Source organism: Suncus etruscus, chromosome 2 (assembly GCF_024139225.1).
Source record: "Suncus etruscus isolate mSunEtr1 chromosome 2, mSunEtr1.pri.cur, whole genome shotgun sequence".
Taxonomy (NCBI): domain Eukaryota; kingdom Metazoa; phylum Chordata; class Mammalia; order Eulipotyphla; family Soricidae; genus Suncus; species Suncus etruscus.
This window is the reverse complement of record NC_064849.1, coordinates 7,527,648-7,595,443: the sequence shown is the minus strand read 5'-3', so window position 1 is coordinate 7,595,443 and position 67,796 is coordinate 7,527,648. Positions and strand designations below refer to the sequence as shown.

At 52.7% G+C, this 67,796-nt stretch overlaps 6 protein-coding genes across 8 annotated transcripts in view; 3 read left to right on the top strand and 3 right to left on the bottom strand.

The window, feature by feature from the left end:
- The window catches only part of GLYR1 (glyoxylate reductase 1 homolog), a 26,621-nt gene extending 14,436 nt beyond the window's left edge, over positions 1-12,185 (top strand). Inside the window, exons 7-16 of one of the 2 annotated variants that reach the window (XM_049768464.1) lie at positions 636-692; positions 2,257-2,307; positions 2,394-2,467; positions 4,742-4,841; positions 6,008-6,100; positions 7,993-8,094; positions 8,540-8,702; positions 8,808-8,987; positions 9,236-9,360; positions 11,508-12,185. In XM_049768464.1, the coding sequence (XP_049624421.1) occupies positions 636-692; positions 2,257-2,307; positions 2,394-2,467; positions 4,742-4,841; positions 6,008-6,100; positions 7,993-8,094; positions 8,540-8,702; positions 8,808-8,987; positions 9,236-9,360; positions 11,508-11,582 (1,020 nt within the window). In that variant the 3' untranslated portion in view covers positions 11,583-12,185. Of the gene's footprint in view, positions 1-635; positions 693-2,256; positions 2,308-2,393; positions 2,468-4,741; positions 4,842-5,989; positions 6,101-7,992; positions 8,095-8,539; positions 8,703-8,807; positions 8,988-9,235; positions 9,361-11,507 lie in introns of both variants that reach the window. The other variant, XM_049768463.1, reaches the window with a different exon arrangement.
- Positions 12,186-13,639: 1,454 nt separating this feature from the next.
- ROGDI (rogdi atypical leucine zipper) lies at positions 13,640-18,744 on the top strand. Its single transcript, XM_049768510.1, is given in 12 exon segments — positions 13,640-13,730; positions 13,825-13,896; positions 14,356-14,438; positions 14,603-14,657; positions 15,864-15,944; positions 16,376-16,471; positions 17,483-17,581; positions 17,846-17,959; positions 18,139-18,153; positions 18,155-18,189; positions 18,276-18,402; positions 18,586-18,744. Coding segments are annotated over 12 exon segments (864 nt in total). The 5' UTR covers positions 13,640-13,685; the 3' UTR covers positions 18,628-18,744.
- Positions 18,745-19,611: 867 nt separating this feature from the next.
- Positions 19,612-20,063, bottom strand: SMIM22 (small integral membrane protein 22). The gene is made up of 3 exons (XM_049768877.1): positions 19,931-20,063; positions 19,748-19,836; positions 19,612-19,653 (listed from the first exon to the last, which is right to left on the bottom strand). The coding sequence occupies exons 1-3, from the start codon at positions 20,040-20,042 to the stop codon at positions 19,612-19,614; spliced, it is 243 nt and encodes an 80-aa protein (XP_049624834.1). The 5' UTR covers positions 20,043-20,063.
- A 17,201-nt stretch (positions 20,064-37,264) lies between these two features.
- Positions 37,265-45,453, bottom strand: DNAAF8 (dynein axonemal assembly factor 8; the record flags this gene model as incomplete). The annotated part of the gene is made up of 4 exons (XM_049768876.1): positions 45,233-45,453; positions 44,861-45,009; positions 44,059-44,190; positions 37,265-37,300 (listed from the first exon to the last, which is right to left on the bottom strand). Coding segments are annotated over exons 2-4 (276 nt in total), but the record flags the coding sequence as incomplete, so codon positions are not given.
- Positions 45,454-49,715: 4,262 nt separating this feature from the next.
- ANKS3 (ankyrin repeat and sterile alpha motif domain containing 3) lies at positions 49,716-64,736 on the top strand. The gene is made up of 16 exons (XM_049768454.1): positions 49,716-49,887; positions 51,728-51,926; positions 52,094-52,215; positions 56,161-56,242; positions 58,659-58,794; positions 59,791-59,949; positions 60,378-60,521; positions 60,828-60,931; positions 61,075-61,233; positions 62,908-63,032; positions 63,325-63,466; positions 63,567-63,739; positions 63,894-63,970; positions 64,120-64,194; positions 64,306-64,385; positions 64,461-64,736. The coding sequence occupies exons 1-15, from the start codon at positions 49,718-49,720 to the stop codon at positions 64,374-64,376; spliced, it is 1,938 nt and encodes a 645-aa protein (XP_049624411.1). The 5' UTR covers positions 49,716-49,717; the 3' UTR covers positions 64,377-64,385; positions 64,461-64,736.
- A 657-nt stretch (positions 64,737-65,393) lies between these two features.
- NUDT16L1 (nudix hydrolase 16 like 1) lies at positions 65,394-67,138 on the bottom strand. 2 transcript variants are annotated; one of them, XM_049768523.1, is made up of 3 exons: positions 66,947-67,138; positions 66,519-66,849; positions 65,394-66,053 (listed from the first exon to the last, which is right to left on the bottom strand). In XM_049768523.1, exons 1-3 carry the CDS (start codon positions 67,100-67,102, stop codon positions 65,899-65,901), a joined length of 642 nt encoding a protein of 213 aa, XP_049624480.1. In that variant the 5' UTR covers positions 67,103-67,138; the 3' UTR covers positions 65,394-65,898. The 2 variants fall into 2 exon arrangements, with proteins under 2 accessions (XP_049624480.1, XP_049624479.1); XM_049768522.1 differs by having other exon boundaries at positions 66,589-66,849.
- Positions 67,139-67,796: the final 658 nt, after the last annotated feature.

Genomic DNA, 67,796 nt, shown 5'->3' with positions numbered 1-67,796 from the left:
GGCCCGGAAAGATAGCACAGCGGTGTTTGCCTTGCAAGCAGCCGATTCAGGACCAAAGGTGGTTGGTTCAAATCCCGGTGTCCCATATGGTTCCCCCGTGCCTGCCAGGAGCTATTTCTGAGCAGACAGCCAGGAGTAACCCCTGAGCATCGCCGGGTGTGGCCCAAAAACCAAAAAAAAAAAAAAAAAAGAGATCTACGAGTTGCTCTTGTGGGAGCTGTGGGCAGGGCGAGGTTGGGAAAGCATGAGTGTCCAAAGACTGACTCAATGTGTTCTATATGCAGGGGTCCCAAGGTTCACCTCCAGACACTGCTGGCCCCTTGAACACGGCCAGGTGTGGCCCAAAAAAAAAAAAAAAAACAGGAAAAAAGGGATAAAAACACAAGTCCGTTTCTTCAGCATTTCCCCCACAGTGTTGATGGATAATTGGTATAATATCTATTTTTTTCTCTTAAAGCCACTTGTCCTTTGGTTGGGACAGGGGTCTTGCCCAACTGACTTAGCCCGAGGTGGGACAGTGTCCAGTCAGTGATGAGCGTGAGAGGCTCTCAGAGGGTTTGCAGGCAGACACACCCCCTAGAGGCACGTCTGCCGCGAGGAAGGTAACTGGTCTCTACCATGGCTTCTACTTTCAGCCTGTCAAGGATGCCGACCCTCATTTCCACCACTTCCTCCTCAGCCAAACAGAGAAGGTGAGTCATATTTGGAGACCCTCAGTCAGGGGCTAGCTGGAGGGGAGAAAGCCGCTCACTTAGGCTCTCCTATACCGGTGCTCCCTTACCATGGCCCAGGCCACCTGGACCAGATCAGGTGCCTCGGTGGCTGGAGACTGCCCTGCCCAGCACACTAGTTCTGATGCCACCCGAAGACCAACTCATGAGTCTTAACATTTTCAACTTTAAACTCATCCATTTGGTGCCGGAGAATAACACAGTGGGGAGGGTATTTGCCTTGTTTGTGGCTGGCCTGGATGTGATCCCTGGCATCCCATATGGTCTCCCCAGCACTGCCAAAAATGGTTTCTGAGCGCAGAGCCAGGAGTGACTCCTGAGTGCTGCCAGGTGTGGCCTAAAAATAAAGAAAAAAAATAAAATAGGGCCCGGAGAGATAGCACAGCGGTGTTTGCCTTGCAAGCAGCCGATCCAGGACCTAAGGTGGTTGGTTCAAATCCCGGTATCCCGTATGGTCCCCCGTGCCTGCCAGGAGCTATTTCTGAGCAGACAGTCAGGAGTAACCCCTAAGCACCCCAGGTGTGGCCCAAAAACCAAAAAGAAAAAAAGAAAATAAACTCAGCCATTTGGAGTTGAACTTTTGGAGCTGCCTTCAGTATCTAGCACAAAAACCAGTCTCTGTGATCCCCACCATCCAGGGGCAGCTCTGCTGTGCTACTCGGGGTGCCTTCTTGTTGGGGTCAACACTTCTCATGAGTCTGCGGGGTTCCTAGTGTGACAGGCTGAGTTGGGCGAAGCCTTTGGAATGTCAGGTTCTGAGACCCTCAGGCTCATGGGAGAACTTTTGCCACTTACTCTCTGCAGCCTCTTTAGCTAGCAGAAGTGCATGAGGATTAAAGGAGGTGGTATTAGTTCCCTGGTGGAACAATCAGGCTCCCCTAAAACAGGATCCCGGGCTGGAGCAGTGGCATAATGGTAAGGCATTTGCACACAGCTGATCCAGGATGGACCACGCAGTTTGATCCCCCGGCATCTCTTATGGTCCCCCAAGCCAGGAGCGATTTCTGAGCGCATAACCAGGAGTAAACCCTGAGCATCAAACGGGTGTGGCCCAAAAACAAAAATAATACAGGATGCCAGAGAAGTTTTCAGTGCTGATTCCGCTTTAGGCCAAATCTTCTTCTTTTTTTTTTTTTTTTTTTTTTTTTTTGGTTTTTGGGCCACACCCTGTGACGCTCAGGGGTTACTCCTGGCTTCTTGGGGGACCATATGGGACGCCGGGGGATTGAACCGCGGTCTGTCCTAGGCTAGCGCAGGCAAGGCAGGCACCTTACCTACAGCGCCACCGCCCGGCCCCTAGGCCAAATCTTAAATCTTCTAAGGGAATATATCACAGAGTGAGGGTATGCCGCCGCCGCGCCGCCGCCCCCCCCCCCCCCCCCCCCCCCCCCCCCCCCCCGTGCCTTGCCAGGGAGAATCTGGAGAGGTATGGGTTCAGAGCAGGTAGAAGCCTTAGTTAAGTGTCTGGTCACTTGCAGAAGGCCCTCTCCAGTCCCAGTAAATTCTGTCTTTTTCTCTCTCTTAGCCGGCTGTCTGTTACCAAGCAATCACAAAGAAACTTAAGATCTGTGAAGAGGTACGTAGCTGTACGCTCCTGTCTGGGTCTATTTCGAAGGCCTGGCCGCGAGCACACTGCTGATATTCTCTTCCTCCTTCCCCTAGGAGACAGGGTCCACCTCCATCCAGGCAGCTGACAGCACCGCAGTGAACGGAAGCATCACACCAACCGACAAAAAGTAGGTCCTTTTAGTAACGCTTCCTGTGGGAAACCCCAGAGGGCCTAGAGCACTTAACTGGCCTTTTCCCAGAGTACAGTCTCAGTAGGTGTGAGAAAGACCTCAAGATCTTGTGACAGACATGTGACCCTCTGACAATGAATGGCTTAAATAAACATGGACATCAGACATGGAATCAGGGGGTTGGGGACTTGGTGGGATCAGGCAAATGTTGGAACAGAGCGGCTTCTCCTATTCCCTCCATACTTCAGGGGAATCTTGTTGTACCCAAAAGTGATGACAACAAGACTTACAGGAGGGCATTGATGAAGGGGCTCATTCTCCTAATTAGGAATGCCAAGTTTAGGTTTCCATAGTCATCTTTAACTAAAAGCAGTTCTGCTGCTGCTGCTGCTTTTTTATTTTTTATTTTTTGGAGTATTGTTAAAACTAATTCAGACCAGATAGATGGTACAAGAGGGGGGTAAAACTCTTGCCTTGCACACAGTGCACCCAAACACTATCTCTGGCACCACATATGGTCCCTTTAGCCTGTCTGGGGAGATTCCTGAGCACAACTAAAAAGAAATTGCTATTTTTACCAGTCATTTTCTGTGAGTTCTCCTTGTAGAGTGGAGGAGATAAAAGGGTGTTATGTCCTAATAAAAGGAAGATGAATGCCTACCATTGAGTTAATAGGCTTTCTGTTGGGGTTTGGGGATTTGGTTTAGTTTTTGAACCACGCCCAGCAATGCTCAGGGCTTACTCCTGTCTTTGCACTTAGGTATTTACTCCTGATGGGCTCAGAGAACCCTGGGGTGCTGAGGACCAGGCCCTGGTTGGCCACATACAAGGCCAATGCCCTACCCACTGTCCTATTGCTCTGGCTGCAAGACTGGACTGTCTTGGTTTTCAAATGAAAGGGACTTGGCTAGCAGCTGGACTGGGTTTCAGTAATCTCACCTGAGACCCCTGTTGCCTTGTTGCTCAGACCCACCCGTGTTTGAAGCCAGGCACAAAGAGAATCAGCTCACGTAGTCCTCCTGCCCGGATGGACTATCTGTTGTCATGTTTCAGATCCTGAAGCTTCATCTCCAGTTTGCTGGGTGTCCTAGAACACCACAGAAAAGGAAAAGGATCCCCATCCTGACGCACAAACTTAGGCCAACTTAACATTGACAAAGGAAGAACTTTCTTGTTATGCATCTTTCTGCCTTTGCCCATGGGCATATCACCTGAGGGAGGTGCTGGCTTCCATTTCCAGCAACTTTGTGCAGGTAGACAGAGAACAAGCCAGAGAGAGGGGTATCTGCTAGAATGTGGGAAGCTTGGAGAAGGGACAGTTTGCAGAGGTGGCTGCAGTTATCACACTGGGACATCTAATGGTGGTGGATACAGCTAAGAGAAAACTGAGCTGAAAAACAAGAGGACCTAGTCAAAACTGAACCTGTGCCTTAGACTGGCTCCACTCTCGAGTGCCACCCCATCAGGCAGGTTCACGGGTGCCTTTAGAAAGTGCCCTAACCAGGTGGTCAGAGCCAGTTGGCCCATTCGTCCTGTCTGTCCCCATCAGACTGCAGAATGGGTGTGACTGATACTGGCTGCCGGCAGAGCCTCATCTCTAGGTGCATTTTAAGACATCAGGGCAGAAAAGAGCTCATGTGCCCATGACTACATTGTGGAAAGCCCCAAGTTGCCTCCACCCTCGGTCTGTCCCCACTAACTACACCACTCCACCACAAATCCTGCTTCTAACAACAAAGAATTGAAGAAACATGCTCTTTAACCATGTTTGGAGCCTCAGAAAAGACACCAAGATCAGGTCATCTGAAGCTTCCAGGAAATGTATTGATGAATAATAGGCTGTGAGTTGTGGATACCACAGGAAGGGGTAGAATCTGGGAGTGAAAGTGAGCAGAGCATCGAGGACCAAAGGCAGCAGAGGCTGGAGGGAGACAGGAGTGCGCAGAGGATGCAGGTCTCTTGGATTTGCTCCAAAACTCAGCAGGAGTTTTGGAGACAAGGATCAGGCCCACGCTGCTCAGGACTGGCAAGTGACAGGGCTGAAGATGGCGCCTGCTTTCCAGTCCCTGTCACCCAGGCTACAAGGAAGAGAAATTGGGAAGACTAAATTCTATGGCAGGCGTGGTTTAGAACTCCTGGTTTGGTTCAGCGACGCTTGTATAATCAGTGGCATAGTGAGGAAGTCATGCCTGCCTTGTGCCCACCACAGTGCTTCTGCTGGTTTGAGCACCTCAGCCTGCTGCCCACAGCTGACCAGACCCTCTCTTTCAGGATCGGGTTTCTGGGCCTTGGCCTCATGGGAAGTGGTATCGTCTCCAACTTGCTAAAAATGGGTCATACAGTCACTGTCTGGAACCGGACTGCAGAAAAAGTAAGTTTTTCACTGCTACTGTGAATGTGCAGGGTCGGGGGTGAGCCCTGGCAGGGATGGTGGGAGAATAAGGGGTGCCCTCCCCTGTCTGCACCAGCCCTGGCACACAGAAACTGTGCCCTTAGCTCAGGCAGGTAGAGATGAAGTATGCCAGGTGATACAACAAAAAGGGAAGATTTTAAAATACTGGACATGGATCAAGGATAAGGCCCTGAGATAGGACAAATGCCCTGGCACCATGAAGCACCTGTTTCAGTCCTTGGCACTGCAGAAAAAAAGAAAAATACCAAGGATATAAAATGAAGTGACCCAAAAAACCAAAAAATAAAGAAAAAAAAAAAAAGCCCTTTAGGGGAGATATAAATTAAAAGAGAATGCATCTTGTGTGCAAAGCCCTGGGTTTGATCCCTGGTACTACACAGTATTCCCCCAGTAGCACCAGGAATGATCACAAAGCCAGAAGTAAACCCTAAACAAGCACTGACTTTGACCTGAGAACAAGAACACAAAGGAAATATTAGTGAAAAACTAAAAGAATGTGCATTAAAACTTTTATGCAGGGGCCGGAGAGATAGCATGGAGGTAGGGTGTTTGCCTTGCATGCAGAAGGACGGTGTTTCAAATCCCATATGGTCCCCCGAGCCTGCCAGGAGCGATTTCTGAGCGTAGAGCCAGGAGTAACCCCTGAGCACTGCCAGGTGTGACCAAAAAAAAAACTTTTATGTAAAAGTTGATAAAAATAAGTTCAAACTAGTCTAATTACTGATGTGTTTTGTTATGAGCTGTCCTGAGTGACTGTGACTATAAGCTCACGAAAGGCTAGTGCTGGGGCACCCCAGAGGCAACCAGGTGAGAAGCAGCTGCCACCTCAACACAAGGGCTGCAGACAGGCGCTTCCCCCAACAGAAAGCTGCAGTCCTTGTGTGGCTGAGCAAGGGCACCTCTAGGTATGGGGACGTGAGAACACGATGGTCCTTACGGAGCCTCGTCTGCTTTCCCAGGTGCCACCACCCTCTGGAGTCCCTGGCCCCTGCCCTTGCAGACAGGCCAGGAGGACTGGGCGCTGAGTCTCCGGCCTGCCCGGCCTGCCTGCCTGCCTGCCTCAGTGTACTGCGTGCAGCTCACGTTAGGATCTGTGACTTTTGCAGTGTGATTTGTTCATCCAGGAGGGGGCCCGCCTAGGAAGAACCCCCGCTGAAGTCGTTTCCACTTGTGACATCACCTTTGCCTGCGTGTCGGATCCCAAGGCAGCCAAGGATGTAAGGATCCCCTCCCTCTCTCCCCTCAGCGTCCCACCTTGTAGCCAGGAAGGCTGACTGGCCTCCTCCCCTCCTCCCCTGCATACAGAGTGAGTGTCTGCATGGGGGTACATTTCCCTTCCTGGGCCATCTCCCATCTTGCAGGGTCTTGTGTAAGCTGAAACAGACTGCCTTGCATGGAGAGCAAAGAGCAAGAGCTGCCATGGGCCTGAGCCCCCTGAGATGAACCACACAGGCTTGTGTGCTGGGCTGACAACTTCCAGCCTCAGTGTACCTTTGACCCATGTGCCTGTTTCCTGCTTAGCTGTCCCTTTATTTGTACATTTGGATTTTTTTTTGTTTGTTTTTGTTTTTCGGGCCACACCCGTTTGATGCTCAGGGGTTACTCCTGGCTAAGCGCTCAGAAATTGCCCCTGGCTTGGGGGGACCATATGGGATGCCGGGGGATAGAACCGTGGTCCTTCCTTGGCTAGGTAAGGCAGACACCTTACCTCTAGCGCCACCTCGCTGGCCCCAGGAAATGTATTTTTTATGCTAAGATTCTGTAGCTTGATTCAGGGAAATCCTAAGATGTCCTTAAGGAAACACTGATGTTTCATCTTTTATTTATTCAGTTTTGGGACCATACCTAACTGCTGGGGATCACTCCCAGAGGTCCTCGGGGGACCATGTGGTACCAGGGATCAATGTGGGACTTCTGCTTGCAAAGCCTATTCTCCAGCTCTCTAAGTACCTCCCATGTCCCTGAAGTTTTATCTTTGGGGGGATAGCATGAGGCACTTGTGCTCCTAACTCTGTGCACGAGGTTGCTCCACCATGCTCAGGTGACCCTGTAGTGCTAAAGTTTAACTCAAGTCTACTGCATGCAAAGCCTGTGCTCTCCCTGGCTCCAGAGCCCATCTTTCAGTGGGTTTTTTTTTTTTTTATTTTTGGGCCACACCCGGTGGTGCTCAAGGGTTACTCCTGGCTGTCTGCTCAGAAATAGCTCCTGGCAGGCACGGGGGACCATATGGGACACCAGGATTTGAACCAACCACCTTTGGTCCTGGATCGGCTGCTTGCAAAGCAAACGCCGCTGTGCTATCTCTCCGGGCCCAGAGGAGGTTTTCTATAAGAATTAAATACTTGGGCCGGGAAGGTGGCGCTGGAGATAAGGTGTCTGCCTTGTAAGCGCTACCAAGGAACGGACCTCGATCCCCCGGCGTCCCATATGGTCCCCCCAAGCCAGGGGCGATTTCTGAGCACATAGCCAGGAGTAACCCCTGAGCGTCAAACGGGTGTGGCCCAAAAACCAAAAAAAAAAAAAAAAAAAAAAAAAAGAATTAAATACTTGGGCCAGAGTGATAGTACAGCAGGGAGGACTCTTGCCTTTCATGTGGCCGACCCAGGTTCAATCCCCAGCACCCCTGATGGTCCTGGAGCCTACCAGAAGTAAACCCTGAACACAACCAGGTGTGGCACTGAAAGTACATTCTTTCTTTTTTTTTTTTTTTTTGTGTGTGTGTGTGTGTGTGTGTGTGTGTGGTTTTTGGGTCACACCCGGCAGTGCTCAGGAGTTATTCCTGGCTTCACGCTCAGAAATTGCTCCTGGCAGGCACGGGGGACCATATGGGACGCCGGGATTCGAACTGATGACCTCCTGCATGAAAGGCAAACACCTTACCTCCATGCTATCTCTCCGGCCCCCAAAGTACATTCTTTCTAAAGGGGTGGGGAATGGGTGCACAGTAAATGGAAGCCGGAGCCCCTTTTTATTTACTTGCTCTTTTCTTTCCTACCTATTTCTTCCTGATTCAGAAAAGAGATTAAGCAGCAGGATCCTGGCCTCAGGCGATGGGCTTTGGGCGTGAGGCTGGGAGCCTGGGCTATTGCTTCTCCCTGTGTCTCCACAGCTGGTGCTGGGCCCCAGTGGTGTGCTGCAGGGGATTCGCCCTGGGAAGTGCTACGTGGACATGTCGACAGTGGACGCAGACACAGTCACTGAGCTGGCCCAGGTAGTGGCCTCCTTGGGCTGGCCCCCAGCACCATACAGTTGACACTCCATGGTAGTGCCCAGAGATGGAAGTGGCCTGTCCTCTCCTCTCCTCCTTCAGAGCCGCCGCAAGTCGGGCTCTCAGGGTGGACTCGCTCACTAGTGCCGGGCTGCCAGCTCTGCAGTAAGGACCAGCAGGGTCTTCCTCCTCTTGAGGAGACAGCAGCCTCCTGTGTAAACAGTTGGTGACTGCAGGGAAGGACATTGTTTGTAGGGACCTGCCATTGGCTTTGGTCTTTGTGAGCATTTCAGGTTTCCAAAGAGCCTGTGAGGGACCCCAGCTTCTCCATTTGCTACATGTGATGTGGACTTGTGCTGGGGACAGTGTGTGAGCCCTCGTTAGCCCAGCTCCTGTGTGACCTGGACTGCAGAGGCTGGGCCTCCAGAAGCTGTGGCTTCTCTTCCAGGTGATTGTATCAAGGGGGGGCCGCTTCCTCGAGGCCCCAGTCTCAGGGAACCAGCAACTGTCCAACGACGGGATGTTGGTGATCTTAGCAGCCGGGGACAGGGGCTTGTACGAGGACTGCAGCAGCTGCTTCCAGGCCATGGGGAAGACTTCCTTCTTTCTGGGTAACCTAACTCTGCTCAGGCCTGGGGAGGGAACAGAATGCTCTGGGCAGAGAACCCCAGCCTGGTGGATCACCTAGAAAGTGACCCGGACTCTTTGCCTGGCAGGTGAGGTTGGCAATGCAGCCAAGATGATGCTGATCGTCAACATGGTCCAAGGGAGCTTTATGGCCACCATAGCTGAGGGGCTCACGCTGGCCCAGGTGACAGGCCAGTCTCAGCAAACACTCCTGGACATCCTCAACCAGGGACAGCTGGCTAGCATCTTCCTGGATCAGAAGTGCCAAAGTAGGTTTGCCCTCTCACGTCTCTCATTTAGTTGATTTCCCGTAAGAGCTGGGGATGGGTCTGGCAGTACCACAGAAAAGCAGAACAACCTCTTCACGGGTGGCTCCCCCCCAGTCAGAAGGGTTCAGAGACATAGGGGGTTCGGGGTCCAGAGAACGAGCCTGGATGCCTGAGGGGAGGGACCACCAGGTACTGGATCCTGCCAGTTTGGCAGGTGGTGTCTCTTCTAATACTGGCTCCCTCTACAGACATTCTCCAAGGGAATTTCAAGCCTGATTTCTACCTGAAATACATCCAGAAGGATCTGCGCCTGGCCATTGCACTGGGTGATGCTGTTAACCACCCCACACCCATGGCAGCTGCCGCCAACGAGGTGACTGTGTGCACTGCCCCCCCTTTCTCCCCTGTCCCCTCCTTTCCCTGGCCTCCCAGCTTCTCCCCACCCTCCCCTCTGTCCTGTGCCCACTCCTCCCTCTCCTTTCCCACCTTCCTGCCTTTGCCTGGCACTGCTGTGAGACCTATAGTTCCTGTTTGTCTTCAGTCTCTTATTCCCTGTGCTTTCATCTTGGTTTTTTGTTTGTTCGTTCGTTTGTTTGTTTTGGAGCCACGCCCGGCCGTGCTCAGGGTTTACTCCTGGCTCTGCACTCAGAAAATCGCTCCTGACAGGCTCTGGGGATCATATGGGATGCTGGAAATCAAATCCAGGTCTGCCCTGGGTCGGGCACATGCCACGGAAACACCCTGCTGCTGTGCTATCAGCCCCTGTGCTTTCATCTTGGCCGGTGCATTATTTCTATTTGTCCAGTGTCTGGACATAGGCAACTGGTGTTACAACTGGGCGACATTATCCCTTTATTTCAGAATCGCACAAGGCCTGCATCCTTGCCTTCCCGCCTACTCGGTTTGCTTTTTACCTCTCTCCACTAACACATGACCCATTTACATTCCCTGCTTTGTCCTTTGGGCAGGATCTCAGCCTGGGCCCTTCCAACATTCCATGGAGGCCTTCCTGTGCCTTGCAGGATATTTAGTGGTTTCCTGCCCATAGCCCACAAGATACCCACCGCACCCCCTCAGTTGGTAGGAAATGTCTATGGACATTTTCCAATCTCCTTGAGTAGGGGGATTAGGCAGGGAATGCCTTGAGCCAAAGCCCACAGGTGACGTGGATCCTAAGGACAGTTGGGGTGGTCCTCGCTGCTCAGTCAGTGTGCTGACATCTAAGCCCTTGAGGCCCTCACACCAGTCAGTCACACCGTAACCTCCCCCAATGCCAGGAAGCAGTTGCCCCATGCTCTGAGATGTTAAGAAAGGGTGGTGTGGGGGAGAACGCAATAGATAGGGAGCTTGCCTTGTACATAGCCAACTCGGACTCAATTCCCAGAACCCAATATATCTCCCTAAACCCTGACAGGAATATCACTGAACATGCTGGCTATCGCCCAAAGACAGAAATAAAAGGAACTAAGATGCTTTTCAGTGCATTTAGGCCAACAGCCTAAACCAGGGGTCTGCAACCTTTAAAAGAGCCACTTGGGGGGAGGGGACGAGCCACTTAGACTTGTTTTTCCAAAGGAAAAAAAAAAAACCCTGGGAGTCGCAAAAGCATTGCGACACAGCATACATTGCATCTTATCTTAATGCTATATACAGGATCGTGCAGTTAGCTTCGATCTGAAGAAAAAAAAAAGAATTTCACTTAAAAATGTAAAATATAGGGCCCGGAGAGATAGCACAACGGTGTTTGCCTTGCAAGTAGCCGATCCAGGACCAAAGGTGGTTGGTTCGAATCCCGGTGTCCCATATGGTCCCCTGTGCCTACCAGGAGCTATTTCTGAGCAGACAGCCAGGAGGAACCCCTGAGCACAGCCGGGTGTGGCCCAAAAACCACAAAATAAAAAAATGTAAAATATATTTGTGCAGGGGCCAGAGCTGCATCTGCCTTGCTCTCACTAGCCTAGGACAGACCACTATTCGATCCCTCTCTGCCCTATATGGTGTCTCCCAAGCCAGGAGCAATTTCTGAGCACATAGCCAGGAGTAACCCCTGAGCTTCACCAGGTGTGGCTGAAAAAAAAAGGGTTTTTTTTGCAAATTAATAGCCAATTAAAATATTTAATTTAGGGGCTCGAGAGATAGCATGGAGGTAAGATGTTTGCCTCACATGCAGAAGGACAGTGGTTCGAATCCCAGCATCCCATATAGTCCCCCAAGCCTGCCAGGAGCGATTTCTGAGCGAGAGCCAAAAGTAACCCCTGAACGTTGCCAGGTGTGACCCAAAAACAAAAAAAATTTTTTTAATTTCCCTGTTTAATGAGATTTTTGCCTCACAGCTCGGGAGGCAGTGTAAGTGATACCACTCCCCGCCTCCCTTCTATGGGCCCTGCTGTTGGAGCCTTGGCAGAGCTTCAAAAGAGCCGCATGTGGCTCTGGGGCTGCAGGTTGTGGACCCCCCCCCCCCCTTCTCCTCACCTCCAGGAAGCAGGCCATGGCCTCCAAGCCTGTCCCCTCTCATTCCAGGTATACAAAAGAGCCAAGGCACTGGACCAGTCCGACAACGACATGTCTGCAGTGTACCGAGCCTACATACACTAAGCCTTGGACGCTCCCCTCTTCCTCCCTCTGACCCTCTTCTTCACACGGGGTTGAGGTCCTGGGACTTAACTCTGGACCAGACCACCTCTCTCCATCTCTTTTTATACAGACTCTGAGACTTGCCATCAGCACAGCTCACAGCATCATTCCTCCCCTGGAGGGCCTGGGGGCAGGGAGAAAGGGGTACCAGCAGGATTGGCCCATGGGGCAGCTCTCAAGTGCAAACAGCCCTGGACTAGGTGGCTGTGTTTTCCCTCTCACAAACACACATGTCCCCCTCACACACTGGCTCTCAGTGCGGAGAGGGGCTCTCCCGAAACTGCTGCCTGCCTTGTGGTTGGTTTTCCTACAAGTTTGTCTTCTCTGACCCTTCCACCTGAGGGGATGGAATCAGTGGTGACCCCTGGCAGCCTCGCCGATGTCCTCAGTGAAGAGGCTTTGGTCGCCTCCGTGTTCTCCATTGGATCCCCAGGGAGAGAGGCTCTGGGCCAAGCAGAGCCAGCAAGGACGAAATGGAGGGCCCTGCCTGTGGCCCTCCAACCTCAGGTGACCAGCTGATGAATGAGCTTGACAGGAAAAGCTCTTGATGTGCAAGCAAGTCCCAGAACTGAGAAGAGCCGGGCAGACTCAGGTGCAGACAGGCCCAGTTTGTGGGGAGAGACCCAGGCTGCTCTCTGCCCCTTGGCCCTTGCCCCAGAGTCGCCGCCACTGTGGGAACTCACCACCTCATCCAGCTAGTGAGCATTTAGATTTGCATTCCAGCCACCAGGAAGGGGTCGTGAGGGCCAGCTGTGAGGAAGAGGGGGCTCCTTCCTATGGTCACGTCACTGCAGCAGCCCCACACCAGTCCTGCATGCCCACTTCTCACCCCCTCCCCCTTCTTCCCCTAGAGACAGTATTTCTGTGGGGCTGGCCTGTTGCCAAGACCTACCTGAGCCGACCCAACGTAGGCTTGTCTGAAAAAGGAAACATTCATCTTGGCTTTGGTGGGAAGGCTGTGAGAACTGTCTGACCTGAGCATTCCTTCAGAGGATGTGAGCGTCCTTAAGGCCCTTGCCTTTCTCCAGGGCTGGGGGACCAGGGAGCCTTAGCATACGGAGAAAGAATAGGAAATCACCTGAAGAATGAATGCCCTGCTCTTCTGCACTGTTGAATCGTCCAGTCAGTGGATAAAGGAATCATAAGGAGACCCACTAGTTAGGGGATCTCAGAAAGGGGGAGGGAATGCCCGGTGTCTGTGGGGTTTGGGCATAACTATTTTCACTGGGATTTTGATTTCTGTTCAACACAGCCTGTTCTAGTCCTGGCTGGACATGGGGTAAGGGGGTGGGCGGTGGGGGAGATGCTGTAATGAAATTGGTTAGTCAATGTCTTAATATTGTTGACGATTCTGTAAAGTTCCTTTTTATGAATTTTCTGTTTAAGCTATTTCAACTATTTTGAAATCCTTCCCTTTTAAAGAGAAAATGTGACACTTGTGGAAAAGATTGTAAGAAAGCCCCTCGTCCACCATCCCTTTATTTTCCTTTAAACCTTTAAATGATAAATCTAGGAATTAAGGTGAATTTTCGTTTTTTGCTTTAAGACTAAGTGAACCTTCGTCTCAGAATAGGATTGTGTGATGTTTAAATGGCGAAAACAAACCATGATTTTGTGCAATTAACAAGCTACTGCAAACAAAATAAAAAACGTTTCTTGGTAACACAACTGTGCCTGCTGCTGCGGTGGTCTGAGCTCTGAGGCTCTCTGGGGTCCCCGGGTGGGAGACCCCAACGGCCAATCTGTTGCGAGCGGAGCTTTTGCCCAATCACAGTCCGGGGACGTGTTTGGGGCTCGGCTCGCGCAGCCGCGGGCGGGGCTGGTGATCCCAGGAGCCGTCGGCGACGAGACAGACCGATAGCGGGCCGCTGCGAGCCGGCCAATCGCGTGCTCGGAACTGGCTCGGGGCGTGGTCCGTGGGAGCTCAGCCAATCAGCTATCGGGAGAGGGGCGGGCCTAGCTGATCAGCCAATCGGAGACGCCCGGCCTCCCTCCCAGAGCAGGCTGACAGCGGGAGGGTCCAGCCGCCGGGTGACAGTCGTCGCAGAGCTGCGAGCGACGGCGATGGCGGCCGCGATGGCAGCGACGACGGCGGAGCGGGCGGTGCTGGTGAGGAGCGGGCGAGCGCGGGCGGGCGGGCGGATTCTCCGGGGCGACGGGCCGGGAGGTGACCGCGGGCGGGCGGCCTGTCCTGTCGCCGCAGGAGGAGGAGTTCCGCTGGCTGCTGCACGACGAGGTGCACGCCGTGCTGAGGCAGCTTCAAGACATCCTCAAGGTAACGCAACGAACGCGGCCCCCGCCGCCACCCACCGGGGCCCCGGGCCTGGTCTCGGCGTCAGCTCCACCAGGAGCCCGCCGCTGGAAATCCTGCCTGCAGGGCGAGCCAGGACCCCAGCCCTGTGTCCATGATCAAGGCACTCCATCGCCCTGAGCCGCCCAGAGAAATTGCACGGCGTTTGTGAAGAGAAGCGAGCCCACGACGTCCCAGCTGGGACCCGGGATGGCAGTGACCAGACAGGGAGGGTGTCTATGCTGTCTGTTCCCAGCGCAGCCCAGGGGTCTCCTGTCAGTCACTCAAGCCCTAGAGGGGGCCCGGGGCTCCAAAGGTGCCCTGAAGCGTGCTAGAGTGGGTTGGCACGGCCTGCTGGAGCTTCCCCTCCCCCTGCCCTCAGGCCTTCTAGAAGGGCCCCAGGGCACACCACAGCCTTTACCACACACCCCTATTGGCCCGCAGGAGGCGTCGCTCCGCTTCACCCTCCCAGGCACGGGTGCTGAGGGGGCCAGCAAGCAAGAGAACTTCATCCTGGGCAGTTCTGGGTGAGCCAGGGTAGGGGCCTCTTTGGGAGGAGGGGTGCCAAAGAGGTACAACCCACCCACCCAACTGTGGTTTCCAGGGTGCCCCAGGAAGGGAGAGAAGGAGAGGAATGAGAACTGGGTGGAGGCAGCAGTGGTCATTCCGCCCTCTCCCCCATATGTTACAGCACAGACCAGGTGAAGGGCGTGCTTACTCTGCAAGGGGACGCGCTGAGCCAGGCGGTGAGTCCTGGGCCCAATTCAGGTAGCCGCAGTTGGGTCTCAGGGTCTTTGTTTGTGGAATACCACTGACACCTTCTCAGGGCATTGATGCTTCGTTTCCAGGGGGATGGCAGGAGAGGGTCCTTCCCACTGGCCCAGTGCCACATGGACCCTAATGACATAGGCTGGTCCACTAGATGGAATCATCCATACACCACAGAACAGTGTGGGAGGTGCAGAGGAGGCCACAGAAACGCCCCACCTCTGCCAGCCATAGCTAGTTCCCCTTTCTGGGCACCTCTCCATGTCTCTGAAGCTCTATCCTGTTCCCTGACCTGTCCCAAGCACTGAGACACTGGCCCACATTGTGTAGCTGGGCCTTGAGCCACCCCCTACACCTGCCACTTAAGAGTCAAAACAGGGCCCCGACAGATAGCACAGCGGTGTTTGCCTTGCAAGCAGCTGATCCAGGACCTAAGGTGGTTGGTTCGAATCCCGGTGTCTCATATGGCCCCCCCGTGCCTGCCAGGAGCTATTTCTGAGCAGACAACCAGGAGTAACCCCTGAGCACCGCCAGGTATAGCCCAAAAATCACAAAAAAAAAAAAAGTCAAAACAGGAGAATTTCTTTTTTATTTCTTTATGATTTTTATTGTGACCAAAGTGAATTACAAATGTTTCACAGTAATAGTTAAGGTACATAGTGACAATGCTTCAGGGCCATTAAAAACAGGAAAAATTCAAAAAACAAAAAAGAAAAAGAAAAAGAAAAAAATGGGCCCGGAGAGATAGCGTTTGCCTTGCAAGCAGCCGATCCAGGACCAAAGGTGGTTGGTTCGAATCCCGGTGTCCCATATGGTCCCCCGTGCTTGCCAGGAGCTATTTCTGAGCAGACAGCCAGGAGTAACCCCTGAGCAACGCCAAGTGTGGCCCAAAAACCAAAAAATAATAATAATAATAATAATAATAATAAAGAAAAGAAAAACAGGAAAAAAATTTTTGTCTGTTTTTTGTTTGTTTTTGGGCCACACCCTGCAGCGCTCAAGGGCTACTCCTGGCTCTATACTCAGAAATCGCTCCTGGCAGGCTCGGGGGACCCTATGGGATGCCGGGATTTGAACCACCATCCTTTTGCATGCAAGGCAAATGCCTTACCTCTATGCTGTCTCTCCGACCCCCAAAACAGAAAATTTTTATTAGTCCCAGTGACTCTCCCCTCCCCTTGCAGGATGTGAACCTGAAGATGCCTCGGAACAACCAGCTGCTGCACTTTGCCTTCCGTGAGGACAAACAGTGGAAACTGCAACAGGTCATTCCTGCCTGGCCAGGAAGCAAACCTAGCATTCAGGCCTCGGACAAGGCCTACAGGGGATTTTCCGGGGCAGTAAGCCTGGGAGGAGGGTATTTCCTAGCAGCCATGTTGGGCTGCAATGCCTGGTGGGAGTTTTAAGAACCTGATATGCTTGAAAGTCCCTTAGGCCCTTCTACCCAGAAGAGTCTCCCTGGGACATTCCCAGGATTCTTGGGAACAGTCAGTGCTCCTGCCCTCCTTGCCTGTTCTCTAGCCCTCTACTGCACTTCACCCTGCCCGCTGACCCCTATCCAAAGAGCCTCCCCTTCTTCCTTCCCTCCCTTATATCTCCACTCCACTGTTTGCCTGCATCAGGCCCTCACCTATAGAATGACACCCTCCGTTAGTGTGGGTCTCTATATTGGAACCAAACATGACAGTGTTTTCAGATCCAGGATGCTCGGAACCATGTGAGCCAAGCCATGTACCTCCTGACCAGCCGGGAGGAGAGTTACCAGTTCCAGACAGGAGCCGAGGTCCTCAAGGTGAGCTGCCTGCAGAGATAGTGTCAGGCTCCCCCCACCCCCGCCTGATCTCTGATCTGCCCTGTGTCCTCAGCACAGCTGAGGTGACCCTTCACCTCTTATCATACACACACCCCTAAGGAATGGCTCTGCCCAAGCTGGGAAGTCCCAGTGGTTCACCAAGGCCTGCTCCAGGCACTCACTCATTGTCCCCCGAGTCTTATACCTCGCCTCTAAGCCGCACAAGCTGCAGTGACTATTCAGTGTCCTGATACAAATCATTTTGCAGCACAGCTGAAAAAAACACTGGGGAAATGGTTGTAGCTGGCGTTCTAGGACCAGCAAGCAATTCTTCTTGCCTGTTTAAGGAAATTCTGTGGGCCATACTCTGGACTCAGGCTTCAACCCCGACCCCCACTTGCAGTATGTCCTCTGGTGCTTCAGTTTCCCTCTCTGGTGTCTGTCTCGCAATGTAAAAACTTGGAATCTAAATAACTAAGGCTCCTGGAACTGACCACCTGGGTGGGAGGGGGATGTCAACACTCATCCCACCACCCCATCCCCAAGTACCCCAGCATCCATCCTTTCCTGGGAGCCAGGTCACCCCAGTACCAAGAGGGCTCTGAAGAGTCGAAGTAGGTTTGTGTTCCCTGACTTAGAGGAATGTAGCTTTCTAGTTGGTCTGGGACTCATGGCTGTGCCCACATATTCTGTGGGAACTTCAGTTTCCCTACTAAGGGGCAAGAACCGTTCCTAAAACTCAGCCACCCCATCACATCCTCCAGGAAGCACTCTGCAGCCCCTGGATTGGGCCCTGCTCAGCCCCTTCACAACCTGCAGAGCCCTCTGGCCACTGTGTCCTTCCTGAATCCCGTCCAGCTGGAACCAGTGGCCTACTGTGGGTACGGGGTGGGGGCACTTACCAGCAAGGGACAGGATTAGGAGTGATCCGAGCTTTGTGACAGGCAGTGGGAAGCGGTGAGACCCCCCACCCACTGCCCTGCAGGGGCACTGATGCCTCCCTTCCCGCAGCTGATGGACGCGGTGATGTTGCAGCTAAGCAGAGCCCGCAACCGGCTCACCACCCCGGCCACTCTCACGCTGCCGGAAATTGCTGCCAGCGGCCTCACGGTCAGTGCCCCGACTTCCCCCATGTCCACCCCAGTCCACCTCAAAGTGAGGGGAATCCAACACGGCATTCTGGCGCGGGGTTTGGAGCTTGTCCTTCTGCAACCCCCAGATATGTCAGGGTGGGTCCATCAAAGTGGGTGGCTTCCAAGCTTCCTGACAGGGCGCCTGGAAGGAATCTGGGTGCTCCAAGCCAGAGGGTGGGGGCACCCAGGATCATCTTGGGTTGTGACCAGGCACTCATCCTCACTCTTGCCCACTAAATAGCGGATGTTCGCACCTGCCCTGCCTGCTGACCTACTGGTCAACGTGTATATCAACCTCAACAAGCTCTGCCTCACAGTGTACCAGCTGCAACCCCTGCAGCCCAGCTCCACCAAGGTGGGATGTGGCCTCACCTTCCTGGCCTGGCCTGGCCTCCCAACTGAATCCCTGTCCCTTGGGTGGAGGCCCCGCTAGTTGAAGCCCCGCCCCTGTGCTGAAGCCCCGCCTCTCCCACCATAGCCCCACCCCTCTCGCTTAAGCTCCGCCCCTTGCCCACTGGTGGTCTTCTTTTTTAGAACTTTCGCCCAACGGGGGGGCGCTGTGCTCCACAGCCCTGGAGCCATGTTGTAAGTACCAGGGAGGGGACCCTGGGGCACCCTCTTCCTCTGGTGGGGCTCTCAAGGAAAACTTGCCCCTTTTTCTACCCCTACAGCGAGTGGGGTCCCCAGCGCCTAGAGGTGAGCCACGTACACAAGGTGGAGTGCGTGGTCCCGTGGCTCAATGATGCTCTGGTCTTCTTCACTGTCTCCCTGCAACTGTGCCAGCAACTCAAGGACAAGGTGGGGTCCGCATGCTGGCAGGGACAGGGTGCTCCCCCTTCCTATCACACCTCCCAAGTGCACCCCATATCACATAGGTGGGCCATTGTCCCCCTCCACTGTCATCTGGGCACCCCTTTCTGGAAGGGGCAGCAGGGGTCAGGCCTGTAGCCCATAACTCACCCCTGTCCCCCAAACCTCCAGATCTCCGTCTTCTCCAGCTACTGGAGCTACCGGCCCTTCTGAACTGAGCCCTCGGGAGCCGCCAGAAGTAACCCCTGCTTGCCCCACCCCCTCAGGTGCTGGCCAGTACCTGGACCCCACATTGGATGCTATTTATTTCCCTTGTGGTTTGTTTTGTTTTTTTTTTTTTTTTTTTTTTTTTTTTTTTTTTTTTTTTTGTGGTTTTTGGGCCACACCCGGTAACGCTCAGGGGTTACTCCTGGCTATGCGCTCAGAAGTCGCTCCTGGCTTGGGGGACCATATGGGACGCCGGGGGATCGAACCGCGGTCCGTCTCCTAGGCTAGCGCAGGTAAGGCAGGCACCTTACCTCCAGCGCCACCGCCCGGCCCCGTTTTGTTTTGTTTTGACAGTGCTCAGGGGCTACTTCTGGTTTGCTCCTGGTGGTGCTGGGATGGAAATGGCATCCTAGCACCTCTTTGCCCTACCCTGATGGCTCCTCTCTGCAGGGGGCTGGAGGGAAGGGGCACTGGACAATGGACCATGGACACTGGTTTGCTCTTTGGGGGCTGCCCAGAAAGGCCCAACATTCCAAACCCTCCCTCCTGTTGGACCTTTGTCCCCAGGGTGCGGCTGGGCAAGAAGCACCCCTCCCTCCCCAGTTGGCTCCCAACCCAGGACGTGGGGGCCTCTGGAGAGAGGGGATGGGTGGTGGCCCCATTCTGAGTTGTGCGGAATGTGAAGGGAGAGGGACAGGAAGTCCCCCGTGGTCCCCTTGGCTGTGTCTACTTGACAACCTCACTGAGTCCTCTGGGAAATAAAGACACCCTCCCTCCCGACTCCCATCTGTCCTTGTGTGTCCGAGTGAGGCCCCAGGCTTGAGGTCCCTGGCAGAAGACCCCTGCAGAGGGTTCAGTCAGCTTCCCTCCCCTAAGAGAACCGCATTCTCACCCCCAAGCACACATTGCACATAGGATCAAAACAAAGCAGGCATTGTTGACTGTTGCTTTGGGACTGGGCACAGACACAGGGCTCAGAGACTCGCCAGGCTAAGGCTCCATCGCCAAGTTGTCTACACCTTGGCGGTTCTTCTGCAAAAGAAGTACAAAAAGGCCAAGTGGGTGGGCATGTTCCCCTCTGCCCTGCCACCTCCACCCTCACAGAGTAACCCCACATTTGCCTCACCTGCTTGGCTCGAGAATACCGGGGACTGTGGCAGCAGCAACAGCAGCAGCAGTGAATTAAAACCAGCAGTAGCAGCAGCAGCACCATACCTGGGGGCCACAGTCCAGGCCAATGGGTCCATGGGTGGGACCCAGGGGGATCCCAAGAGGGCAGATGGTAGCCCCAGGCAGAAGCCACACTCACCAATGAAGGTGAAGAAGATGACGAAGGCTGCTGTGTCCCAGCTGGACTGGAACAGCTGTTTGCTCTTCAGCCTCCCCAGCAAGTCATTTGCGGTGGCCTCCAGGTCCCCCATGTCAGCTGGAGGTTGTGGGTGTCACCTTCCGCAGCCCCAGGAGACAGACAGCTCAAGCCCCAGGGACCGGACCCCCACGGCAGCCCAGTGCCTGTCCCCCAAAGCAACTTCCCCCCCCTCCCAATCCTCCCTCCACGCTCCAGCGCCCACCTGGCTCTGAGCACCCCCAACATAGGCCGCTTCCTGCTTCCGGGTTCCTGCCTCTGGGCACCTTGGCAACAGCCCAGAGGGCAGCCAGGCGGGCTGGGCCCTAGGGCTGTGTCCTCCCAGGTGACAGTTGGAGGCAGGCCTGCCCCTGTAGGCGGGGCCAGCCTCTGGCCACTTCACTTTTAGAGAAAGGGCCAGGCTAAGGAGCTCCCATGCCAACAGGAATGTGCCTTGTACCCCCCAAGGAGTCTTTGGGGTCCTGTGTGCTAGTTGCAGATTCCCCACATTCCCTACAGCGTCCCATTGTAGTAGTTGAGAGGCCCTACTAGGTTTAAGCCCCCTCCTCCCTCCACCTCCATTTTACCTGGAGCCCTGCACACACACACATCATGTGGCCACACTTGTGCTATGGATGGACGTGCCACTAGACATGGAATCAAAGCAAACACATTCATTCTTACAACTGGGCTGGGGCTGTTCCTTATGAAGGTTCCGGAAGGAGCCGCCCACATTCCTTGACTCACTCGAGCCAGTGTCTATGACCCTGTTCCAGTTCCCCTCATGGGGCTTACAGTAGCCCGGAAGACTGTTGGGGACAGAGAGTTAAGACATAATGAGGAGCCAGAGAGATAGCATGGACGTAAGGCTTTTGCCTTACATGCAGAAGGTTGGTGGTTCAAATCCCGGCATCCCATATGGTCCCCTGAGCCTGCTAGGAGCAATTTCTGAACATAGAGCCAGGAGTAACCCGAGTGCTGCCAGGTCTGACACACACACACACACACACACACACACACACACACACACACACACAAAAGACACATAATGAGGGGCCGGAGAGATAGCACAGCGGTCGGGCATTTGCCTTGCACGCCACTGATCTAGGACGGACCTGGTTCGATCCCTCAGTGTCCCATATGGTCCCCTGAGCCAGGAATGATTTCTGAGTGCATAGCCAGGAGTAACCCCTGAGCGCGTCACAGGGTGTTACCCAAAAAGCAAAAAAAAACAAAAAAAAAAACACAGATATTTGGGGAGAGTTCCAAAACAGGAGCCTGGTGTCTGGACAGCGGGGCCCTGTGGAAAGCTACTGAGGAGGGATCTGTGTCCATACCAGAGGAAGTGTCCCTGAGAAATGCCCCCTTTTAGCCATGTTTGCTTTTCAGGCCATTGAGATGGTTCAATGGGCAAGGCACTTGCCTTGACACAGCTGAGCTGGGTTTGAGCCCCATTCTCCCATGCCCCACCAGGCGTGACCCCTGAGCACAGAGCCAGGAGTCAGCCCTGAGTATTGCTTACACACACATACACACACACACACACACACACACACACACACACACACACACTTTGTCCCAATGTACCGAGGCCCTCAGATCCTCAGATGGATGAATGTCATGCCCAGTTAGATGAGAATAGTGAGGGGAATGATGAAGGACTTGTTCTTCCAATGATCCCTGCTTCAAAGCAATATTGCATGTGGTCAGTTCACAAGGCTGCTGATGCCCTGAGCCCAAGTTTTTCCTCTTATTTCTGTCTCCTATTCTTTTTGTTTGTTTTTTGTATTTTTTTTTGTTTTGGGGACACACCCGGCAGTACTCAGGGGTTACTCCTGGCTCTACACTCAGAAATCACCCCGGCAGGCACGGGGGACCATATGGGATGCAAGGCAAAATGCCTTACCTCCATGCTATCTCTCTGGCCCCTGTCTCCTTTTTTGTTTGTTTGTTTGATTTTGTTTTTTTGGGTCACACCCGGCAGCGCTCAGGTGTTACTCCTGGCTCTATGCTCAGAAATCGCTCCTGGCAGGCTCAGGGGACCATATGGGATGCCGAGATTCGAATCACCATCCTTCTGTGTCTATCTGTCTGCTATCTCTCTGGCCCCATGTCTCCTTTTCTTAATCCTAGGGTGCCCCTGCTTTGACCTCATTCACTGGGCTAGCCTCCAGGAGAAAACTATCCCCATTGAAATCATTTATCAGGCTAGAGTGATAGTACAGCAGGGGTGGCACTTGCTAACCTAAGTTAGATCCTTAGCATATGGTCCATATGCATTTGGTCCCCTGGTCCCTCTCCAGGATCCCTGAGCACAGTCAGGAATAAGCCCTGAGCACACTGGGTGTGACACACACACACACACACACACACACACACACACACACACACACACACACACATCATTCATCAAGGCCGGAATGTGGCCCATAGTAAAGCAAATGCTTTGCACACAGCCTGGGTTCAATTCCTGGCACTGGGAGTCAGAGGGGAGACAAAGTTGAAGCAGAAAAGCAGCCCTGGTACCCTCGAGGTTTTGTTGAGCTTCCCCGAAACCTCGCCCGTGTCCATCAACTCAACTTTACCTCTGAGGTTTGTTTGTTTGTTTGTTTGTTTTGGGGCCACATCTGGCCGTGCTCAGGGCTTACTCCTGACTCTGCACTCAAGAATCACTGCTGTCGGTGCCTGGGTCCAACCATATGGGATGTTGGGGATAGAACTCAGGTCAGCTGTGTGCAAGCCAAACCTTCTGGCCTAAGTATAGCCTTTATTTATTTTTTTTAAAAAAGTATCGGGTCGGGGCCCGGAGAGATAGCACAGAGGTGGTTGCCTTGCAAGCAGCCGATCCAGGACCAAAGGTGGTTGGTTCGAATCCCGGTGTCCCATATGGTCCCCCGTGCCTGCCAGGAGCTATTTCTGAGCAGACAGCCAGGAGTAACCCCTGAGCGTGGCTGGGTGTGACCCCCAAAAAAAAAAACAAAAAAAAAACAAAAAAAAAGAAAGTATCGGGTCACTTTTTATTTAAAAACTATTCTGTAAATTTAGTTAGTCCTCAAAACGTTCAACATCAAGCAAAAAAAGAGTGTTCAGGCACTTTTTTTTTTTGTTTTGTTTTTGTTTTTGGGCCACACCCAGCGGTGCTCAGGGGTTACTCCTGGCTGTCTGCTCAGAAATAGCTCCTGGCAGGCACGGGGGACCAATATGGGACACCGGATTCGAACCAACCACCTTTGGTCCTGGATTGGCTGCTTGTAAGGCAAAGGCCGCTGTGCTATCTCCCCGGGCCCTCAGGCACTATCTTAAAAATTCTGGTTTATTCTTGGGTGGAGGGCCCGGAGAGATAGCACAGCGGCATTTGCCTTGCAAGCAGCCGACCCAGGACCTAAGGTGGTTGGTTCGAATCCCGGTGTCCCATATGGTCCCCCGTGCCTGCCAGGAGCTATTTCTGAGCAGACAGCCAGGAGTAACCCTGAGGACCGCCGGGTGTGGCCCAAAAAAAAAAAAAAAAAAAACCTTTATTCTTGGGTGGAACCAGATTGAAATCAATTGGTAACCCAGATCAATTTTAAACACACAACCCACTTTTTCGGTATCTTAAAGTAGGATTCACCAAGTTTGGTTTAAAAAGAATGATCAAGTCATACATACTTAACAGACTCAAGGTAGGTAACAAGAAATCAAACCGTATTTTCACATGTACAAATTTTTTTTAGGCTTATACATTATAAGTTATTTGTAGCAAGAATTACTATCAAATACCACTCATTGGGCCAAAGACCCTTAGCAGAAAAACTTGCCCCTCGTGTAGCACACTACCTACACTTGAAGTATATTCTTTTTAATTCAGGGGCCATAGTGGGTAGCACTCGAGTACCACCATGTGGTAGCAGGGACAGGATCTGATCTCCTGCATGCAAAACCTGGCTCTGCGGCTTTCTCATTCAGTCCTGACCCTCTCTGGGCCCCTGGTGTGAATAGTGGCACCGCCAAGGCCTTACCAAGGTGGCCCCAGTGGGACTAGCAGAAAACTCGCCCATCACCTCACCGCCTGCCTTGATGCAGCTTGATTTGGGGAGATGCGAGAGCTGTGGATGCACCTTCGGGCTCCCACTCTGAGTCCCTGTGACAGCATGTGGGAAGGGATGGGCAGCTCCCCTGCTCCACCAGGCCCCTCAGATTCTTCAGTTAACTGCCACCCTACCCTCCCCCTCATCATAGAGGCTACCCCTCCAAGCTTCCACAGAACCCAGGGGCACCAGGTACCCCAGGAGGCTGCCCCCACCCTATGCCTGAGGCTCTGCTTGGCTGGGCAGAGTCTCACCCAGTTGTTATGGTCAGAACTAGGTGAAAGATTGGAGCAGGTTGGGGGAATGGGGACTAGAGCCCCGGGCTGGGACACTCAATAGGGTTCCTTCAGGTACCCCTGAGCAATGACCCCCCTCCCCACCCCCAGGTAACAGGCGCCAGTGTTCTCAGCCCCATGGAAGCCCCAAGGTGCTTGACTGTCCCCTGGCTCCTCTCGGTCATCCAGCCCTGGCTCCCCTCCCTGTGAGTCACAGCGGTATGTGGGCATTGAGGCCATGCTGGACCAGGTGAAGATCAAGGCCATGAAGATGGGCTTTGAGTTCAACATCATGGTGGTGGGTGAGTGAGTGGGGGGGCATCCTTAGGGAGTCTCTGTCTCCCCTGCATAAAGAGACCCCTAAAGCCCAACCCAGCCCTTAAAGCACAGAACAGGAGGTATGGAAGGAAGTGGGGTGTACCTCAGCGAGACCCAGTTCCCTGCTGACCTCTGACCTTTCAGTTGGGGATCAGGGTATAACACTGACCCCATGATGACTTGGCTTCTCTGAGTTGACATTTGTACAGGCCAGAATGAAATGAGCTCTGCTGGTCAGCATGCTGCTATTTACTAAACTGGAGTAGAAGTCTCATCCACCAATGGGGGGGGGGGGGCATTGGGGAATGCTGGTCTGCAAGCAACACCAACACAGTAAATTATTCACACAGGGTTGAAGAGCTAAAACAGGTTTAGGAATCTTCCACCACAAGCTATCTGTCAGCTGGCAAAAAATACCAGCAGGCAGGACAGGCTAGCTCTGGAGCCAAAACCACAGCAGTTTCTCTGACCTGAGGTCTTTATTGGGAAGAGAAGGAACATCTTCATGGGTGGAGAACAGGTAGGGGTAGGGAACCAATCCAGAGGTACTTCCAGTCTATAAGTGACAAGCATAAGCAAAGAAGAATTATTTGAATAGAGTAAACACTGGTTATTTCGGGACCAGAAAGGTGGCACAGCAGTAGAGCGTTTGCCTTGCACGCAGCTGACCTAGATGGACCGCAGTTCGATCCCCAGCATCCATCCTATATGGTCCCCCAAGCCAGGAGAAATTTTTTTTTCTTTTCTTTTCTTTTTTTTCAGTTCACACCCGGCAGCACTCATGGTTACTCCTAGCTCTAGGCTCAGAAATCACTCCTGGCAGGCTTGGGGGACCATATAGGATACCAGGATTTGAACCGCCATCCTTCAAACACACTACCTCCATGCTATCTCTCCAGCCCCCAGAAGCAATTTCTGAGCGCATAGCCAGGAATAAACTCTGAGCATCACCAGGTGTGACTCAAAAGAAAAAAAACAAGGGGCCGGGCGGTGGCGCTGGAGGTAAAGGTGCCTGCCTTGCCTGCGCTAGCCTAGGACGGACCGCGGTTCGATCCCCCGGCGTCCCATATGGTCCCCCAAGAAGCCAGGAGCAACTTCTGAGCGCATAGCCAGGAGTAACCCCTGAGCGTCACAGGGTGTGGCCCAAAAACCAAAAAAAAAAAAAAAAAACGGGGGCCGGAGAGATAGCATGGAGGTAAGGCATTTGCCCTTTCATGCAGGAGGTCATCTTTTTCGAATCCCAGTGCCCCATATGGTCCCCCGTGCCTGCAGGAGCAATTTTGAGCCTGGAGCCAGGAATACTGCCGGGTGTGACCCAAAAAAAAAAAAACTGGTTATTTCAACACTAAGTAAATTAGGCACAGGACAGAAAGTTGGCCAGGGACATGGCATACAAGACATCAGGGTTTGATCAGTACTGGGATATAGCCACTGGCACTAGTGATTGCAGCCAGGTGGCCCCAGGAATCTGGCCTTATCACCACAGGCTGCTCTGACAGGAGTGGCCCAGAGTTCTTTCTAGTTTGTTGTTGGTTTTGTGTTTTGCTCTAGCTCACTCTTGTCTGTGCTCAGGGATCATTCCTGGAGGGTATGGGAATGCCAAGATCAAACCCCAGTTAGCTATGTCCAAGGCAAATTCCTTCCCTGCTATATTACTACTCTAGCCTTGTGCACTTATTCTATTTTATTTTTTAGGCCACACCCAGCTTTAGGCCACACACACATGGATTATTCCTGGCTCTAAACTCAGGAATCCATCCTGAGTGCTACTGGTATGGGGTTTAAAAAAAAAAAAAAAGCTGGGGCCGGAGAGATAGCATGGAGGTAAGGCATTTGCCTCTCATGCAAAAGGTCATCGGTTCGAATCCCGGCGTCCCATATGGTCCCCCAAGCCAGAGTGACTTCTGAGCGCATAGCCAGGAGTAACCCCTGAGCGTCACCGGGTGTGGCCCAAAAACCAAAAAAAAAAAAAAGCAGAAAGTAAAAGAGCCACACTAATCCCCAATGATGTGGGTGAGCCTTGGAAATGATGCTGAGGGGCTGGAGTGATAGCACAGCGGGTACGGCATTTGTCTTGCATGTTGTGACCTGCGTTCCATCTCTGGCATCCCATATGGTCCCCTGAGCCTGCCAGGAGCAATTTCTGAGTGTAACTCAGAAGTAACTCCTGAGCACCATCAAGTGTGACCCAAAATTTAATAGGAAGGAAGGAAGGAAGGAAGGAAGGAAGGAAGGAAGGAAGGAAGGAAGGAAGGAAGGAAAGGGGGAGGGAGGGAGGGGAGGGAGGGAGGGAGGGGAGGGAGGGAGGGAGGGAGGAGGGAGGGAGGGATGGGAGGGAGGAAATGAAGGGAGGGTGCCAGACACAAAGGGCCGAAAATAAAAAGAAGAAAGGCATCTGCACGTTCCTTAGCCCAATCCACAATAGCCATAACGAGGAAACAGCCGTGTGTAAACAGTAACTCTTCCCTTGGAATAAAAATCTACCCTAAGAGGCTTGCCCTCTGGGACCCCCAACATTAAGCACTGTATCTGTTCCCCGCAGGGCAAAGCGGGGTTGGGCAAGTCCACCATGATGAACACCCTCTTCAAGTCCAAGGCCCTGGAGGACGCCCCTGGAGGGTGTGGGGACCACCACACCCCAGACCCTGAAGCTGCAGTCGATGACCCACCCGTGAGTGTTGAGTGTGCCTCCCACCCTATGTCCCCCAGTCCTCCCAGCTCCTCCAGTTCTGCCCCTCTCCTCTCTCCCCACACAGTCATTGAGGAGAAGGGCGTGAAGCTCAGACTGGACGGTGACGACACCCCAGGCTTCGGGGACCAGATCAACAACGACAAGTGGTGGGTATTCAGGTGGTTGCGGGGCAACAGAGCTGGGCAGCTACACCCCAGGAATGGTTCTGAGCTGGGTCCCCTCCTGCCCACAGCTGGGAGCCCATCCTTGGTTTACGTCCATCAGCAGTACGAGCGCTACCTGCAGGAGGAGCTTCTCATCACACGCCAGCGCCCACATACCTGACACCGTGTGCACTGCTGCATCTAACTTCGTGCCACCCCACAGGGCACTGGTGAGGGGCCACACCTGCCCAGCCCAGGGAAGAGGGGCAAGGTCACTCCCCTTGTTCACAGCCACCACTGTCCACCTGGACAGCCTGCGGCCCCTGGACATTGAATTTCTGCAGCGGCTGTGCCAGACAGTAAACGTGGTGCCTGTGATCGCCCCGAGCTGACAGCCTGACCCTCGAAGAGCAGAGAGTCCTTCAGGAGCAGGGGTGATCGGGGATCCCAGGGGGCACCTCCCATGGAGAGGCAGCTTACTGAGCCAAGAGGGCTGAGGCTCCTGTGTGTGCTCACAGATCCAGCAGAACCTAAAGACTCACCACATTGAAGTGTACCCCCAGAAGTGCTTAGATGAAGATCTTAATGACAGGATTCTTAACAGCAAGATCCGGGTAGGAGAGGCACAAAGGAAGGAAGGGAGCGAGGGCCAGAGCGATAGTACAGTGCTTGTCTTGCTCGGCTGACCTGGGTTTCATTTCTGGCACGACATATGGTCCCCAGAGTTCACCAGGAGTGATCCCTGAGTACCAAGCCAGGAGTACCCCTGAGCATCACTCAGTGTGTTCCCCATAAAACTATACTACCTCCCCATCCCCTCTACTATCTTCCTCCTCTTCCTAAAAAGAGTAGTGGCCTCAATTTCCTGGATGCCCCTCTCCACATCCATGCCAGTTCCACTGTCCATCTCTCCCTCCCCCATAGGATCGAATCCCCTTCGCTGTGGTCGGGGCAGACCGAGAGCACATGGTGAACGGCAAGTGTGTTCTGGGCCGGAAGACACGGTGGGGCATTATTGAAGGTCAGTATGGGGGACTGGGAGTAACGCAGGCCCACCCATTTCTTCTGGTATGCTTTGCACTCAGATCAGGGCCTGGCAAAGTTAAATCTAGGTTCATATCCTGTGAGAACCTTCCACAGCCTGAGATGGGGCACAGTGTCATATGTTAGCCATACACAATTGCCTAGCACCCAGAAGGCACAGGGACAGGTCAGGCAGTGGGTACAGGGTCAGTGAGGCCCCCACAAAACAGATAAGCATGAGAGGAGGAGGAAGGAAATGAGGAAGGAGGAGAGGACAGGGCCATCCCTTCAGGAAAACTACCATCTGGGTGGTGGAACATCTGGGTATGCCCTGAGAGGTGCCAGTCCTGAATTCAAGGCACTGGTAGGAGGCCCCCTGGGCCGGGGACTGCGGAAAGAAGGAATTAGTGAACTAGGAGGGTGCTGGCGGGCGGGCTTGGGGGCTGCGCCCATCCTGAGCTGTTCTGTGTTCAGTGGAAACATGGCGCACTGCGAGTTTGCCCTCCTGAGAGACCTACTCATCGGTGAGTGAGGTCCCAGGGGTGTGGGGAGGGCACAGAGGCCATGGCTCTGACCTGTCCTCCCACTGCAGCTCCCATCTCCAAGACCTCAAGGACATCACCCACAACGTGCACTACGAGAACTACCGTGTGTGCAGACTCAACGAGAGCCATGCGCTTCCGCGGGGACCTGGCTGGGTGAACCTGGCACCGCTTACCCAGGCCTCCATGGAGTCCTCCCCTAGCACCTCTCCTGCCACCTACCCTCCCCTCACCAACCAAGTTCCTTCCCGCCCCTCTTCCCGTCCCCTATCCCCATCCTCCTCCTCGTTCCCCTTCCCGCCCTTCCCGCCCCCCTTCCCGTCCCAGTTCCTGTCCCCAGTTCCCGCCCCAATTTCTTAGGTTTCTTCCACCTATGGCACCATCAGGCCCTCTAAATTCCGACATGCAGGCCCCCAAGTGGATTCCGATGAGGATGATTAGTGACCACGGTGCGGCCCACGGGGCACCCCGAACCCTGGACAGCCCCTTGCAACGCATCTAAATGGCAGAGCATGTCTCGAAGGCATGTCACACTGCGAGGAATGCTGTGCTTTGTGGGCAAAAGACATTTTTAGTACATGTCTTTATGACCTTCCCAAGTCTGATTATTTTCTTCAGGAGCTTTGGGCGGCCCTGAGATGGGGCACTGGGAGGGTTCTGGGACCTGCTGTTGCTACACACACAAACACACCTGAAGCAGAACCAAGACAGACCAGGAATCCAGTCTTTGTGCCCACCTGCCTCCGGCACCAGAAACACTTTTAAACTGCCCTTCTCACAGGAGAGATAGTACAGCAGGGAGGGGACTTGGTACATGTCCAACCTGGGTTTGGTCCCCAGCATCCCATATGGTCCCCTGGAGTGATCATACCCACCATGAATGATCCGAGTGCAGAGCAGGAGTAAGCCTTGAGCACTAAAACTAAAACAAAATTGCCCTTCTGCAGCAGGGATTGCATATTGGGGCCCCTGGTTCAGTTCCTGCTGTGTCCGAGTCCCCAGAACAGCACTGGAAGTAGCCCAAATCGTCCTTCCCGCCCAACTCCAAAAACAAAAACAAGGGGCTGGAGCGATAGCACAGCAGTAAGGTGTTTGCTTTGCACGCGCTAATACAGGATGGCTCCGGTTGGATACCCGGTGTCCTGTATGGTTCCCTGAGCCTGCCAGGAGAGACTTCTGAGCGCAGAGCCAGGAGTAACCTCTGAGCACCGCTGGTGTGACCCAAAAACAAAATACAAGGGGCTGGAGAGATAGCACAGCGGCGTTTGCCTTGCAAGCAGCCGACTCAGGACCTAAGGTGGTAGGTTCGAATCCCCGGCATCCCATATGGTCCCCCATGCCTGCCAAGAGTTATTTCTGAGCAGATAGCCAGGAGTAACCTCTGAGCACCGCCGGGTGTGGCCCCCCCCCCAAAAAAAATACACAAAATACAAAAAGGGCCAGGCTTTTTTCCCCTGGAGCAGGAGTAAGCTGGCATGTTCCTAAAGGAAGGCTAGGGACATATCTGGGGATACCTAAGCAAAGGGAGAAATGGCTAGGAAGTGCTTCTATCCAGATGCCTGAGTGCCTGAACCCTGACCCTGTACTCTGAGAGGTTGATTCTTGGGGAAATTAAGGACAGGAAACACCTGAGCAGGAGACAGGACAGTGTGAGAGCTGAACAGCTCTGAAAGTCCCTGGGGGTTATGGGGCTTTTTTGTTGTTGTTGTTCATTTATTTTTGGGACACACCCAGCAGTACTCAGGGCTGACTCCTTGCTTTGTACTCAGGAATCACTTCTGTTGGGTTCAGGGGTACATATGGGATGCCAGGGATTGAATCCCAGTCTGTCTCATGCAATTACCATATTTGCTGGCATATAAGATGACTTTTGAAACAAAAAAAAGTCAACCGAAAATCAGGGGTCGTCTTATACACCGAGTATATCCCGAAAAATGTTTCAATATGCCGCTAAATGAAACAAACAAAAAACCAGGCCGCAGAGTTTCCAAATCTCTTTCTTGGGGGCTCCCAAACAGTACTCAGGAAATCTGGGGGCCACTTCTGGCAAAACCTAGCTAACCGTGTTGGTGTTCAGTGCTAGGGTCCGAGGATGGGGTGTTGTTCGGTTCATGCAGTGGGGGAGATTAACTGATGCCACCAGGGAATCGCCAGAAAAGGTGCCTATGATAAGGGACCAATCACTGCAAGGCTGCTCGGACCACCTCTCTAACTCAGACGATCCAAGCAGGCTTTTGATGCATGCAAATTAGTGTTTTGGACCCAAATCTACACTGTAAAAAGCCTGCTCAGATTGGCCAGAGTCAGAGAGGAAGTCTATGACAGTATAACCTTGGAACCTTTGCTTGTTGTGATTGGCTCACTGTGGTACATACAGTTGCAGCACAGGAACGTTCTGTCTGATACAGCGAATATTAGGCCTAAATCTATGTTTTAACTGCAAAATTAGGGGGTCGTCTTATACACCCAGTCGTCTTATACGCCAGCAAATACGGTAGGTAAGTTCTCTCCCCTCTGTTCCCTCTTTGTCCCCCTCAGTCAGGCCCAGGAGCAGAAGCAGTGCGTGATTGGAAGGTACTAGAGGGGCAGGTGCACTGCACTTTGAGGTCTTGATGCTTCCAGTTTCCTTCCTAGCAGTGGGGCTTCAGGCCAAGCCCTGCACCTCCTGGACCTCAGTTTACCCTTCAGAAACACAAGTCACAATGATAGGAATTTTTTGTGGACAAACTCCACAATTGTTTGGGCTCCAGGATCTCTGCACACTCAGATGATGTACTCCAATTAGCTAAACCATTTAACTTGTCGAGTCATTGCTTCTCAGTCCTGTGGACATTGGGAAATTGCTTCACAGCTCTGGAATACCTGATCTCGGACAGTTTCCCCACCCCTCATTAAATACTAAGCACCACGAGCCATGGCTGCCCACTGTCTCGTCAGGAACCGTGAGCTGCTTGGTCGTCTGCCAACTACTCGAGTGAATCCCTTCAAGGTCATCTTTGATACAGGGGAATACACTCTTCAGTGTTCAGGGGTCTTCTGGCAGGGCTGGGGTGGACGGAGGCTGGAGCCTTCAGTGCTTGGAATCAAAGTCTGAGCTGAGAACTTGGAGATACTGCACTAATCCGCAAAGATCATCTTACGGTCAGACAGGGCAATAGCCACTACAAACCTGTGGGAACAAGCTGTGGGTAGAAACACAGGTCTGTGTGTGTGTGTGTGTGTGTGTGTGTGTGTGTGTGTGTGTGTGTGTGTGTGTGTGTGTGTGTACCCTGTGCTTAAGGAGAAAGACGTTTTCTACAGACACACCTCCTGAGCCTCTGATCCCATGTGCTTCTTCTGCTTTCATCTCCAGGTGCCCCCAAGTCCTGGAGCTGCCGCTGATTATGGAGGGACTGATAGTGGAGAGTCGATAATGTGGAGCCAGTGGGGGGAAATGTCATTTTCACCCACCCCCAGCTCGATGATTCCAGAGCTAGGACATTTCCTGCTAGGTTACACCTTGTTTTACCTAAAACAAAGATCATCCTGTTCCTTTGTATGTTTTTTACAACTTGGATTTACATTAAACAGATATTGTCTTACTTGTAAACCTGGGACTGGCTCAGAATAGCCTGAGCTATCTGTCCTTACTGCCTCGCATAGGGGAAGTCTCTGTACTGAATAAAAATAGCAGTTCTGGGGCCAGAGAGATAGCACAGTAGTTGAAATGTTTGCCTTGAATGCAGCCTACTGGGAGGAGCAAGATTCGATTCCCGGCATCCCATATGGCCCCCCAGCCTGCCAGGGACAATTTCTGAGTGCAGAGCCAGGTGTAACCCCTGAGGGCTGCTGAGTGTGGCCCCGAAACCAATCAATCAATAGTTTTTAAAGAAAAATAGTAGTGGGGCCGGTGAGGTGGCGCTAGAGGTAAGGTGTCTGCCTTGCAAGCGCTAGCCAAGGATGGACCGTGGTTCGATCCCCCGGCGTCCCATATGGTCACCCCAAGCCAGGAGCGATTTCTGAGTGCTTAGCCAGGAGGAACCCCTGAGCATCAAACAAGTGTGGCTCGGAAAAACCAAAAAAAAAAAAAAAAAAAAAAGTCAGATCTGGCAGGCAGCTTGCTCTCCATTCAAGGCAGAAGACTGCCAGACTATATGTGTTTCACCATCAGCCTAGGTACAACGTGATTCAGACCCCTTCACCTGGGGTTGGAGATACAGCACGTGGGGGTGAACTTAGATTTTCCATTTACAGTGGGTAGTGGTCACTCTCAATGGGCCTGAGTTTCACTAGCCCAGAGTCTGCTGCTAGAACTTGGGTGTATGTTAGTGGAAGCCAAATTGCACCCTAGGGGCCCACACATATAGTACAGAGGGTAATCAAAGTTTTCAGTGGGGAGGGGAAAACCACCTGGAATCACTTCACTTAGTTGGGCTCAGGGCACCGTATGGGATGCCAGAAATGGTACTCTGATTGCATGCATTGTAAGCACCCTCTCCACTATACTATAATCCAACCCTACGGACAAGGTGCTTTTCGTGCAAAAGATCAACCTGGGTTTGTTTTTTGTTTTTTGTTTTGTTTTTTTTTTTTTTGGTTTTTGGGCCACACCCTGTGACGCTCAGGGGTTACTCCTGGCTATGCACTCAGAAGTTGCTCCTGGCTTCTTGGGGGACCATATGGGACGCCGGGGAATCGAACCGAAGTCCGTCCTAGGCTAGCGCAGGCAAGGCAGGCACCTTACCTCCAGCGCCACCGCCCGGCCCCCTGGGTTTGTTTGATCCCTGACACCCTATACGGTCCCCTGAGCAGTTGCAGGCATGAATCCTTAATACAAAAGTAGGAGTAAGCCATGAACACTGTCAGATGTTACCCAAAAACAAATATTCTGGAGTTATTTCAACAATGTTATTCATTGCAAAAACTCTTGGCACGTCCAAAATTTGGTATAGTTAAAAATGCTTGGAGCTAGGTGTAAAAATAAAGAATTTTTCAAGGTGCTACTGCAAGGCGCAAGAGAAGCCGGGAAAATCAAGCTCTAGAATCAGCCATTTCAGCGCTGGAAATGATGCAGGTGGATTGTGGGGCTACAGTGCCCCTAGGCCCGCCTATTGTCAGTCTCTAATGGGCCCATCCCTTTCTGCTCGACAGCCGGGTCAGCCAATGGTGGGCATAATCCCTGGCCCCTTCCCTTGACTATCCACTCTGCCAGATCACCGATTCTCCCCCCCCCCAAGCTGACCCTCACCTCCCGCACCACCTCCTGGTTCCCACAATCCAGAAATTCTGTCCTGGCCATGCTCTGTCATGGTCAGCTTCAGTGTGTGTGTGTGTGTGTGTGTGTGTGTGTGTGTGTGTGTGTGTGTGTGTGAGGGTGTGTGTGTGTGTGTGAGGGTGTGTGTGGGTGGGTGTAGGGGGGAACCTGGTACAGGTTTCCATGTGACAAACCTGTGTGGATGTGTGTTTAGTCACAAAATAATTGCACCCAAGCCCCCAGAAAATAGGCAAGATCCTCTCCTAGGTGTATTTAGTCCTGAAACGTTTTACTCAAGCTGGTGAAGCAACAGAGAAAGGTGCTTCAGAGAAAGGTGGGGAGAAGGTGGACAAGCGCTGAAGCTTCCAAGGACTGAAGGACTGAAGCTTCCATGAGGCCCGGCTGGCTGCCACTGGACCTACCCAGGTTGCATGGTCTGCGGTGAAGACCATTTTTTCACTGCCCAGCCAACCGCCTCAAGGGACAGCTTTCCAGGGGCAGCTTTCCAAGGACAGCTACAGAGGTGCCAACAGAGCCTCCCCCATCTCCCCTGACCCCGGAGGGTCTTCCAGGACCCTGGCACTGCCTCCTGGGGGTCTGGCCTGGGTATTCTCTCTCGGTGTTCCAGGTAGAAGAAGCGTGTCTGCAGAGGTCTGAGCCCTCTGGCCTCCAGGTCCTTGGAGAGTGGGCAGAGTGGGCTGAGCCAGGCTCTTGCGGAAGGCCCTGAGCTGCTGGAGCAGCTGACTCTTGCCAGTACAGTCCCTGTGACCCAAACAAGAACCTTCAGCCTGGCTCACAGAACCCCCAATCCTGACACTCAGGCACTGACCTGTCAAGTTTCTGGGAGAACCAGGAAGTATCTGGCTTTTCCTTCCCTTTCTCCCCGGGCTGCCTGTACAGGACACACCCCGCCCCCCCCCCCCCATCCCAGTCAGCATGTGATGCATCTAGTCAGTTAGGATTCTCCTACAGATTTCCCTTCACGGTGGCCCCTGACTCCACATAGCTACAGGATGCCCCTCCCTTTTTACCGTAGCCCTCTGGGGCCATGTTGGACTCCAGCTGCTGTCTCAATGTTGTAGTCGTCCCCGTCTTCATCACTAGAGCTGGAGCTATGGAGAGACAACTGTGCTCAGAGCCAGGCTGGCATCCAAAGCCAGCTTCTTTGATGGGTCCCCGTAATCCCAGTGACCCCAAGTGAGGTTTCCAGAACCCAGGGGCTGAACCAGAGGAGAAGTGGGTGGGTACCCAGGAAACAGAAAGACCAGCTCTTCCCCTGAACCTTAGCCTCCCCTTACCTCTGGGCACCAGGCTCAGGTGTGGGTTGGGCCTGACCAGCACCCTGTGAGTGAGGGGCACTGCTCTTCCCAGGTCACTCCACGGCCATTACCTTTCCTCTATTTCTGGGTTTGTGGGGCCCGGGATTCTCAGATCGAGGAAGACTGTTGGAGGCTCCATTACAGTCCTCAGCCTCACGCCCTGGTTCCCTGGAGGGTCGAGTTCCCTGGAGAAACAGGATGTGGGCCTTTTCAGGGGATCTGGCTAGACTCCTCTATGCAGGCCCTTGAGGCTGTCCGAGTGAACTTTCTAGCATGATTCTAAGACTCCTTATCTACACTTCCCCAAACAGGAACAAGAAACACTTCCCCTAGCAGAAGTCCCTGGCCACAAGTGCTGTGAAACTTTCGATTTCGTCCATTAAAATAACATCAATATGGTGAACAGGGGTGTCCTCTTACATGACTGAAACCTAACCACAATCATGTTTATAATCAAGATGTTTAAATAAAATGTTATTAAAAAATAATAACATGAATATAGGAGTTGCCAGGCCTCAGCTGAAAAAGCCATCTTTCAAGGCCCTGGTAAGTACTCATGGCCAGTGGATTCCATATCAGTGTGGACCCGCTTTAGCTAGCTCAGGGAGAGATGGGCTTCCTCAGTGCTCAGATTCCTAACACAGGTATCAAACAGCATGGAGATGGCTCTGCACATTGCCTCTGCCCCCTGGGGTGTAGGAGGAGTGCTTTGGGGGTGAGTCCAGCTCTGCCTTGCATGGCCTGCCTGGTCATGTTGACTAGAACGACAATCTTCCCAGCTGTACTGTGGGGATAATCATGGCACCAGGTGAAATGGGAGAATACGCTCCAAGATCTCACTCCTGAAGGGGCCCAGGAAACACTCCAGGCTAGGGCAGGAGCATATGGAGCCCAGACTCACCTGCCAGGGGCCTCCAGAGGCCTGGTGTCCAGTGAGCCAGCAACAGGCACCTTGTGGACTGATGCACGGGCTTGAGGCTCTGAGGCACACAGCAGGGCCAGCTGCTCCATGAGCCCGTCCTGCACGCGCCGCTCAGTGCGAACTGTGGGTGGAGGCTGCTGAGTGGGCTTCTAGCCACATGAGCCTCAAGTTCTTTGGGGCCCAGGGCAGGTACCTCCATTCATGCATAGAGTGAGGTGGGGGAAGGATGCCGGTGAAATTAGTTACCCTGCCCAGATTGGGCAGAAGCTTCACCCAACTGTATCCTGCTTGCCTCCTGGGACCCAGCCCCACAATTGAAGGGACTCTCAGGGACAGCCCTGAGGGGTGAGTGTGAGAGCCCTCTATGTACTTTATCAAAAGTGTTTGTGCTTTGAAAACAGAAAATAAGGGCTGGAGTGATAGGACAGCCTTGCAGCTAGCCGACCTGGGTTTGATACCTGGGGCATCCCATATGATCCCCCAAGCCTGCAAGGAGTGATGCCTGAACATATACCCAGAAGTAATTTGAACATCTCTAAGAATGCCCAAAAAAACAAAAACAAGAAAAAAAAAAAAGGAAATTCTGTCCTCCAGATAGGGCACCTAGTCACCCTGCCCTGTGGGATCAGAATCCAGAGGACTGGTTCATGGGGATTCTCTTGGGCCAAGTTCAAAGTCAGACCTTGATGCTGGAGATGCTCATCAGCTGACCCCATGGCTCTTAAGGTGTCTTCTCCCTGTTGACCTTCCTGCCTGGTCAGTCTGTGCAGGAGGCCATCCAGATCTGACTCCTCAAATTGCTGGAACAGAGAGGGACATGGTGATGAGTTGCTCAGGGCCAGCACAATGCCTGCGTCCAATCAGAACAGAGCAGCAGGCACTGGTCTAACTAGGTGCTAGCAACTACCTCCCAAAAAAATGCAGAGTAGGCCATGTGGGAGCTGTTACTTACCATTTTTCTCTAACTTTCTAAAGTGACACTTTTTTTGTTTGTTTGTTTTTGGGCCACACCTGCTGACACACAGGGGTTACTCCTGGCTATGTACTCAGAAATTGCTCCTGACTTGGGGGATGATATGGGACGCTGGGGGATCAAATCACGGTCTGTCCTAGGTTAGTGCATGCAAGGCAAATGCCCTACCGCTTGCACCACTGCTCTGACCCCTTTAGAGTGACACTTCTAAGTTTTGCACAAAGACATAGACTAATAGCCTTGAGGAAAGCCAGTACTGCCTTGTAAAAAAGAATTTAGATTCCATGTCAACTGTCACTCTGCTTAGCTGTTAAGATTAACTGACAGGAGAGGAGTTTGTGTCTAATCTTTGAGTGTTCCTGCAATCAAAACCTGATCTGTGGTAAAAGTAAACTTGCATCTTCAGATTAAGTACCTATATACTCGAGTATAAGCCGACCTGAGTATAAGCCGAGCCCCTTAATTTTACCCTAAAAACTGGGAAAACTTAGTGACTCTAGTATAAGCCTAAGTGCAAATGCAGCAGTCACTGGTAAATTTCAAAAATAAAAATATATACCCAAAACAGTTACAATAATTGAGGAATCAGTGGCATCCAGTTCAGTTCAGTCGCCTACCTCTTCAGTTCAGCAGCGACTGTGGACTGAGCTGAAGCACCGCCCCCGCCAGCAGATGGCAGAAGACAACTGGAGACTACATGCATTTGATTCAGTGTGAGTTCTCCGAATCAAATAACCTGTATGACCCGAGTATAAGCCGAGTTCGGGTTATTCGGCATAAATTTTGTGCCAGAAAAACTTAGCTTATACTCGGGTATATACGGTAAGCAATACCAAAAGGAATGAGATGAAAATTATGACTTTGGCACATAGATTTGTTGGTGTGGAAAACTTCTCTATTCCCAGATTCCAGAAAGAAACTGACTCTAGAGGAGGACAGCAACTGTGTGGAGGATGCATTGTGACTATCACACATTCCATGGCATTTCCCAAAGAATCATAACATGGGCAATTGGTGAAGAGATTTAAGACCAGGGCCCGGAGAGATAGCACAGTGGCGTTTGCTTTGCAAGCAGCCGATCCAGGACCAAAGGTGGTTGGTTCGAATCCCGGTGTCCCATATGGTCCCCCGTGCCTGCCAGGAGCTATTTCTGAGCAGACAGCCAGGAGTAACCCCTGAGCAATGCCGGGCGTGGCCCAAAAAATAAAAACAAAAACAAAAAAAAAAAAAGAGATTTAAGACCTCTCAGTTGAGCAGATGTCCTTCTAGTAGCCACATGCAGGTGGATGAGGCTCATCTAGACCAGCGATGGTGAACCTGTGACATGTGATGGCCTTGCAGGTAGCACGCAGGAAGGGGTCCGCAATTAAGATATGTGGCGCGGCAGAAGGCAAGTGGGCTTTGCAGCCCACCTGGCAACAGGGCCAGACTGGCCATTGGGAGGACCGGGCATTGTGCAGCAGTTTGGGCACCCGGGCTCAAAAAGGTTAGCCATCATTAAAATGCTAGAGCTAGGAATCAGCAGAGTCTTGCTGTACTGAACTTTCTTTGCCTTGAGGAATCAGGAAAGTATTCTGTCACTCTGACTCTGAGGATACAATAAACTTTGGAGGATTCTGATGATCCTGTAAGTGATGATGCAGATACTGATGCCATGCATATTTCTGAGGAAGCAGACACAGAAGACGCAGACCAGTTCCCAGGAGGTTCTGTACTAGAAGAACCTCGTGTGAAGGATCCAAACAGAGTACAGCCTGGTGATGAGGTGGAGGGAAAGCGCACCTCAAATACTCCAAATTCAGAAATCCACTTCACAGAAGATGAGGATTCCATAGTGGAAATTATACTTGAGGAAGACAGCAATTGCATGGAGAATAATGGAGCCCAGTCCCAAATGCCAGTGGCCTCCAGAAGCCTGGTGTCCAATGAGCCGGCAATAGGAACCTTGCAGACTGATGCATGGGCTTGAGCTCTGGGGCACACAGAAGGGCCAGATGCTCCATAAGCCTGTCCTGTACGCACCGCTCAGAGGCAACTGTGGGTGGGGGCTGCTGAGTTGGCTTCTAGCCACTTGAGCCTCAGGTCCTTTGGGGCCCACGGGCAAGTACCGTATTTTCCGGCGTATAAGACGACTTCCTAATCTTACAGTTAAAACATAGGTTTAGGCCTATATTCATTGCATAAGACAGAACGTTCCTGGGCCTGGAGGGATAGCACAGCGGCGTTTGCCTTGCAAGCAGCCGATCCAGGACCAAAGGTGGTTGGTTTGAATCCTGGCGTCCCATATGGCCCACCCCAGTGCCTGCCAGGAGCTATTTCTGAGCAGACAGTCAGGAGTAACCCCCGAGCACCGCCGAGTATGGCCCAAAAACGGAAAAAAAAAAAAAAAAAAAAAAAGGGCCGGAGAGATAGCATGGAGGTAAGGCGTTTGCCTCTCATGCAGGAGGTCATCGGTTCGAATCCCGGCGTCCCATATATGGTCCTCCCGTGCCTGCCAGGAGCAACTTCTGAGCCTGGAGCCAGGAATAACCCCTGAGCACTGCCGGGTGTGACCCAAAAACCACAAAAAAAAAAAAAAAAAAAAAAAGAAAACTTCAAATTGAATCTATTTTCTGGAACATGAGGATTCCATAGTTGAAATTATACTTGAGGAAGACAGCAATTGCATGGAGAATGTATCAATACCAAAAGGCATTTTCAGGCCATTTCAGGAAATAACTCTTGCAATGGGAAGTGATGATGAGAGCAATTATAACAACTCCAGTGAAGAGTTTTCAGTTGAGCAGAAATGTGATTGATTGTGTGATTGAACTGTGTTGAGCAGATCAACTCTATGGAGCCTTACAAACAAAAACACAGTTCTGAAAAACTGGACCGGACCCCACTTGAGGTCTCCAAGAAACTTGAGGATATCCAATCCCACTCTGCCTTCTGAGCCTGCCTTTGCCCATGTGTTCTGTCAGAGACTCTGGTTTCCCCCAGCACTGCCACGGCCATGTAACTTGAAGCTAGATGTCTGGATAACTAAGATAAACTCTTTCCCACGGACTTTCCTGCAGAGACTGGTTATCCTAAGTTAGCACTGGGATTCACTGTACTTTTCCTTGCCATTGTATCACACGGTCCAAGGAGCTGGTGAATATAATGGCCCCAAATCTCTCCCTCATCCCCAATGCTTCTCCTTCATTCATACTTCTTACCTTTTGTATACACCATTAATTTTTTTCTTTTTGGTTTTTTGGGCCACACCCATTTGATGCTCAGGGGTTGCTCCTGGCTAAGCGCTCAGAAATCGCCCCTGGCTTGGGGGGACCAGATGGGAAGCCGGGAATCGAACCTCGGTCCTTCCTTGGCCTTACCTCTAGCACCACCTTGCCGGCCCCATAATTTTTAACTGTCTTTCCTGTAAATCGAATCTTGTACAATGTTATCATTGGGTGTTGGAGGGCAGACTGAGCCGAACAAAGTTGAATCTAAGTTTGATTCTTTTCTGCCATTCTGGAAACTAACCACAAATAGAAACATTGTTTTAGAGGTGAAAAAAAAATAATTTGGGCTGGAGGGTAGCACAGGGTAGGGCTTTTGCCTAGCATGCAGCTGAACTAGGATGAGCAACAATGTGATCCCCCGCCATCCCATTTGGTCCTGAGCAGGAGCGATTTCTGAGCGCATAGCCGGAGTAATCCTGAACGTCACCAGGTGTGGCCCAAAAAAACAAAAAAATAAAAACAATTTAAACATTGGGAGGAGCTGGAGTGTAGGCATGGCAAAAGAGGGGCCCAGGTTTGAATCCCAGTACTACTTGTCCCCCTAATACCCTAGAAAGGACTTCCGCCATGAAGGAGTAGCTCTTAGATCACTCTTGCTGGGCAGAAGGGCCCGATCATGCCCTGAGAATCTGTGTCCCTACAACTCACCTGTTGGAATTCGAAGCTGCAAGTAAAAGTATTTTGCATACCCTATTTTTTTTTTTTTTTGGCTGCATCCAGAAGTACTGAGGACTTCCTCCTGGATCAATACTTAGGGGTCACACCTGCCAGGTTATGGGATCATATGAGGTACCAGGGATCAAGTAAGCCCTGGGCACTGCTGGGTGTGTTCCTAAAATTTAAAGTAAAGAGAGCCCTGGAGAGCTCCTGCCCTCTTGTCTGTAAACCTAGCAGAGCCCTCATTGCACACTCAAGCTGGTGCCTCATCTGGACTGTGGCCCAGCTGAAGGACAATGGCCCCTGCAGTTGTCAGAGACCATGGCTAGGAGAGACGTCCAGGGTGGCCAACCTCCAGTTGGGGACACCTACCTGGAGGTTTAGCAGCAGTGGGCCTTCCTTGGGCTCCTGCAGGGGAGTGAGTGGCCCTGCAGCCTCCCAGCGGACCCTGTGGAGTATATCTTTCTCGATCATCTTCCTCCTCTCCCTGCGCAGGGCCTGGCGGTGGGCAGCAGCTGAGTCCTTGCCCTCGAGAGGCACAACACTCTGGGGCTTTATGTCGAGATTTTCAAAGGGGGCCACAGATGTGGCCTCTCCCGATGGCCCTTTGGGAATCTGCACTTCTCTGGGTTTGGAGGTTATGATCTCCAGGTCCCCTTCCTGCCACCTTGGGGTATCTTCAGGCACCCCCCGAGAAGATCTAATCTTGCTACAGTTCCCCAAAGGACTCCCAGGTTCCTTTTGTTCTGGGCAGATCAGACTTCCTGTCCTCATGCTCCTCGCACTCCAGGGCTCCACACTGAAGTTCACAGGCACCAGCTCTGCCTACAAAGAAATGGGGGTCCTTGTTATCAGCTGGGTGTACTTCCAGCCTAGGGAGGTGCAGCCCCAAGACCCATCCCTGAGGCAGGTGTCAGGACTTCCTATTCATGACAGCAGTATTTGGGTGCATGGACAGGCCAAAAAGGTTTGAGCAGCTGTGGATAAGACACACTGCAACTGGGATGGATGAGGACCACACGTCCCTGAGCCAAACCGCAGTGCAGCCCCTCAACCAGATAGAGACTCCAGGCCCCAACTGCAGCCCACACTGCAGGTCCCTAACCCAGACCAAGATGCCAAATTACTGTGGACATGGTTCTGTCCACAGAGACCAGGAGACACTCTAGGTGTCCCATTTGGCTGGGATCAGGTACAGTCTGCATAGCTGTGTGGGTGACTTTAGTTGTGGTGGTGGGCCAGGGTTCACACTGGTTCTAAGAAGAAACTCAGGTCAGTGGGCCACTGAGCGCTACACCACCTTTCTAGAATGACACCAGCTCTCCTTAACTAGCTGAGTGAGGTCCTACGCCAGGAGGACAGTGTGGCCAGTACCCACTCTCTTCCTGTGGGTCTCTGATAAAATGACTTAGATCTGTGAAAAGCAGGGGATGGAGCAATAGCACAGTGGGTAGGGCATTTGCCTTCCATGTGACCGACTCAGGTTTGATTCCCCAGTATCCCTTATGGTCCCCTGAGCCCACCAGGAGTGATTTCTGAGCATAGAGCCAGGAGTAACCCTGATTGCTATCAGGTGTGGCCCAAAGCAAACAAACAGAAAAAAAAAAAAAGAACTGGGAGAAGTGACTTTGCAACTTAAGGGTGTCAGCACCTGTAAGTGCCCCTTGGAAATGCACCTGCATGATAGCACTTTTTTTTTTTTTGTGGTTTTTGGGTCACACCCGGCAGTGCTCAGGGGTTACTCCTGGCTTCATGCTCAGAAATTGCTCCTGGCAGGCACGGGGGACCATATGGGACGCCGGGATTTGTTTTTTTTTATTTTTTTATTTTTTTTATTTTTTTTGGTTTTTGGGCCACACCCTGTGACGCTCAGGGGTTACTCCTGGCTATGCGCTCAGAAGTTGCTCCTGGCTTCTTGGGGGACCATATGGGACGCCGGGGGATCGAACCGCGGTCCGTCCTAGGCTAGCGCAGGCAAGGCAGGCACCTTACCTCCAGCGCCACCGCCCGGCCCCAGGACGCCGGGATTTGAACGGATGACCTTCTGCATGAAAGGCAAACGCCTTACCTCCATGCTATCTCTCCGGCCCCGCATGATAGCACTTTGATAGGGCCTTTGCCTTGCCCAGGGTAACCCAGAAGGGACTTGGGCTCGATCCCCAGTATCCCACATGGTCCCCCAAGACTGCCAGGAGGAATTACTGAGTGCAAAGCCAGGAGTAAACCCTAAGTGCCACCTGGTGTGACCCAAAAACAATAAAAGAACCTTTAGGCAGCTGGGCTTTACTCCCCTCTTTTAGGTCAACACCCATACTGTGGCCTCAGTCTCACTTCTCACCCTGCTCCATATTGCTTGACAATTTGCCTGACTTACCGTTTTCTTCCTTCTTCCTTTCTTCCACTCTCCTTGTTTAGGGGCTACTCCTTGCTCAGTGTTTGGGTGTGAGGTGAGTCACTACTAGTGAGGCTTGGGGGGACCATGTGGAGCTCTAGGGTGTGAGCTCAGGCTGCCTCCCTGCAAACCTTGCATACCCTTAGCCTGTCGAGTCATTCCCCAGTTTAACATATGGATCCAGGATGAGCACCCTGGATGCATCAGAGGACACAGATGCCCACAGGAGCCCAGCCCTGGAAACCCTCCAGTCTGCACCCTCCTCACCTCAGGTGGAGATCTGTGGGTGTCAGTGAGCCAGGCCCCTTCGAGGTCTTCAGCCAGCTCCTCAGACAAGTCTGGAATCGGGGCAGGGTGATTTCTCTGGAAGATGAACAGTTCTTCCTCCCCGCAGTCTGACTGTGGACAAGGGAGAGGGCTTTGGGATTGCTTGGCCCTCAGGTGGGCTGGGAGAACCTTGGTTTAGATGCCCTGGTTGTCTTGCTGATCAGAGTGAGTAGCTAGGGCCGGTTTTTGTTGTTTTAGAAGAGGATTTGGGCCAGAGAGAAAGCACAGAGTTAGGGCATTTTCCTTGTAAGTGGAAGACCCGGACAGTCCTGGGTTCGATTCCTGGCATCCCATATAGTCCCCCGAGGCTGCCAGGAGCGATTTCTGAATACAGAGACAGGAGTAAGCCCAGAGTATTGCTCGGTATGGCCCCCAAACAAAACAAAACAAAAAAGGATATGGCATCAACTGGTGGAGGTGAGATAAGGGCTCCTGGTTTTGCAGGGAGTTCCCACTTAAGGTCTCACATCCGCAAGTGCTTCCACAGCTGTGCAGTCCCTCCCATCATGTTGGGGCCAGTGCCACAGGAGGTTGACATTGGCTCAGTGTTGAAATGGCCACACACACACACACACACACACACACACACACACACACACATATTCAGAGAATAAAACAGAGATTGGGACTAAGATGGGGCCACTGAGATCCAAAGCAGTTATGGGTTGGTGTCACCGGAGGGCAGCGGGGCCCAGGGAGGTGGGAAGCTGGAGGAAGGTGCGTGGAGTGGGGGCTGACTTACCAGTGAGGAGTCCGAGTCCAGAGACGGGAGCTGCTCCCTGACAGCCTGGAGGATGGAGGCCCAGGAAGAGCCAGTTGATGGTCCCATTTCTTTATCTTGAGATGCCATAGCAGGGCACAGGGTTGTTTCTCGCTGAGCTTTCACTCACCCTAGGATTCCAGCAAGGACACTGGGTGAGGGGAAAGTGAGGGTCGACAGAACCAGGGCCAAAGCATGTTTGGTTAGTTCTTTTTTGGGGGGTGTCACACCCGGCAGCGCTCAGGGGTCACTCCTGGCTCTTCGCTCAGAAATCGCTCCTGGCAGGCTCGGGGGATCATATGGGATGCTGGGATTCGAACCACCGTCCTTCTGCATGCATGGCAAACGCCTTACCTCCATGCTATCTCTCCAGCCCCAAGGGCCAAGGCATTTTTAAAGCACTTCCTGCCCACGAGGATGAAAATCTACTCAGACACCTCCAAGTCCAGTCTCTCCTCCACAGGGCTCCTATCTCTCAGGGTAGTTGGTGTGGCCCACACCATATGGCCCACTGTGAGGGCTGACAAACCGATGGTCTTATCTGTGGTCATGTAATGCAATTATTCATACATGAGGGTGATATATGTATGTTGGGACACAGTAGCTGAGCAGGCAAGTGTGAAGTCTTGAGTTCTGTCCTCGATTCTGCAAAAATAAGAGAAAAAATGCAGTCACATGATTGAGAAAGAATATGTTCATGATGGGTAGAAAGGCGCATCAAGAATATACACATGGGAAGTACATGTGTATATGCCCTATAACAAAGTTTGTGGCCTTTTTCCTGAACTCAGAGATGTTACATTGCCAGTAGAGGGATTGACAAGAGGGGATTGAAAGCCTACTGGCAGGCCAGAGCAATAGCACATTGGGGTCAGGCATTTGCTTTGTATGCAGCTGACCAGAGTTTAATCCCTGCGATCCCATATGGTCCCCTGAGCCTGTCAGGAGTGATTTCTGAGTGCAGAGCCAGGAGTAACACCTGAGTTCTGCTGGGTATGAACCCAAAACCAAAAGAAAACAAAAAACTACTGTCCTGTTGTATATGAAAGTATTTCCTTAAAATTATCCTTTGCCTGTTGTCCCACCTTGACCCTCCAGGTGGGGGCGCTGTTGAGAGCCAAATAAATAGCTTAGGTTCCTGGCGTTGAGGGGTCTTTTGTCAGAGGTGGCTGGCTGGCTCCAGGTGTTTTGGAACTAGCAGCTGGCTGACAAAGGACTCTCCTCACCCAACCTTTTAACCCTTAACCCTTGTGTCCGTGTGGATTATTTGCTGCGGATAAATATTACCAACATCACCCCCCAAAGAGGGGACAAGGGGATAGGAACCAATTTCTCATTCTGGGAGCTCTTTGTGGATACACAAACAATCAACAAAGGTGTAAATGGGACCCAACAAATGGGGCAACACTATCCCTCCCCCCCCTTTTTTTTTAAATTATTTTGGGTGCTCAGGGCTCACTCCTGGCAGGCTCAAGGATTAAACTTAGGTCAACCACATGCAAGACAACGTGGCTCACTCTATTGTACCAGATCTCTGCCTCCTTTTTACTCATTTTATTTTATTTTCTGTGGGCCATATCCAGCAATGCTCTGGGGCTTGCTCCTGGCAGGCTCAGGGGATCATATGGGATGCTGGGAATTGAATCCTGGCCGCATGCAAGGCAAACGTCCTTCTGCAGCACTGCTATAATTTTGGCCACGTTTCCCCCCTTTTTTTGGTGGGGGATCAAACCGGCAGCGCTCAGGGGCTACTCCTGACTCTATGTTCAGAAATAGCCCCCAGCAGGCTCCGGGGACCATATGGATGCCGGGATTCGAACCACCGTCCTTCTGCACGCAAGGCAAATCTGGGTTACCGCGGGCAAGGCAAAGGCCCTACCGCTGTGCTATCTCTTCGGATCTCCGTTTGCCCCATTTTAATCAATTAAACTATTGAAGGATCCACAACTGGTGGGGTTCAGACCCTACAATTGGAGCCACCAGGGCCACACCAGGAGGTACAGGGGACCTATTCAGGTAGCAGCAGAGACCAGGTAGGTTCTTGGTTCTTTGCTCGCCTGGGACCAGTCCTCACAGGAGTGGGTTCTCTGGCTGGCACCAGTCAGGGATGTCCTTGGGCCATACCAGCTCTGCTAATAATGAAGCCCTCCACCCCCGGCCGAGCCTGGAAGTTGCAGGTTAACAAGGAGAAGAGCAAAGAAGGGCGTAAGAGTTGGGTGCTGGGATAAGCTGCAGAAACAGATGCGTCGGTGCAGGGCAAAGAGCTGGGGGCTCAGACTACAGGTGCAGTTGGGGTGTTCAAGGCTCGGTTCCGCCAGGCAACGGGGGTGTGGTGCGCACCCCAACTTCACGTGAGATCTCCAAGGTCGCCCGTTGGCCCCGCCCAGCGCGGACGTCGGTTGTTAGGACAACGGACGCCGACAGTCTCCTAAACTTGGCTTTGCAGTTCAAAAAAGCGGGGCGACAGGAAGACTCATCATCTCTGGGCCTTGGCCCACACCAGTCCCCCTTAACGTCCCCAGCTGTGGACGTTGATCTGATTTTTATTTTAGTTTAAAAAAATTTTTTTTGCTTTTTTTGCCTAATAACCTAATTTGGGTCACACCAAATCGGTAATCGCTCCTGGCAGGCTCGGGGACCCTATGGAGTGCTATCTGGATTCGAACCCCCGTCCTTCTGCATGCCAGGCAAACACCCTACCTCCGTGCTAGCTCTCCGGGTCTCCCTTTCTAACCTGGCGGCCTTTCCGTATTTACCGCCCCTCAAAAAACCGGCCTAGTCTCACCTGATTGGTTACTTCGTGGAGGGAGGCGGAGCATGGGAAACTCTCATCTTTGATTGGATGACACGGGACATGCCCACTCGCTAGAAAGCCAATGAGCGGCACGGACCTACGAGTATCCCGGCGTGCTCCGCGCCCAGGAGCAACAACTTCCGGGGCATGGGGGTCGCGGGGTCAGTGGCTGGGGCGGGAGACGCCCGGGCTGGGCGGAGGAGGAGGAGGCGGTCCGTGCGCGGCCTCCCGGGACCCCGCAGGTAGGCTCCGTGGTGGCGGCTGTGCCTCTGGGAGATCTGGGAGATCGACGGGTGGAGCCGTGGGCTGGGGAGTTTCAGATGCGCGGGCTAGATGACGTTGGGTTTTAGGGGTCCCTGCGCGTGGAGGCCGCCGGGTTGGCGGTCCAAAACTTTCCCTGGGGGTCTGGAGACCTGTCATTGAGGTGGGGCGTTTGCCTTGCTTGCAGAGGGATGGTGGTTCGAATCCCGGCGTCCCATAGGGTCCCCCGAGCCTGCCAGGAGTGACCCCTGAGCGCTGCCGGGTGTGACCCCAAAACCAAAAAACGAAAACAAAACTTTCCCCGGAGGGGAGTGTAGGGAGAGCACAGCGGGGAGGGCGTTTACCTTGCACGTGGTGGACCCGGGTTCGATATTAAATCTACATCATCCCATATGGTCCCCCGAGTCTGCCAGGAGTAATTCCTAAGCACCGCCGGTGTGGCCCCAAAACAAAGCACAGCAAACAAAAAAATGTTTCCCTGGGTAGTGACTGGCCCAGGGGGTTGGACTGGCCTTGGAATGGCCCCGGGGCACCAGGCACGAGGACTCTGCAATATCTAGATGGTCCAAGCGGCCTGTGAGGGTAGAAAGCAGAAAATTTCTGGCCCCAGCACCCCAGAAAAATCGACAAGGCACCTGCAGGCACCAAGCAGGGACGGTTTCTCCTGGTGTGGAAATCCTTGCACCCCTGGGTTACGGGGTTACTTGGTTACTGGGGCACCTGCTCTCACCCGCAGTGTGCCAGCAAGGAGAAGGGAGAAGGGATGCTGCTCCACCCCCAGCTTGAAGTATATACCCTGAGGGCCACAGGGCTAACCTGGAGGTCATCCAGCTTCTTCTCTGGGAGATACTCTTCAGGTTACTGCTTCTGCTTCCATTCTTCTTTTTTTGGTCAGGGACGTCTGTGCCCAGACATGCAGTATCAGACTGAACCTGGGCTTCTTTGTCCCACTGGTCCAACTCTCTGGCCCCTTGTCTGGGGTTTTCACCCATGTCCCCAGAATGGCTGTGCTAAGGGTTTACTAGTGTGAAGGGTGTAGACAAGCAGCGCTTCCCACTAACCTGTCACCTGCCCACATGCCCTTGCTAAGTGGCCTCTTGTTTTTTTTTTTTTTTTTTTTTCACTTTGTTGGGGATGGAACCCAAAACTTCAAACAGGCAGGTTAAGTGATGAACAGCCCTGAACCAGACCTGCAAATTCTCTCCCAAACTGTGACTTGGAAGCCAGAAGCATCTATGAATAGGTGTAGTACCTGCTGGCCACTTAAATGAAAACTGTCCTCTTTTCTCCTCACTTTTCAGCTGGACCCTCCAGCCCAAGGTGGACTAGGAACAAATAGCAGCCCTAAAGTGAAGGGCTGTATTGGGGAGCTCATTCATTACCTGAACTTGATTTGGTCAGGACTTTCAGAATAAAGGCCTCTCTTGGCACGTCAGGTTCTTTAGCTGAGTGGTGTCGCATCTTGGGGACAGTGTCACCCTGCACAGTTACCAGCTTCTCACCATCTTACCTACAAAGTGTGTATATAATGAAGACCTGGGATTCACTGTCTCTGGCAGCTGGTCCTGTGCTACAGGGGACAGGCTGCAACAGCAGTGTGAGGGAGTTGCCCGGCCCTACGCTCTTTATCTTCTTTATCTGAGTCAGACCACAGTGGGTGTCCATGTGTGTGACTGGGACTTGCCAGCTGCCTGATGCACTGTACCAGAGTCTGACCAGCAACCCCATTTGTCTGGGAATCTTTGGGAAGGGAGATTTAATACCTGCACTCCCCCTCCACAGCCATGTCGGAGCTGAGTGATGAAGCCAGCGAGCCTGAACTTCTGAACCTCAGCTTGTCCATGTGGCATGGGCTGGGCGCTCAGAGCAGCCACGAGGAACTGACCATCCCCTTGGATCTTCATACGGCAGCATCCATCGGCCAGTATGATGTGGTGAAGGAATGTGTGCAGCGGTAAGAGATGCGAGGACTTCTCTTGCTCACACCCCACGCACAGACCAAGTAGCTTCTGATTCCCGAAGCGTCCCAGCCAGCACCTGTGCCTGGCCCACAGTTCGAGACTAGCCACGTGGCCCCAGTTATCTGTCAGGCAGCTGGGTGATGTCAGTGATGATGGATGCTGGTCACCAACAAAGAGTGCAACGCCTTCCTTGGAAGGTTTAAAACTTTGTTCAGGACCAGAGCCATCTTACAGTGGGGAGAGCATTTGCCTTGCATGCAGTTGATCTGGGTTCCCTGGTACCCTGATGGTTCTCCAAACATAATAGGAGTGATCCAACCCCTCCCAAAACAAAGTAAAATAATAATAATAACAAACAACAAGATTAAAAATACCTCATGCTAGGCAGTAGCTTTAGTGTAGTATTTAGGCCTGGCATGTGAGGCCCCAGCACTATGTGTTCCCACCTTTGAAAGCCAAAAGCATATGGCCATGGCAGTCAACCCCTTATCTCTACTATATGCAATTTCTCTGAAAAATATAAAATAAGACTGTAAAACAGCTGTTTGGGGGGCTGAGTGATAGCACAGTGGGTAGGGCATTTGCCTTGTATACAGCTGACCTAGGTTCAATCCCCAGCATCCCATATGGGCCCCTTTACCTGCCAGGAGCGATTTCTCTTTTTGTTTTGTTTTGTTTCTGTTTTTTTGGACCACACCCGGTGATGTTCAGGGGTTACTCCTGGCTATGCGCTCACAATTTCTGAGCAAAGAGCCAGGAGTAACCCCTGAGAACCAACAGGTGTGGCCCAACCACCCCCAAATAAAAACACAACTGTTAGTTTTTGTTGTGTTCCTTTGAGCATTTCTGAAATTACTGAAAAACATACAATTACTCTAGTTAAAGTACCTCTAAATCTGTCTCAGCTTATGAATGAAATTTTACTTTGAGCAGAATTTTATTTATTTTTTGTTTGGGGGCCCCACCTGGCGGTGCTTAGGACTCATTCCTGATGGACTAGGGGTCCCCCGTGAGATACTGTGGGTTGTGCAAAGCCCACACCCTCCAAGCCTCAGATGTGTCTGTGCACCTCAGCAGGGTATTATGCCCCTCACCCCTCTAGCCACACAGGCTTGGTGCACGGGGTGGCACCACTGCCCTCGTAGCCAGAGACAGGTAATTTACTGGCCAGAGAGGGCCAGGGTGGCCTGTGGGTTTGAGTTCAGAGAGAGAGAGGAATAGAGACAAAGCAGGCAGCATCTCACCATTACTTTAGCTCAGTCCCCTGCAAGCCAGTAAGCTCTGCTCCCATCTTTTGCCTGGGCCTCCCGCAATAACTGCCAGACTCCTTTTTATACTTTGGGACAGTTGTTACTTGCAGGGGGGTGTATCCCGTTCAACTGCCATTACAGGGGAGGGTGTTATCACCCCTTAAATGTCCGTTGACTAATTCCCTCAAATACATCAACAGTGGTTTTCAGGGCTGTGTTACTCCCATCACTGTAGAGTGATTTAGGTCAGCTGGTCCTAGTGGCTCTAGTGATAGGGCTGTCCTACTATGGCAGCATTCTGAGCCCTGCCTCAGAGGTCTATTCCCTCCTGGAGTGGTCGTGCAATATCCAAGCCACAGAGAATGATAAACTTCATGGCTTATCATGAGGTTCCCCATAGGTTGGAGGTAGCAAAGGAGACACAGTGACATTGGGCCTCAGAGGAGGGCCCATTTGAGGACAGGAACATTAGAGCCCTACTGTGCCAACCATGTCTCCTTCCTGTCCTTTCTCCGGCCGCCTTGCCCCTTTGATGGCCCCGTGAGGACGGACACGCTGTCTAGCTGGTCTCACGTTTGTTTAGGAGAGACGTAGATCTGAACCAGAAGAATGGAGGCGGCTGGACCCCATTGATGTACGCCTCCTACATCGGCCACGACACCATCGTGCACGTGCTGCTGGAGGCGGGGGTGAGTGTGAATGTGCCGACCCCCGAAGGGCAGACTCCACTGATGCTGGCTTCCAGCTGTGGCAACGAGAGCATCGCCTACTTTCTCCTCCAGGTGAGCTCCGAGGGAATCCTGCTGTCCTGGCAAAGATGAAAGCCGCCGCAGGCCACGGTGCGTGCGAGTGCTCGGCTCCTTACTTAGATCTGTTTAGCCTGCCGGCCAGGAGGACACCCATCACACACAGGGCCGGCCCCTAACATTTGTCCTCTGTTCTCTTGAAGCAAGGTGCAGAGCTGGAAATGACAGACATCCAGGGCTGGACCGCCCTCTTCCACTGCACTAGTGCTGGCCACCAGCAGATGGTCAAGTTCCTTCTGGACAGCGGAGCCAATGCGGACGTGAGGTGATTCACCAGGCCCAAGCAGCCATAGACAGGCGTGTTCTCTTGGCTCTGAGGATGCCACTGGTGGGCAGGAGTGGCAGGACCTTTGTCGCTGCTTCGGCCAATTTCCAGTCTCGGGCTCCCACAGAGCATGGCCTGGTCCTGCCTTCTCTATGCAGTTGTCTGATGAATTGAAGGCTGAGACTCTGTCTCTTCCTCTGAAGATGGGGTGGCCACGCCAGGGTTGTGGGCTTGTTGAAAGACTCCTGAGGCCTTTCACAGGATGGGCCCAACTATGAGTCTTGCTTCCCTGGCGCACTCAGTCCTGGTTCTGTCTACTAGCCTTTGACTAAAGTGCTAAAGTACCAGATGAAAGCGGTGAGAGTTTTACAAAGTGGAAGAGCTAGGGTGGCCAAATCCTGTGAAGCTACTTGTTGCATGAAATAATTAACGATGAGGCTGGATGGTGGAGGATACCATCCAGCCCACATGGCTCTGCAACCTCCATGCAGCCGGCGAGTTCCAGGCCCAGGTGAAATCACTCACTCACATGCAGCCTTCAGGAAGAATCATCTTTATTTATGCCCTAGCCACCACAGGTGTGTGGCCTATGTCAACCTTTTAAGCATTCAGCTATATTTTGCTAGCCCTGCATCTTATCTCCTGTTAGCCATTTTCCCTTTGGGCTCCATGCGGCCCAAAGATTCAAAAGCCAGGAAGCCAAGCCGGGCCAAGAGAGAAACGGCAAAAGGGGCAAAGAGCCAAAAGGGCCGAATTCCCTTGGTCCCAGCCTTATCTACCTTTTTCCAAACCCCTCCCAGAAATGGGAGGTCTTGCAGGTAGTTACACCTATTATCCAGTTCCCAAAACTCCTCCCAGATATGGGTGGGTCTTGGGGTACACCACATTTCCCCCTTTTTTAAATATTTTCATGCGCCAACGTAATAAAGTGAAAGTTAATATACCAGCCCTTTTCAAAAACATATCATTTGCAAAATATACTTTACACCTGTAACCTAAAATTCTATTAATGCTTTTTTACCAAGCACTATTTTGGAACTTTCATGTTCCTATATTTTTAAACTATATTGGGGGAACTTCAATGTTCCTATATATTTTCTATACACAAGTACTTTAGCATACATGCATAACATACATTTTAAAAACAGGCTAAGTACATTAAAATACACAGTAAAACATTTTGCAATTGAAAATATTAACTTTGAAAGACAACAAAACACATTTAAATTATAAAGAAAATGACTAAGACAAAGATGCAGGTGGTTAGAAATTAGATGTTAAAATGAGCTAAACTGAATGACTTCCCTTTTATTTTTATTTTTTAACTACTAAGTAAAACTTATCCCATTACCAACTATGAGTAAAATATTACTACCCACTAATTTTCTACACCTAAAACCATAGTTTAGATTAATTTGTCCCACGCTGATCTCACCACGTGGCTTTTGTATACTTTTAAAGTTCAGATGTTGGTTTGTCCCACGCTGATCTTACCACGTGGCTTTCTTCCGTAGTTCCAGGCTTCGCTGCCGGTTTGTGATCTGGAGCGAGGATTCCAGGTTTTTCGCTTTTCCGGGCAAAGCTGAGCCCAGCCAAGCCGATCCCAGCCGAGATTTCAGCCGAGCCGAGCTGCTTGGAGCTTGCCCCTTGGAGCTTTTTGCCGCAGGGGCTTCACCGCTGCCTTTTTTCCCCTCTGGGAGCACTTTGGATGTTCAGAGTTCCAAGTGATTTAAACTAAAAGTTCAGTTCGAAATTTCCAAAGTCGAAATCCAAATTCAAGCCAAAGGTCATTTTCAGAAAATCAGTCCACTTTAAATACAGTCTTTTTTCTCCTCCGTTTCCAATTTAAGCTTTTAATAAGTTTTTGTAGAGGCCGAGGTTTTTGGTTTTTGTAACAAAGTTTTAGTTCTGGGCCTTGGCCAGAGGTGGTGCAAGCTTTCACCTCTTTTGTTTTAATGGCCTTTGAACCCCCAGATGGGGTGTCGGCCATTTTTAAAAATGGTTGCACGTGGCCCAGGGTTTTGGGCTCAGTGCACCCGACAAGAGCCAAAATTAAACTGAAAAGCAGAAATGTTACCATTGTTGCTGGTTTCTTGGGTCCAGGATTCAGGTCAAAGTTCGGAGCGCCAGATGTTGCATTAAATAATTAACGATGAGGCTGGATGGTGGAGGATACCATCCAGCCCACCGAAGGGGTATTAGTAGTGTGGTGTACCCCAAAACTCCTCCCAGATATGGGTGGGTCTTGGGGTACACCACACTACTAATACCCCTTCGGCGGAGTAAGTGAGATGCTCACCACACCAGAGGGTTGGTTCCCGGGCTCCAACCAAACCAAAATGGCTTCTGAGGAAACCAGTCATGTTTGCAGAAAGTTTCCATTTACCCCTCGCCAGATTCTTTCTCACCAGCATTATCATGCATAGTGCTGCTGACAGTTATTTGTGAAATGCTTTATAGTTCTTTGCTTTGTTTTGGGATAACATGTGGCAATGTTCAGGGCTGACTCCTGGCTTTGTGTTTAGGAATCACTACCGGTGGTGCTGGGGGATCATTTGGGGTTTCGGGGATCCAACGTGCGTAGTCTGCATATGAGGCAAGCAAGCACCTTACCCGCTGTGTGCTATGCTGTCTCCTTTTTTTCCCTTAGTTTCAATAAGTGGTTTTAGTACTGGTTATACTATCTCTTTGACTCCAACAAATAATAGTTTATTGTTGTTATTTTTGGGGGGACCATATCCAGCGGTGCTAATGACTAACTCCTGATTCTGTGTTCAGGGATCACACCCGGTGGGCTCGGGACCATATAGGATGGCAGGGAGCAAACTTGGTCTGGCTACTTGCAAGGCACATGTGCTACCTGCTAAACTATCACTCTGGCCCCTGTAATAGTATTATATGCCACTAAAGGAGAGAAATGCTACTAATGAAATGCAACTTGCCTAGTCGTTTTGGGGAGGGCGGGGATCTTTTGGCTTATGCCACTAATGCTTGAGGCTTTCTCCCACTCTGTGCTGGAACGAGGTATTTCTGGTGTGTCCAGAGGCAGAGTTCCATTTAGTGTCAGAGATGAACCTGACTTCCAGCCTCTAAGCATCTGTACCATACCCTGATCTGACCTAGTCCTTCCCTGGTAATTTTCAAACATATCCTAACTTCACAAATGCTGACGTTTGGAAACTCTATGTCTTAGAGTAGACGTAATTGTTCTGAGCTTGGTCCCTCCCTGTCTTTTAGACCAGAATTTCTGAAGCTTTTCCAGTGCAGTGTCTTGCTGCCTGAAAAGTAAAATATGGGTTGAAAATGACCAAACCCCTCGGTTCATTAGGCAGCTGAGTTTGAGTTGATATTTGGTGGTCACTAATTCTTTTTGGCCTTTTACTGTAGCCAATATATTTCTCGGCCCCATTCCGTTACGTGTTTCTCTGGGAAGCTTCAACCCCCAGTTTAATAAGCCAGGGATGACTGTCATATGAGCAGGGCCAGGAGTGCTAGCGACAACACTGAATTAACTATCACTCGGGACAGCTTGAAGCCTCGGGTACTCAATATAGGAGTGCAAGGGAGATGGACTTTCCTGAATCCTGGTGTGTAGTTCCAGTGTCTGCAGCTGCTGTGTCTGGCTCACTATTGGGGCACAGACTCAGGAGGGATCAGGTGGAAAGAGACCCTGTAGGTGCAGGGGTCCTCAAACTTTTTAAACAGGGGTCCAGTTCACTGTCCTTCAGACTATTGGAGGGCCAGATTATAGTAAAACAAAAATTATGAACAAATTTCTGTGCACACTGCATATATTGTATTTAGAAATGAAGAAACAAAATTGGAATAAATACAATATGTGGCCTGCAGGCCGTAGTTTGAAGACCCCTGCGTGTAGAGGATAGAGGCAGGGGCCTTGGCCAGGCAGGGCTGCTTGTACTGTCTCACCCTGGCCTCTGTGTGCAGGGAGTCCATGTATGGATTCACGCCTTTGATGGAAGCAGCAGCAGCCGGCCACGAGATCATCGTGCAGTGCTTTCTGAACCACGTAAGTTGACTGCCATGACATTCACCGTCCTAGCAAACATGGCCCGTTTCTGACATAGAAGGTTGCATAGAAGTTGCTGCTCTCCTCTGAGCTGTTCTCTCAGCTCTCTGATCAGCAGAGTGTAGGCATTAGGGTCCAGTGGTATATAAGTATAAAGTTAGGCCCAGAGAGATAGCATGGAGGTAAGGCGTTTGCCTTGCATGCAGAAGGACTGTGGTTCGAATCCCGGCATCCCATATGGTCCCCTGAGCCTGCCAGGAGCGATTTCTGAGTGTAGAGCCAGGAGTAATCTGAGTGTTGCCAGGTGTGACCCAAAACAAAACCAAAAAAAAAAAACAAAGAGGGTAGAGTAGGGACTTTGGGTGAACTGGCTAGTGCAAGTGCCTTAAGTGCTGTGCTATCGCCGTACTCCTATAGAGACTCCAGCATTTTGCTTGTAGAGAAAGGTTTACCTGCACACATTGCTTTTTGTTTCAAACAAACATGGATCTCAAGTATACATTTGCTCAGTAGCTTCAATTACTTAGGATTCCCGGGATAGTTTAGTCTTGAACTTGGTTCAGAATTAGTTTACTTTATTTTAAATTCTTTTGGTTTGGGGACCCACTCAGCAGTGTTCAGGATTACTCCTGGCTCTGCACTTGGAAATTACTCCTGACAGTGCCTAGGGGACAATATAAATTGCCAACGATTGAACCCGGTTTGGTTCCCTACAAGACAAGTGGCTTACCACTGTGTTATCATTCCAGGGCCAGTCAGTTTTTCCTTTGTAGCATGAATTTAGGTTTTTAACTTTATTTATTTTTTAGTTTACTCTTTTTTTTTTTTTTTGGTGTCTTTTTTAATTTACTTTTTTTTTTTGGGGGGGGGGGTTTTACTCTTGGCTATGTACTCAGAAATTGCTCCTGGCTTGGGGGATCTAACCTCGATCTGTCCTAGGCTAGTGCCGACAAGGTAGATGCCTTACCACTCCATGCCACCACATCGGCCCTAGGAGTTGTTTTGTTTTGTTTTGTTTTGGTTTTGGTTTATGGGTCACACCCTGCAGTGCTCAGGCTCCTGACTCTATGCTCAAAAATCGCTCCTGGCAGGCTCGGGAGACCATCTGGGATTCTGGGAATCAAACCACCGTCCTTCTGTGTGCAAGGCAAATGCCCTACCTCCATGCTGTCTCTCCAGCCCCCAGCCCTAAGTTTCTAACATTTGTTAAATGTTTGATGAAGGGGCTGAAGAGATAGCATGGAGGTAGGGCAAAGGGGTCTGACCAGGATGTGACTCGGTGGAGCATTTGCCTTCCATGTCACCAGTAAGAACCTTATTGGCCTCCAGCACTGCTAGATATGTCATTTATTAAAGAAAAGTAATCAAGTGGTAGAGTGATAGCACAGTAGGTAGGGTGTTTGCCTTGCACGCGGTTTTGATCCCCAATCTGGGTTTGATCCCTGGCATCCCATATGATCCCCTGAGCCTGCCAGGATTAATTTCGGGCACAGAGCCAGAAGTAACTCCTGAGCACTGCCAGATATGGCCCAAAATCAAACAAACAGGGCCCAGAGAGATAGCACAGTGGCGTTTGCCTTGCAAGCAGCTGATCCAGGACCAAAGGTGGTTGGTTCGAATCCCGGTGTCCCATATGGTCCCCCGTGCCTGCCAGGAGCTATTTCTGAGCAGACAGCCAGGAGTAACCCCTGAGCACCACCGGGTGTGACCCAAAAAACAAAACAAAAAAAAAAACAAACAAAAATGTAATTGAAAGATGTGCAAAGAGATGTCAGAGATGCCTTACAAATCACCAGTAATGGTCAGAGATAGCACAGCGGTATGGCTTGCACGCAGCCTTGCATGGAACAGACCCGGGTTCGATCCCCAGCATCTCATATGATCCCCTGAGCCTGCCAGGAGTGACTTATGAACACAGAGCCAGGAGTAACCCCTTGAGCACTGCCAGATGTGGCCCAAACAAAACAAAACAAAAAAATAAGCCAATAAGCCCATGAAAAATGTTTTCCATTCTTGGTCACTTGGGACTTGCAGCTCTGCATGCTTGGCTCTAGCATAGAATGGCCAGGCCCATTGGGCCCCATTTCTCTGAATGGCCCCCTACCTGTGACCCATTTGGTTGCATCCCAGCCTTCCCCCTAAAAAACGTCCTGAGGAATGGGAAGATGAAATGCATTCTCATGATCTCCCTGCTCACTGGTGAAATGATGGCCGGAAGATAATTGTGTACGGGTCACACCTGGCAGTGCTTGTGGACTCTGGTGCCAGGGATATGGGATCCAGGGCCCCTGCCTACAAAACCTAAATTCCACTGAGTCATCTTGTGGCCTGATGGCAGAGGCCCCGGGTGGTGGCATGGACCCGTACACTCATAGTATTTCTGACTCAGCTTCCTCCAACGACTTTGACTCAACAGGGAGTCAAAGTGGACATGAGAAACCGCAATGGGGCCACGGCCCGGATGTTGGCCAAACAGTACGGACACATGAAGATTGTGAGCTTGATCGATGCACACTCACCCTCTCTATCCAAGAGCCTCTTCTGGAGCCCAGGTACCTGCCCTTGTGTTCACCTTCCACCTGGGCTCCCTGGAGAAACCCAGGGACCCATGGGGGCTATGTGCAGCACAGGGGTTTGCCTGGCACCACTTTCGGGGCTGACCTCCAGTGTGTGCCTTTGCACACTGCCTCACGGTACCCTGCAGTTTCACTTCTCTGGGTCTGAATGGCACAACGTCTTCCCCACGCTTGACTGGCAGGAAGTGCCCATTTCCTCCTCGTGCTTATGTGGTTTCAGTGTTCATGTTCCTTGGACACACTCACACTTCATTTTCTCCCTGGGTCTGAGGTGCTGCTGCCCAGTAGCGCCTGTGTCCCTTCCGCTTTGTCTGTATGAAAAAAGATACCTAGTCTTTGCTGTCTGAACTCTCTGCCCAGAGCACTGTAGGAATCCCTACTCCTTAGTAATTGTAGCTTTTGCAATAGGCTTCACTCTAGTTTCTACACCCTCCCATTTCCCTTTCTACCCATTTCCTGTTGGTTTTTATTTATTTATTTTTGGTTGTGGGACCACACCTGACAGCATTCAGGGGTTACTCCTGGCTCTGCATTTAGAAATCACTCTTGGCAGGCCTGGGGATTCAAACCCAGGTCTGTCCAGGGTATGGTGCTGGTAAGGCAAATGTTCTATCATTGTGCTGTCACTCCTGTCCCTCCTATTGCCTTTGTTGTTGTTGTTTTTGGGCCACACCCCGTGACGCTCAGGGGTTACTCCTGGCTATGCGATCAGAAATCGCTCCTGGCTTGGAGGACCATATGAGACGCCGGGGGATCGAACCGAGGTCCATCCTAGGTCAGCTGTGTGCAAAGCAGATGCCCTACTGCTGCACCACCACTCCGGCTCCATCCTGTTGCTTTTGTAGTTGCAGTTCTTACCTGGGACATCCTTGAACAGACTCTTCCTCCTAGAGCTAGAGAGGGACAAGCAGTACAGGTAACTTTCTTCTGGGTTACTGTCACCAGCTTTTCATCTTAGTATTTGACCCACAGACAAATCTGATGACTTCAGCTCTTCAGATGAGTCGTGTCCAGCTCCTCAGAGGCACAGGCCCTTTCGCAAGAAGGGCCTGAGCATCCACGAGGGTCCACGTGCCCTGGCCAGGATCACAGCCATCGGCCTTGGTGGAAAGGCCCGCCAACCTCGTTATGGTGAGTCCCTTCCACCTAGAGCAGGACACAGCCTGATGCCAGTATTTGAACCGCTCAAGAAGTAGTAACTCAAAATGGACGACAATGATGAAAACATACTAAACACTGGCTGATCTCTGGGTTTAGTTCAGCCTTTGACTCTCCTTCCCATAGGTTAATATGACAAATGAAAAAAATCTTCCATGGCAAAATTGTCACTCAGATTTGGTGTCATTGTGGAACTCACCAAGTCAGGAAAATTGCAAAGGGCAGTGATTTCCACTTCCTGCATGCTTTGTTCCCTGAGTAGCCCCAGGATCGGATGTGTGTCTGGAGCAATGGCTCTGTTCTGGGTCTTATTTCGGGTGGCAAGGTGACTGACTCTCTGTCTGTCTGACCTCTGCCTTTTCTTTGTGCTCATGTGGTTTCCCTGTTGCATCTGTCCACAGAGCAGGTGCCTCCACGGGGCTACGTTACCTTCACCAGCGGTGATGAGAACCTACTAGAAGCAGGAGGTCTCTGTTACAGGGATGTCACCTCCCCCATCAACGACCGGGACGTGGGGAGTAGCAGCAGCAGCAGCAGCAGCCGGGGTACAAACCCCACATTATTCCCTGAAACACCTCAATTCCCTGAACCCCACCTTCATCTCTCCATCTCACTTTGGTCCCCTCACACCACCCTATTCCCCACCACTCCCTCTGTGATGGAGTTTCAGGGGTGCCTCCATCCAATGGGATGTGGGATGAGGCAGAGGATCAGGTTCCAGTGGGGAAAGTTGGGTGGCCTTTGGTTGGCCCCTCTCAGATGGCAGCAGATGCTCAGACTGGCCCCAGGGCTCTGTGGGCAGATGAGCTGGGAGTGGGCAGTCAGACCGCCGTCCCTGTCCCTGTCACCAGAGGAACACACCTTCCCTGCCACCTGTGGTGCCGCACAGAGCATCAGTGAGGGACTGGCCTGTGCCCCGAACCTCAGCAGCGAGGGCTCCTTGGAGAGTAATGAGGTACCAACTCGCTTTTTCTCCTGCCCTAGTGTCTTGGATCTCCCAGTACTTTGCCTCTCTGACTGAGTCTGGGTGTGTGGGTGCTGGTCTCCCAAGGGGGACCATGTGAGGGTCATGTGAGTGCTACCCACGGTACCTCCCAGGACTCAGATCCCGTACAGAGGAGCCCTGCTCGTAAGCAGACAAAAAGTCACATGAAGGCCAAGAACCGTTATGGCAACAGCGATGGCCAGTGGTCCTCCACTGCTGGGAACACAGGCTCCTACGCCCACTCTGAGAAGTCTGCTGTGTCGGGCCCACAGGTGAGATCGCCAAGGAACAGGTGATGGGGGCATTTGATGAGTTCATGATGCCCATGAGGCCCACCCTGCTGGCTGAGGGCTTCTAGCTGGTAGCTGCACTTCTTATGGGTCTAGAACCAGTCTGTGAGCTCTTCATTCCTTCCCCAGGGCTAGAGCAGGGAGACCTGCCCTCCAGTTCCTCTGAGTAATGGCCCCTTCTCTGGCCCCATGTGGCTGTTTTGGCTCTGCTTTCCCTAGGCGTTCGGGATGACTTCAATGTGCCCCTGCAGGGTCCTCACAAGCTGCTCCAGTGACTCTCAGGGCAGCTTTTTGACTTGATTTTTTTTTAAATTTTGGTTGTGGGCTCACACCTAGAAGTGTTCATGTAGGACTTAACAGGGCTTGGGGGACCATACAGGGAACAAACCTGGGTCAGTTGCATGCAAGGGAAGCGCCCTCCCTACTAGATCATTGCTCCCACCCTCAGCCACTATCTTCTTGATGCTGGAAGTCATTCCTAGCAGTTCTTGGGGCACCAAATCTGGGCCTCTCACACACAGAGCCTGTGTTAAGCCTTTTTGCACCTCAGGATCCTCTCGTGTTGGAAGAGGTAGAAATCTGTTTCTTTTTCTTTTTCTTTTTTTTGGTTCTTGGTTTTTGGTCACACCCACCAGTGCTCAGGGGTTACTCCTGGCTCTATGCTCAGAAATCGCCCCTGGCAGGCACGGGGGACCATATGGGATGCCGGGATTTGAACCAATGACCTTCTGCACGAAAGGCAAACATGTTGCCTCCATGCTATCTCTCCAGCCCCAGAAATCTGTTTTTTTTTTTTTTTTTTCTGGTTTTTGGGCCACATCCGGTAACGCTCAGGGATTACTCCTGGCTATTCGCTCAGAAGTTGCTCCTGGCTTGGGGGACCATATGGGACGCCGGGGAATTGAACCGTGGTCCATCCAAGGCTAGCGCAGGCAAGGCAGGCACCTTGCCTCTGGCGCCACTGCCCGGCCCAGAAATCTGTTTCTTTTAGTAAAAGTAACAAAAGTCAGGCAGAATGATGAGCATCATTGAGTGAGGTAATGCCGAGAATGCCCTCCACAACGCTGGGAGAAGGGATCTCTGCAGTGTCCCTGGTCCTGGCTAGCCTCAGGTCTTCAGGGCTTGCCACATTCCTGAAGCCGTTTGGAGGCCCTGCTGGTCACAATCATGGGGTCTTTCTGTGCATTTACCGGGTGGGGATTCTTGGGTTCTTTACAGTTTGTGCACAGGAATCACCCCTGCTGATGGGGGTCAGGCCAGGGCAGGCCATGCGTAGGCAGGAGCTTCTGACTGCCTTAGGTCATGGTGAACAGTTGGGGAACAGATCAAACACAAGACTGGAAAGGATAATGTCATAGGGCCTAGAAAAATTAAGGCCAGTCGCCGCCAGTTAGGAAGCCTAGTAGGCACAAGCCTGCCTGCAGCGACCAGACGCATTAAGCAGGGAGACGTCCCTGACTGAGCCCAGAACTGAGCTATGGCGCCCACGGGTAAAGGACTTCGCAGGGTCAGCACCTGAACAAGTACCTGTCGAAGGGGTTCTAGACCCTGAAAGGAAAACTGCGTGCTGGAGAAGTGCCTGAACTCCACGGGCAAAGCTGGCTGATGTGTGGCAGCGCAGAGACGGCCCCATGCCCTGGTGCCCCTACCCCACAGGACCTGGCCACATTGCTGGAGCAGATCGGCTGCCTGAAGTACCTGCAGCTGTTTGAAGAGCAGGATGTGGACCTCCGCATCTTTCTCACCCTCACCGAGAGTGACCTGAAGGAGATTGGGGTCACGTGAGTCAACACAGACCTCCCCCATTAAGTCTCTATTTCTCCTCTGTGTGGGGTTTCACAGCAATACCCCTGGCTCTGCTAAGGGTCCCTCCAGCTAATCATGCTTGGACCATGGGTGCCAGGGACAGAGCCAAGGCTGCCCCCCATGCAAGGTGGGTGCTGGTACCCAGTGCTGAGTCCGGAGCCCCCTTCCTTCAGCCTCCCTGCCTTCAATGCTAAGGCTGAACCGAGTGGGATACTGTCCCACGGAGGGCACCAAGCTCTACAGCTGCTGCTTCCCTCTCCCTTGCAGACTGTTTGGGCCCAAGAGGAAGATGACATCTGCCATTGCTCGCTGGCACAGTAGTGCTGGGCCCCCAGGTGATGCCCTGGAGCTGGCCTATGCTGACCGGCTGGAGGCTGAGATGCAAGAACTTGCCATCCAGCTGCATAGAGTGAGTGATCTGAAAATGTGAGATTATGGGGGGGTCAGTTCCCATGGAAGGGAAAGCATGGGGGTAGGACAGTGCCCCCTGACTTCTGCCCTGGTTGCAGCGGTGCGAAGAGGTGGAGTCTCTACGGGGCCAGGTGTCACAGGAGCAGGAGCTACGAGCTGTGGTGGAGAGCTGCCTCCTGGAGCAGGATAGTGCCCGCAAGGACACCCACACCAGGCTGGAGGAGGCCTGGGCACAAGCCTGCAGCGCTGCACTTATCTTGGACCAGCTGCGGTGAGCATCCAAGCTTTTTCCTGTTTTCCTGCGGGGTAGCCACTGCACCATTCTGCAGTACAGGTGACAAGCGTGGTGGGACAGCACAGCCAAAGGGGTGAACTCCAGGGACAAATGGGCCAGGGCTGCCCCCTCACCAATACAATGTCTGTAGAGCCTGTCAAGAGGAGCTGTCAGCGAGGTTAAGGAGTGATGAATCCTGCAGTGCAGCCTCAAGTCCCCCTGTAGCTGGTAAGGATGATGGGGTTGACAGGGACATACTCCACTGGAGTCCAGCCCCTTAGGGTAGAGGTTGGGCCTCTGTCCGAAAACCTGCCTCCTGGGGACCCAGGCAGACAGGCTTGTGAGCACACACTCCAGCCCCTGGCCTCTGCCCACAGACTGGCAGGCCTCTCTGCAAGCCCTGAGCCTCCCCGAGCTGTCGGGCATGTTGGAGGATAGAGTCCACGAGATGGGTGAGTGTCTCATGGAGGGATGCAACAGTGGGCAGATCCTGTGACTTTCTAAGGCCATGTTTGTCTGTTTCCCCCCTCAGTGCCAAGCAGTGACCTTCCTCTCCTCTGCAGGCCAAGTGTTATGCACAGTGACCCAGAACCTGGAAAAGCTGCAGGGCAAAGAGAACTGGCGGGAGCCATAGCTGGTGGTGGTGAGTGTCTACAGTCCGGTGGGGGGGGGACCCTGCATGCCATGTGCTGCTCACCTTGGCTATCTCCCTTCTCAGAGTCTGACGTCGGGTGATTGATCCACCCGGAAGCTGAGCAGCAGAGGGCAGTGTGGGCTGCAACAGCCCAGGCCCCAGATGGCCCAAGGACCCAGCCCAGAAGCACAGAGATGAGCAGGGGCCAGGAAGGCCCAACCGAGGCAGGATGGAGCTAGCCCAGAGCCCAGTGGGAGACTCGGAGCACCAGGCCCTGGGACCAGTGTCCTCACCACAGGCACCAGCCAGGAAGATGTGAGGGCAGGCGCTGGACAGCATGGCATTTGCTGGAAAATAAAACTAAGGACAGGAGCCAGAGAGATAGCATGCGGTAGGGCATTTGCCTTGCATTCAGCGGACCCGGGACCCAGTTCAATTTGATTCCCGGCATCCCAGATGGTCCTCCAGCCTGCCAGGGCAGTTTGTGAGTGCAGAGCCAGGGGTAACCCCTGAGCGCTGCTGGGTGTGGCCCAAAAACCGGTCAATCGATAAATAAAGTTTAAAAAAAGCGTTAAAAATAAAAACTAAAGGCAGCTGTGGTGAGGCTTCATTCTGGTCATGGACCAGAAAGGAGATCAGGCCAAGTCCCAGAAAGCCGAAGCTCCATGGGGCTTTATTTTTTTTTAAGGCCCAGACACAGGGATGCTTACCCCCGGTATGGCCCCCACATGCACATGGTGGGGAGTATTCATACCCACTCCCCATGGGTTGAAATGGGCAGGGACTAGACGGGGAGACCACAGGTACCTTCCTGTCCTCTGCACATGGCTTCTGGATCCTCCCCTGGCCCTACCTGTAAAATGCTGCAAAGAGGGAGGTACTCAGAAGCTAGGGCCCAAGCCTGAGAACAGGAAAGGGACCACCCAGCAGCCCAGGGCATGGATGGCATCTAGGCCTGGGCAGCAGGGATGAGCCTGGGGCCTGAAGCCAGGAAGTGAGGACGTGAGGACACAGAGCAGCAGTGAACAACTTTACTCTCCATCCTTGCAACAATGCCCTCTCCAGCTGGTCTGTGGCCTGGGGAAGAGCCCAACAGGGCAGAGCTGGTCTGCAGCCTCGTCAGAGACCGCATGGGCAAGATGCAGCAAAGTCAGCAGCAGCCACAGTGGGGCAGGGTGGAGTCCCCTGGACACGGTGTTCCTCCATGGGGTCGAACTGACTCCACTACCTGCCAGAAAACATGAGCCCCGGGCTTCTACCAGCTTGGAAGAACTGGCATACAAGAAGGTGAGTTGCGTGGGAGGAAAGGCCGGCACACCTAGGCGAATGCCCACTGTCCAGACCAGGGGTCGAACAGGGCACGCACACGAAGCATGCCAGCAAACACGCATGAGGAGAGGGGCCGGGCACAGCAGGGACAGTGACGACGCCTGGGCGTCATGAGCGACCTCAAGAAGATGAGGGGGCTGGGAGCAGCTTCTCCAGCGCCTTCTTCTGTTTCTCGGTGGCTGCGGCCAGCGCCTCAGCCAGCTTCTCCTCGGGCATCATGTTGAGCACCTTGAGGGCAAAGAGCAGCTGGTACTTGGCTGTGCTGATGAAGGCGTTGCTCAGGAAGTTGGGGAAGCCGCCCACTCGGTCCTTCTGCGTGTAGAGTGGGACCCTCACCAGCCCCAGCACCTGCCAGAGAGGAGAGGTCGAGCTGCAACGAAGCGGCCCCCAGCAGCGGGGGATTGGGCCTGGGCGATGGAGGGTAGGGCAGTGGGGAGCCAGGCAGTGAGGGGTGCGAAGGCAGCAGCCTCCGCTCCTTCCCAAGCAGGGGATCAGGCTACCCCCATGCTCCCCTTTCCATCCATCCATCCATCCATCCATCCTTCCTGTCACAAACCCTCCACCCGACAGCACAGGCCCACCATCCTGCCCACCCTCCCCAGGCCCGTCCCCCCCACCGTTCCCACTCCCCACTCCCAGGATTGGCAATGGCAGGCAGCAAGGCAGATGGAACACAGCCCCGGGGGGAGCGCCCCCGCCCGGGGTACCCCGTTCCCCGAGATCCCTCACCCCGCCCGCCCACCCCAACCCCGATGACAGCCTCCCCGCAGCCCCCCAGCCCGGCCAGGGGACCCTCCGGGGGGGACGTGTTACCCATCGGTGCCTTCCGCGGGGCCAGAGCCAACCCCCGGGGCGGGGGGCGGGTCCCGGGCGGCGGCCCCACCTCCAGGCCGTGGTCGCGCGAGTGCACCGCGCTGATCTCCACGGCGTGCAGCTGCTCCAGCGTGAGCTGCCGCGCGTACAGGTGCGCCACGACGCGGTGCGGGCCCTCGGTCAGGTGCGAGCTCAGGTAGTCGGCCTCGGTGAGGCGCAGGCAGCCCAGGCCCAGGCCCAGCACCCGGTTCAGCCCGTCCTCCAGCGACCAGAAGCGCCGGTCCACGAAGCCGCCGGGGAAGCCCAGCAGCCCGTCGAAGCGCATCTGCATCTGCAAAGGGAGGCGAGGCGGCGCGCAAGCGATGACAGCCAGCGGCGGGTCGGGCCCACCCGGCCCCGGCCCCGGCCGGCCGCGTCCCGGTCCTCACCAGCACCGAGAAGCGCATCGGGATGCGGCCGAAGAGCTGCCCCGGGTTGGCGGCGTACAGCATGGCGTGGCACGAGTGGCTCCAGCCGGGCCCCAGGCGCATCGCCTCCACCCGGCTGATCTGCTTGAGCTCCGTCGGCACGGCCGGGGTCGACATCTTGGCGGCGCTGCCTGCCTACCTGCCTGCCAGCCTGCCAGCCCACCGCCGCCACCGCCGCCCCTTAGGAGCATGCGCGGGCCCGCCTCCGCTGCCCTCGACCAATCCGCGCTTTCCAGCCTCGGCTAGGGCCCCGCCCCCTCGCCAATCGTTGACGCGCCTCTGTTGCCCTCGACCAATCTGCGCCTCCCAGGCTCGGGCTAGGACCCGCCCCCTAGCCAATCGCTGACGTGCATCGGAGCGACACTCCCTCTTCTGGCGCTCCGTCGCGTCGTTGAAAGGCGGAAGGGGCGGGGCGCCAGGCAGGACGCGCTCTCCCCGGCCGTCAGCCAATAGCGGCGCAGCACTGCGTGCTGAGGCCACACCCCCTCACCTACACACCCCTCCCCGGCCGGCCGCGCCGCCCAGGATGCACCGCGCGGGCCCTGGGAAAGCTGAGCTCCAGGGTTGCGCCGCCGTGGGGTGGGGTCGGCCAGCCTGGCCTCCATCCTCGTCCATCGTGCTGCTCGGCCGCAGACTGAGCGTCGATGTCGTCCCAGTCGGGGGGTCTCGGCTCGGACTCGCGCTTGGCTCTCTCTCGTGTCCACAGCCGCCTCCGGGCTTTGCAATTCCGTAGAGCCTGGGCTGGGGAGGGCAGGAGGGGCCCCATGGCCCCTGTGGCTGCCTGCGGAAGGGCCTGAAGGGTCACTCACGC

Coding starts and splice junctions, on each gene's coding strand:
- ANKS3 (XM_049768454.1), top strand. CDS start 49,718: ATGTCGGAGCTGAGTGATGAAGCCAGCGAGCCTGAACTTCTGAACCTC. Junction 56,243..58,658: donor TGCAGTGCTTTCTGAACCAC/GTAAGTTGACTG, acceptor TTGACTCAACAG/GGAGTCAAAGTGGACATGAG. Junction 60,522..60,827: donor CAGCAGCAGCAGCAGCCGGG/GTACAAACCCCA, acceptor CCCTGTCACCAG/AGGAACACACCTTCCCTGCC.
- NUDT16L1 (XM_049768522.1), bottom strand. CDS start 67,102: ATGTCGACCCCGGCCGTGCCGACGGAGCTCAAGCAGATCAGCCGGGTG. Junction 66,850..66,946: donor CGATGCGCTTCTCGGTGCTG/GTGAGGACCGGG, acceptor CTCCCTTTGCAG/ATGCAGATGCGCTTCGACGG. Junction 66,054..66,588: donor CGCGCGACCACGGCCTGGAG/GTGGGGCCGCCG, acceptor CCTCTCTGGCAG/GTGCTGGGGCTGGTGAGGGT.
- SMIM22 (XM_049768877.1), bottom strand. CDS start 20,042: ATGGGGGACCTGGAGGCCACCGCAAATGACTTGCTGGGGAGGCTGAAG. Junction 19,837..19,930: donor CATCTTCTTCACCTTCATTG/GTGAGTGTGGCT, acceptor TGTGGCCCCCAG/GTATGGTGCTGCTGCTGCTA. Junction 19,654..19,747: donor GGTATTCTCGAGCCAAGCAG/GTGAGGCAAATG, acceptor CTTCTTTTGCAG/AAGAACCGCCAAGGTGTAGA.